Raw genomic sequence first — 70,855 nt, 5'->3', positions numbered from 1 at the left:
ATATAACAATTATACATTTATGTTATTTAAACTATAAATATCGCGAAATAATGTTTTTTCCTCAAAGTGACACACTACCCGAGTTATGCTCAGTTTTTTGGCGAAGTTTGACACACCAAGCTCAAAAGGTTGCCCATCACTGCTCTAGGCTCTGCACACCCACCCCTCTGCTACAGAAGGCTAAGATGAAATGACATAATGAATGCAAAAACATCTGTCCCATGGAAGGAACTTTTTTCTCCCCAAGGCAATCTCTAAAAGTCTCACTATATGTCTTGCACTCCTCTAAGCTTTCCACACAATCCATCTCCCAGTAGATACTATCTGTGGTCAGCCTGTTATTATAAAGGGACTACGAGGGGTCTAGGGGTCTAACACTAGGAGGGATCTAGGAGGCTATCTGATAGCCTCAGCCCTCTGGCAGGTGCCTGGCTAGTAAGTCTAGAAAAGGTGGGTTCACAATCCTCTTCGAGAACACATCTTGGCCTCCTTAGAGAGGAACTGCTGTTGTTGGCTTTTTTTTCTTCTCGCCCTAATTTCCTTAAACCTAACTGATGGTTCATTTATAACTTAAGCCCATTTCTGTTTTATCTACTAAGTGAGGAACACCTGGGAAGTATCTCCCTCAGGGAAAACACACACACAACCCTACAAATTGTCTTAGTTGCCCTAATTTAGCCTTCTTTCCCTGGGGCTAAACAACCATCAATAATTATTCCTTATTTGCAACCCTTCCTATTAATATTTTTCTTCTCTTGTGAAAACTCTGGGTTCGCCACAGTTTTAACAGTCGTTATACAAAATCAACAGAGTAATTACACAACTAATATTTGCTGAATGAATTGTTGAAACTAAACAAATCCACTAACTAGAGGCTAACTGATGCTCAATGTAAAATAAGGTTCTTGATGGAAGTAACATCCTTCATCACAGCACTTAAGCTGCACTCTCCCCAGGCGACGTGATAGGTGGCTCAGAGGCCTCTAGAGGCCACTACGATGAAGCTCCAGGTCTCTTGACAACTTGGATTCTTTTCTTTTTCCCTTTGAATCTCACTATGGTACTGGCTTTTGTTCTCTAAATCGATCATGTTGCATTTTCTCTCCTTACATTTCATCAGGTTTGTTTGTTTGTTTTTGTGTTTTTGTGTGTGTGTTTTTTTAGTCCAGGATATGCTTTCATTTATTTTAGAGAGAGAGGGAGGAAGAAACATCCATCTATAGGTTGCCTCACAGACACGCCGAACGCACTGTATGTACCTCTACCGGGATCAAATCTGAAATCCAGGCAAGTGCCCTGACCAGGAATGGAACCCACAACCTCTCTGTCCACAGGACAACTCCCAACCAACTAAGCCACACTGGCCAGGGCTCATCACAGTTTCGTAGGTCTTGTTCCCCAGTTTATCAAGGCCTCACTGGACTTTATTTCTTCCTTCCAAGAAAGCCATATTTCATGGATGACCTTTTGTATCTGCTTAAATATTAATGAACTGATTCCTCTGTTTAAGACATGGAATTAAAACAGGCATCAGGGCCAGTGGCCTTGAAAATTACTTTAAATATCCCTTTGGATTAATGTTGAATCACTGAAAATTGTCCCCTGAGTGCAACACTCAAGCCAGTTAACCAAATGCTAATATAAAAATACTCACAAAACTCATAATAGATTTGTATAAAACAGAGATACAAAGGAAGAAGCTTTCAGTATAATTAAAAGCTACCTCAACCTCAGTAGTCATGAAAGAAGCGTAAATTAAACAAGATGATAAATTTTTTTGGCTTACCAACATATATATATATATATATATATATATATATATATATATATATATGTATATGTGTGTGTGTGTGTATATATATATATATATATATATATATATATATATGTGTGTGTGTGTGTGTGTGTGTGTGTGTGTGTGTGTTGGTAAGCCAAAAAATTTATTATATCCTATATAATTTATATTATATCCTATATAATAAAAGCCTAACATGCTAAGTGTCTGACCGTTTGACCAGTCGCTATGGTGCGCACTGACCACCAGGGGGCAGATGTTCCAACCAGTAGGTTAGCTTGCTGCTGTGGTCTGGCCAATTGGGATTGGGCGAGATGGGCCAGACATGCCCTGGAGCCCTCCCGTGGTCCCTCCCCGGCCCTGATCATACACCAGTGGGGTCCCTCGGCCTGGCCTGCGCCCTCTCACAATCCGGGACCCCTCGGGGGATGTCTGGGACCCCTCGGCAGTCCAGGCCGAGGGACCCCACCAGTGCACAAATCCGTGCACCAGGCCTCTAGTATATATACTGTATAACGGCCATTATTGAATCAGTGCTGACTTGAACAGAAATCACTCTACATTTTTGGAGGGGGGTGGCAATATGAATGAAAAGTTTTAAAAACACACATTCTGAACCCACAATTTCACTTCTAGAAGTGCACCCTAAGGAAACAATTAAGGATGTTCATAACATTTTGGTTTTAAGAATTCTCATTTTTAAAAAAAGAATTTCCATCATGGCACAGTTCACATAACAAAGACTGGAACCAACCAGGTCTCACACAGCAGGGGGTAGACTGAGAAATGGAAGCCCATCACACTGCACATCAGCCTTACAGATGAGGTGGGAAGGCTGTGTTCGCTTGCTTGGAAAGATGTTGTAACTGAAACAGCAAGATCTGTAAGCTATAATAATGATTTTTTTGTAAAAGTATATTTTATGTATTTCCCATATGGGAAAAGTTCAGAAAGATATACATGTTTACATTTGTTAACTCTGAGTGATGGGATTATAGGTGGCTTTTAGTTTCTCCTTTTAACCTGTTTGCCTTTTCTAACTTTCATATAATGATACTCATTACCAGCATAAAACAAAAATACAGATTTTTTTTTTCTGTCTACGTGAAGTGCTTCTGTCAGCTGGTCCTCCTCTTAGTAAACATGCCTGATGTATGGGCAGTGACTCTGAAGGCTAAATCATTCCATAGCAGATACAATCTCAACAAGGATTCACTGTATAGAATGAACGTCTAGGTCCCAGCAGACAGCTGCTTTGATGATCTGCTTTCTATAAAATTCATTACAGGCAACAGTAATTAAAGTAGCCTCATGAATGATTTCATATAGAGAAGGAATAGCAGATCTTGAAGTAGAAATCTCAGATTTGAGATTCAGCTCTGCCACTTATTACCTGTGTAATTTAATGCCACTTTTACACCTAGTCTCTAAGCCAGTTCCCTTATCTATAAAACAGATACTAATCATGCCTGCTTTTACAAGTTTCATCTGGTTGCAGTGAGGTAAAAAACGTATGTGAAAATACTTTATAAAATATAAATACTTTATGAATGTTCTTTCCTCAAATGCAATGTGGTTTATGCCCAACCATCATTTCATCCCCCTCTTTTGGTTAATGGCACTCCAATTCGCCCCTCTTCTTAGCCTAGGAGTAGAGGCCCCGAGACCCACTATGAGCCAGTGAGAGACCTCTGTCCCCATGGCCTTAGGACTGGTGGGAGATGGGCTCAGGACTCCAACCAAACTAATGAGCTTCCCCTCTGATATTTTTCCAAAAGTGATGGAAAGGCAGATTTTGCTTCTGCTGGGGCTGTTACATAAGAGAAGAATGAAATTGCAGGTACTAGGGGCTCTTGAAGCCACCACACAGGAACAGCCTGCCTAAGAATGAAGCCTGAAGGGGAAGCACGGTGGAGCAAGGCGGGCTCTGAATCAGGTTCAACCCCAGGACCCCACCTGCTTGAAGCAGTTACTGAGCCAGGAAACACCTGTGTGCCTGCTTGAGTAGGCTTTCTAAAACTTGCCAAGCCCAAAGAGTTATCTCTTTTCTTATAGAACACCAATCAACTTGTTCACTGGGGAAATTAAAACTGCTTGCAGAGAATTTTATTAAGGAGTTTAGAAAATGAAAGAAGTGGAGGGTGACAATAGGGACAGTCTTAAGAGAAATAAGTAACCTGGGGAAATATTCTTTTTTTGAAAATATATATTTTTTATTTATTTTAGAGACGAAGGGAGAGGGAGAGAGAGGGAGAAACATCAATGATGAGAATCATTAATTGGATGCCTCTTGCACACCCCCTACTGGAGATCGAGCCAGAAATCAGGGCATGTGTCCTGATGGCGAATCGAACCGAGACCTCCTGGTTCATGGGTTAATGCTCAACGACTGAGTGACACTGGCCAGGCAAAATATTCTTAATCATTAACAATTCTGCATGAGCTAATTGATCCGGCTTTATGTTGGCTTGATGGTAAAGTGGCAAATTTACATTAGATTTCTTTTCCCCTACTTTGTTGAGACTGCTTTTTTCAATTGAAATGTCAGAGAATCATAATATTTTAAATCTGCAAAAGACTTCAATCTATCATTCGCATGGTCTCACAGATAAAGAGACTGAAGCCAAGTTTAGAAAAGGAACCCACTCATCATCCGTCAAGCAGAAACTCCACCAGCTGTTTTCGCCATTGGACCCCTGCCCCACCCCCCAGGATCACTGCTACAGAAGGGGAAGGCAGGCACCACCTCTAGTTCTTCTAGGCACAACAAACTAGAAATGAGATGTACAATAATACAGGTAACGATAACATGTACTGGCACAGGCTCACTTTGGCAGCACATATACTAAAACTGGAACGATACAGAGAAGATTAGCATGGCCCCTGTGCAAGGATGACACGCAAATTTGTGAAGTATTCTATATATATTTTTTTCCAATTAAAAAAATGTACTGGTTTCCTAACTAACACATACCATCAGTGTGCTCCCGTGGCAAGAACCCAGGTCCACAGGTACCACTGCTCAGGAAAACTGATTCTAGACTCAGCTCTGCTGTACACAGGTATGTGCCCTTGGGCAGAGCTCATGCTGTGGGCAAGTAGACCAATCAAAAGGTGAGCAATGAGGGAGCCTGGACAAAACCCCTCTCCTCCTCCTCCTGTTCTATACCTCTTGTCCATCGCCCTTGGAGGGCACTTGTGTCCCCACCTCACAGTTCTTCAGGTATGTACAGTAGAGATAAGAAAACACACCTGTGTTGTGGAGCTGGTATGTTGTGGACCTGGCATGAGCAGAATGTATGCAAAGTGCCCATTACATGGCTTGTGTTCAATGAATGACAGGCATTTTTATTTTTATTATAATGACACCTAGAGAAGCCAATGGGGAAGAGAGAGGGAGGGAGGGAGGGAGAGTGAGTTATGAAAGAGGGGGGGGAAGCAAAGCAAGGAGGGGTGTGAAGCAAATGCACTGTGATCACCTGTTCCTACCTATATCTTTGTAAATTCACTGCTCTATAAATAAACCCTCCTTGGATTATTTTAGTTTGATTCTGTCTTAAGTTTCTGATTGGGATGCTGACTGACACACCTTTAGACCCAGAAATTTTATTTTAGAAATTTATCTAAGCAAAGAATCAGAAAAGTACAAAAACATATGAGGATATTTATAGCAGCATAAAAACTAAAAACAACCTAAATATTCAACAATAGAGAACCGGTTTCATACACATGATGAGCCACATGATGAGATACTATGTAGTTATTAAGAATCAGGTTATAAGAGAATATTAATGATGTGGAAATTCATTTCTGAAATATTTTAAGTGAAGACATTATGTCCATTATGATTCCAATTTTGTCTATAAAAGTGACTAGAAGGAAGCACTCAAAACTATTAATAGTAATTATCTTTTAGTTGTGAGATCATATCAGGATTTTATATTTGTACTGTTTCTATATTTTCTACAATTTTCATATATTGTTTTTGTAATTAGAGCTAAATTCTGTAACCCCATGTGCATGCGCTCATGCACACGCACACACAGATTTGACAGTCTGACATTTAAAATGGGCTCCTTCTGGCCAAGGACATGTGCACAGCTGCTGTAGCTAGAAGCATGGAAGCTCTGTTGCATCTGTAATCAGCCGTGGTACATGCATTCCTGCTGAGCCCAGCTCCCACATTTCTATTGATCATGCTCTGTAAGTCCAGAAACCAGCTCTGGTCCATGACTGAGGGCAAGACAATTAGAACACCTTGATGGTGCCAGAGAGACTTAAGGCGGGACATGGCATGTGTGGACTTCTGGGAACCTTCAACAGAGACAATACAGCACAGTACAGAAAAACAGACAAATCCCAGACCTTGGAAAGACCTCAGCTTGAATCATGACTTGACAATCTGAACAGTTGTATGACCTTAAGCATGCTTTTAACTTTTCTAAGCTTCAGTTTTCTCAGGTATAAACTGAGGATAATATTAGGGCACAGAATACAGGCTCACTAAAATAGCAGTGAGTATTAAAGAGAAAAGGGCCTCCTGAGCCTGTAAGACATTCAGAATCCCAGAGACTTGGCTCCGATGCACAGAGAAAGCTGGTGGAGAGAAGAGAAGAGATGTGATTTGAGCAAGGAAATGGTCCTTTGGCATTTTGCCAAGAGTGCCTCCTACCCAGCTGCAATCAGCACATACTGTTAAGAAGAGCTACCTGCAGTGGGTCCCAGGTCCAGACTAGAGTCATTCAGCTCCTCCTCCTCTTCCCAGAAGTACTGCGGTGGCTGCAGAATGCGGGACTCTTCACTCTCTTCGCTGGGGAAGCCTGACCCAGGGGCTCCCAGGCCAGCTCCCAGTCCCATGGCCTCACTGGGCTCCTCTGAGTCCAGCGGCTCCAGGCCAGTGGGCAACAGGAGGTCCAGCAAGGAGGTGGAGGTGAGGCCCTCTGGGCCAGGTTCATCAGACCCGGCTGCATATGCGCCCAGCGACACCCCTGCACAAACACAAAAGCCCTGTGGTTATGAGAGGCCAGAGAGGACAGGCTGCTGTGGGGTTAAGACATGTGTCCACAACAACGAACCTGAAGTGGGGTGGGGCTTTGGGGGACGGTCCTGAGACCCAGGGACTGCGAGGGGATTCTTGGGTGCCATTCTCATTAAAAAAATTTTTTAAACATATTTTTATTAATTTCAGAGAGAAAGAGAGAGGGAAGGAGAGGGAGGGAAATAGAAACATTAATGATGAAAATCACTGATCAACTGCCTCCTGCACACTCCTACTGGGAACTGAGGCCGCAACCCGGGTATGTGCCCTGACAAGTAATCAAACTGACCACCTGGTTCATAGATTGACGCTCAACCACTGAGCAACACTGGCCGGGCACTTCAGCTTTTTTAGAAAAGTGCAAACTGATTTTAAAAATTCTTGGAATTTTTTAAAATATATTTTTATTGATTTCAGAGAAGAAGGGCGAGGGAGAATCATTGAGCTGCTGCCTCCTACATGTCCCCCACGGGGGATCGAGCCCTGACCTCCTGGTTCATAGGCCGACCCTCAACCACTGAGCCATGCCAGCCGGGCAAGAATTCTCAGAATTTTACCTTTTACAAAATAACTGGAGGATCAAACACACATTGCCTCTTCAAAATCCGACAACTCTCTCAGAGCTGAACTGCGGTGTGGTGGCAGCGCAGTCACTGCCTCTGGCCTTGGTCAGGCTCTCCAGCACAGCTTGGATCTTGAGAAAACTGTGTCTGTCCTCTTGAGGAAAGTCTGACCAGCAGTCCTGTTGATTTCCCACCTCTGGGGATAATATACTTTTTAGTCAGTGAAGCTCTTTATGCAAAGGACTATGGTCTGAAGTCCCTGGGTCTAGTCCCTATGACTTCTATGACAGGTGACTCCTCCATTCTCTGAACCCCAATCCTTTACCTGTCAAGCAGAGAAGCCACACTCTTTCTCTACGTCTTCTCCCTTCCCCATCCTTGTCTTCCTTTCCCAACAACCTGGCAGGAATTAACAGATATTTTGATAACCTTACTGAAAGCTGTGTGTGAAAAAGGGAATCTAGTTTTTCATTCTTTCTCCAATAAACAGTTCCATGTTCTTGAAGTTATTTTTCCCTATAATTATTTTTTCTTTTTATAGACCTTGATGTTTTCAACAGCTTTGGCAATGAGTAATTATTTAGGGAATTAAGAGAGGTTACTTATTTTCAAACTTGCCCATCAAAATAGTAGCTGAGACTTATTCATTCTATGTATAAGTACTTCTGCACTTAACTAATCTGCCTTACTTGAGACCCCACCTGATTTAAAATTTCAGAATTACACACTTTGTAATTTTTTTCTCTAACACCCATAATTTTCTGTTACTTCATCACTGCCAATAGAGGAAGGGAGAGAAAAAGAAGGGGCATGAAAGGATTAGAGGATCAGCCTCAAATAATAAAAATCTGACCCAAACACATTCGAGAAACAGGCAAATGAGTGAAAAAAAAAAACCCACAAAACTAGGCCTTAGTAATCCCATGTCTTATCTCCCCTGCAATCTGCTCCTGATCCAGACATCCTTTTCTGATTTTCACCATCAGCCCCATCCTCACTATCCTCTTAATCAGCAGCTCTGTGGTCCAGATCTCCCTAAGCCCTTGCCAGACACCCGTCCTGGAGCCGCCCGGCAGTATCTGTTACACAGCCCTCACACCCGTGAGTGTCAGCTACAGCAGAAACTGTCTAGCCCTGTCACCCTACCACATACATACTTATACTCATGTGTGTCTGTGTGTGTCAGAGAAAAACGCTGAAGGGTTTTGTTAGGGTTTCTACACAAAGGCATGTAAGAAAGAGACATACTGCTAGACTCACACATGTAACCCATACACGGAGATAACATGGATGTCATGAGGAATGTGTATGGGAGGGAGGAGAAGAGGAAAGAATAGAAGGGAGAAAAGTAGCCCACAGTAAGCCATGGCTAGCCATGTAAGGGTACAGGCAGTTACAGGTGGGCATGGCCAGTTCCGGTGTGGCTGTCACAAAAAGAACTGGTGAACTAATCAATTTTAATTTATGTGTTGAATCTCACCTTCTTCAAAGAGGATTTAAGATGTGCAAGGGTGGAGGTAAGTGTGTGTGTGTGTCTGAGAGAAACACTTGTGGACATTTTTTTCTGTGTACACCACGTAGGTCCTTCCCCATCCCTGATTGACCCCTGCTGAACCCAGCCTCCCTGAGACATGCTCAGGAGCCGCCCCTTTCCCCTCCCAGACGGTCTTCTTGGGATTCTGTCACTACGGCCCCTGGTAGCGGCACATCTCATTGCCACCAGCAAGCAGAGGCTGCTGCTCCCCTCAGGAAGAGACCCTTCACTAGTCTCTCCTCCACTCACACACGGCACACAACCTGCCTGCCTTTGTGGGCTAACCGTATGGGAGGTGCTTACTCGCCAGCGTCCCAGGCACCCTGCTACATATAAGCACGCCACACCCCTGTGTGTCCACTGGAAATGGAGTCACTCCAGGCTCTCTGATACAGGAGCGCGCGCACACATCCACGCACACACTCACCCCAGTTCTCTTCTCCACCAACACCAGTTACCGATCAGACCTCAATATACACTCATGCATCTCTCCCCCTCGCTCGGTCAGCCACGTGGAGAAGCTGTTTGGCCATGTCCTGATATGACCTACTCTTGCAGACAGCCCTTCTCCCTACTCCCTACCCCCATTCTGTGTTGGTGGCCTGTCTCATAGGCTGTCACACACTTTGTGTCCCCCCCCCACCCCCCGCCCCAGCACACACCTAAATCCCAAGTCTGCCACTCCGAAGCTGTTCTCAGACTCTGTCTCTTGCTCACAGGCACATCCATTGCACACCTGCCCCCCACCCCCCGAACCTTTCATCACCCACATACATCCCTTGAGTAACTGTGTATGGAAACCATCTCAGAGGGTCTCTCACACCCCTGCTGTCAGCTGCGCAGGAGCTATCCAGCGCTGTCACTGTCACACACAGAGACCTGGGGCTGCCGTACCTCTTCTGTCAGCTCGTGACAAAGTAACTTGCCCAACACAGCCTGGGAGCCGCATTCACCACGACACACCCCTCCTCCCGTCCGGTAACCCCACACACGCGTAAACACACCCCCACTGTCGCAGCAGCTGTCTGTAGAGGCGCGTTGGCAGCCTCCCCTCGCCGCCGCAGACACTCCCACCCCACGCTCGCTGTCGCGGCCCCAGGGGACCTTCGGATGCTGTCTCCCATTCCTGTGAGGCTGTCGCAGAGGCCGGCGGGCCGTTCGTCCTCCTCTCCGCCCCGGGGCCCGCCCCGAGCGCCCCCCCGTCCAGCGCCGCCCGGAGCGTGCTCGGGCGCCCGCGCCTCTCGGGCTCACTCGTTGATGTGTGTATGTGTGGGTGTGGCGCTCACGCGTGGGACCACACGCACCGCAGGCACACGCGGTCGCCCCACGCCCCCCACTCCCCGCGAGCGCGTGTGGCTGAAGGACGGCGCCACAGCCCCGCCAGACCGCGCTCCCGCCCCGCGCCGGTCCTTTGTTGGCGGGCGGGAGCTGTCCAGCACCGCGGCCTGCCGCCCGCCCGCCCGCCCGCCCGGCCCCGCCGCCGCCCGCCCTCCCGCCCGCCGCCGGCGCGCACTCACCCCCGGCCAGCAGCAGGAGGAGCGGCCGCAGCCACGGCGGCAGCGGGGCAGCCCGCAGCAGCCGGCCCATGGTGCAGCCGTCGCCGCCCGCAGCAGCAGCGGCGCGGCGCCTCGGCCTGCGTCAGGGGCCGAGCTCCGGCGGCGGCTGCGGTGGCGGCGGCTGCGGTGGTGGCGGCTGCGGCGCGCGCCCGCCCCATTGGTCCGGGCGGCCGTCACTCACCCTCGGCCCCGCCCAGTCGCGTGCCGCGGGCGCGCCCCCGCGGAGATGAGGAGGGGGCGCGGGTGGCCCCCTCCACCTCCTCCCCTATGCGGATCAACCAATCAGCGCTGCCGAGGCCTGGAGGAGGCGGGGCCGCGACCGTGAGGCCTGGAATTTGGGGCCTCACACCTCGCGCAGGACCCCAGGTCGCCTGTCCAGCCCCAGTGATGGAGGTGAGCGCCAGAGCCACCCAGTCACCCATCCCCTGGGACATTTCCTGCGCACCCAGGAGGCAGGCAGTGGTCGCCGGCATCAAATGAGATTGCTCAGAGGACTGGGGAGTGACCGCTAACGCTGTCAGCGTGGAGTGTTGCCAACTGTACATCACGAGGTTGCACAGCAGCTCCAAGAGGAGTGGGCTTAGGAAAGGCTTCTGGAGGCATTTGAGCAGGCGGGCCATGAAAGCCATGGTAAGAGAAAGAGGCAAAGGCCGTGGGCCAGGAGGGAGCAGAGGACCCACTTGGATCCAGTCTCATGCACATCCATTCTTGCAACTGGCTCGGAGTCCTTCAGTGATCCGTAGAAGAAATGGGCTCAGGAAACAAGTTACAGCCCCAAAAGGGCGCTTGGAGCTTAGGAGAGAGAGGCGAGGAAAAGGACCTGGGGGAAGGAGGTGGGGACAGGCTAGGGCAGTGTTTCTCAACTTTTAAGTGTTTCGTCCCTGTGGCAACTAAAGTTCATTCATGTGCCGAGCACCATGTAGGGAACAAAACAGACACACCCCCATCCTCATAGTTTAGTGAAGAAGACAAGGAAAAATCAACACCACACATCTGGTCACATGATTACAACTGTAGTGAGGTCTGTCAAGAAGGAGAAGGAGCAACAAAACAGTACAGAACAGAGGGCTTACATTTGCCTTCTCCAAGACACGTTTACACTGGCACCTGGAAGCATGAATGGTGGGAGTTGGGTTGGGGAGAGAGCATTACAGGCAGAAGGAAGAGCACATGGACAATTCCTGAGTTAGAAGGGAGCTCAGCCTCTTGGAGGAAAGAACAAACAATTCCAGCCCTTTTGGAATTACAGCAATTTGAATATCTCCAGCAGTCATAATTGATGCGACTTTAAACTTTATATATAGTGTATTCAGAAAACACTTCTTTAAAATAAATTATTATATTGAGTTGTGTTTTTTTTCAAACACCACCTTCACCCCTCTATCACTAGGCACTATAGAGGATCTCAAAGGACTCTTCCAGAACTAAAAGCTTAGGGGTGTGAACAAAAATGGGAACTAAACCTGACAAGCTCTGGGGAGGCCTGCATGATGGCCTTATAAACTCAGACCTCAAAGTAACCACATTAGATGGTCTGCAATTAAAACTTTTAAAAATAAAAACAGTCACGTCTTAGGCTAGAATCTTCCCTGACAAAAGTCCATCTTTACCTTCGTTGAGCCTGTCTATTGTTTTTTTGGTTTGTTTTTTTAATCTATGATATACCTTTGGAATGTCAAAGTAATTTCCTCTGCCCTCATCCCCTCAAAGCACAGTCACTGCAGAAACCACAAAACCCCTCATTGTTATTGTTATCATGTTAATTATTGACTGTTAACTATCCTGTAGTGAGGTCTGTCAAGAAGGAGCAACGGGTTTGCCTATATAAAAAGTATGTGTCTATCATTTTACTTTTTATCCAGTCCCAGAGGTTGTGTGTCTGTCCCCCAACCCCCTCACCCCACACTTGGCTTTCTCCTGCCCCCCTAATCTACACCAATGGGTTTCATGTAACCCACTTACATTTCTTTGCTTCTTGTAAAATATGTTTTTATTGATATATTAAAGAAAGAGAAAGGGAGAGGGAGAGAGAGTGAAACATGGATCGCTACCTCCTGCACACCCCCTACTGGGGATGGAGCTTGCAACCCAGGCATGCCCTGACCAGGAATGGAACCTGTGACCTCTCGTGCAAGGGATGATACTCAACCAACTGAGCTATACCAGTCAGGGCTTACATCTCCTCTTTTGATTGTAATGTATAAAATAAGATGCAGAACTGCCATTTTCCAGAGCATTTTCTCAATCTGTTTAGATTTTGCTTCCTGGCAATTGTCCTCAGTTTGGCTCAAATAAATTTGTGGACTAAGAGGGGCCACATGCTAACCTGGACAAGCTCAGGGAAGACCCGCATGGCAGCCTTGCAAACTCGAAGACCTAAAGTAATCACAAAGCATGGTCTGATATTAAAACTTTTTAACTAAAAGCAGTTTATGATGGGTAGTCATGTCCTAGGCTGGCATCTTTCTCTTTACCTTAACTGAGCTGTCTTTTTCCTTTTTCTGGACCCCCTCAAAGCACAGGCACCACTCTGCGGAGATCACAAATCCCCTCATTGTTATTGAATTAATTGTTGACTATTAACTATCCCGTATCCACCTATGTAAAAGATATATGCTCCTATCATTTTGCTTTTCTTCCAGTCCCAGAGGTTTCCCCGCTTTGCTTTCTCTCACCTCCCTAATCTATCACCAGTTGGTTTCATGTAGCCCACTGCATCTGCTCTTTTGGTTGTTATGTATAAAATGCGGTGCAAACCTACCATTCTCTGGAGCATTATCTTAATCCATTGAGGTTTTGCTTCCCGGCAATTGTAGACAGTTTGGCTCAAATAAACTCGTAAAAATTCTCTACAGGTTTGAATGTTCTTACATTGACAGGAGAAAAAGGAGTTGGGGTGGAGGGTGATAGAGTAGAAATGGCTCTTAAAGGAAAGAACATGAACAAAAGGTAGCTCAATATGATAGTACTTGCCATATTGAATTTAGGAGATGATCATTTCATGATTAGGATGAAGCAGAAGAAAAGGTTAAAAAGAGAGATGACTTGCCCTAGCTGGTTTGGCTCAGTGAATAGAATGTCGGCCTGCAGACAGAAGGGTCCTGGGTTTGATTCCGGTCAAGAGCACATGGCGGGTTGCAGGCTTGATCCCCAGTGTGGGGCGTGCAGGAGGCAGCTGATCAGTGATTCTCTATCTTCATTGATGTTTCTATCTCTCTCCCCCTCTTTCTTCCTCTCTGAAATCAATAAAAATATATTAAAAAATACTACTGACCAATAAAATAGTTTTAAAAAGAGAGATAACTTACTAGCTAAATAGTTTACTGAATTTTTGGTTAATTCATATAAAGTAGTAGGCCCTTATAAATGAAGCAGTGAAACACAAAGGAAAAGTGACATGGCTAAGAATGTAATGAAAAGCAATAAGTAAAATTAGAAATTTTAGGTAAAGATATTCTTACTTAATTTATAGAACTACATCATTTCATTTAGCCTGTGGTCAGTTTAAACTCCACAGCCCTTTTTGTTCAATAGACATTGTGGGTTCTAGAAAGGTAGGTGAGGACCTGATAGTAAAGGATCTTGAAGGTCATGATGAGCAGTTTAGACTTTATTCTCCAGAAATTCATTTCTTATATAAGAATCACGGCATGGTTAGGGCTATATGTAGACAGACAATTCTGAGAGCAATAGGGAGTAAGGACTAGAAATAGAAGAAAGAGAAAAATGGCCAGTGACGAGATTGCTGCAGGAGTCCCAGTAGCAGATGGTAGAAGTCTGACTCGGGGCTAGCACAGCAGTTTTGAGAAGACACCCCAGAGACAGGTCTAATATGTTTCAGAGAATGACTGAATTGAGTCCTGTTGACTGTGGTTTTTGTGCTATTCTCTATGCAAATACCAATTAGACAAGACCTAGTTTATAACAGTTTACACAAAAAAAAGCCCACAAATAGGCAATGACTATAGAGTATAAAGCAATTTTGGACTTAAAAAGAGGACAGTGTCCAGAACAAGGAAGCTAATGGTCCTGCTATTCTGAACTGTTTGATCTTTGTCAACATTACGCTTTTACAGTAACCTTTTCCTCCCCACCCTCCATTTGATTGTTTAATGAAGGACCAAGTAACAGAGGAGGAATCCAGGAAGATGTCATTAAAAACCAACTGTGAAAGCTGGGAGTATCTGGCTTGATAGAGAGAACACTAGGATGCATCTCGACCCATCCTCTCTCTCCTTCTTTCCTCTGTTGCAGTGAAGGAAGCACCTCTTTATCACAGGCCAGTTTCCTCCACTTGGCACTCATCATTGCATTGTTTGTCTCCTTTCAAGGACTTCCATTTAAAAGTATCTCTTTTCTGACAGTGTCTGTGTCTCTCCCTTTTCTGGGCTGCTCTCATTAGGTACAAACATGATCTGGAATCTCTTACCTTAAAAAAATGCTGGGGGAGATGAGATCATGCTGCTGATACAGTGAGTCCATGTACCTACTTTCCCCTCCAGCTCTTGACCTTCCAGCTCTTGACCCTAGAAATTATAGAAATATACATTTATACATCTGTCCGAAATAGCACTGGAAAACAAGATGGGATCAATTGGTGAATCTAAAATGATGAGGAATCACTTGAAGGGGAAAAAAAAAAAAAAAAAGGCAAATAAGACTAAATTGATGGAGAAACCACAGTCAAAATGCATGCCATTCTAAATAGGTCTTAGGTTAAAAAGTAAATCACAATATAAATTTTAGTATATTTAGAAATGAATGACAACATGAGACTATTGCATATAAAAATCCATGGGATACAGCCAACAATTCACAGAGATATTTTATAATCACAAATAATTTTTTAGGGAAAAAAGACAGGTTAAAAGTAAGTGAACTAAGCATTCAATTTAAGAAGCTTTAAAACGAATACACATCAATGAATTTCTATTGCTGTTAAAATAACAATAAAACCTGGTAAAACCAATTAATAAAAGCCTGTTATTTGAAAAGGTGAACAAAGAAGTCAAACCTTTAGTATCAAGATAAAAAAGAGAAGATGTAAAAAAAAAAATTCCATTAGGAATGAAAAAGGGAAAAAAACTACAAATAAGATTTTTAAATTATAAGCTAAATTTGACATATAATTTATTAATAAAATTTAAAATCTCATTGAAATGAATACTTTTAAAGAAAACAAAATACTGAAATTTATTAAAGTAGTAGAAAAGCTAAACCAACCAATAACAATGGGACAATTAAAAGACAGCAGAGAATCTACCCTTAAAAAGACATAAGGCCCATTTGAAATGAGTGTATTCTACAAACCTTGAACATAACTCTTCCAGAAAAAAGTTAGAAAGCCCCCCAATCTACTTTATGAGGCTAATATAACCCTAATACAAAAAAACAACCACCACCACCACAAAGCAAAACAAACACAAACAGAAAAAAACTAAGAATAACGTAACTAGAAAAAACCCTAAGTCAGATGCAACTTTTATAGAGAAAACATGAGCAAGTTGATTACAGCCATATGTTAAAAATATTGACATATCCTGATTAAGTAGGGCTCATCCTAGGAATTAAAAAATGGTTTAGTATTAGAAAAAGCCACTAATTTCATTATCTGCATTAAGAGAGCCAATTAAAAAAAAATTTAGGAGAGGCTCCCCCCAAAATAGGCATGCAATGAAACTTAGTATTTATTTCTGTTAAAAGGAATAAAAACTTTAGAAGCAAACAAGAAGTAGAAAGAAATTTACTTAATTTATAAAAGGCTGTTTCCCAGAAACCTACAGTGGTCATCATAACTAATGAAGAAATATGAAAAGCATTCCCATTTTTAAAAAATATATATTTTATTGATTTTTTACAGAGAGGAAGGAAGAGAGATAGAGAGTTAGAAACATTGATCAGCTGCCTCCTGCACACCCCCTTACTAGGGATGTGCCCGCAATCAAGGTACATGCCCTTGACCGGAATCAAACCTGGGACCTTTCAGTCCGCAGGCTGACACTCTATCCACTGAGCCAAACCGGTTTCAGCAGCATTCCCATTTAAGTGAGGGACAAGAAAAGGATAATCATACTCCTGGTCATGGCTGTAGTGTGTGACAGTGCTGTCTTGGGATCCAAGCAGCTTCGAAGCTGGAGACCAGTGACCTCGGGCACCTTCACACTATTTGGGAGCAGATAATGCAGTGAGATGGTGCCGTGTTAGCCCACCTGCTGTATCTGTGGGTAACAGGCAGGGACTGCATGTGCCCTTTGAGGCATTGGTGCGAGATTCGGGGTCCCAGGGCAGCAACTGTGATCCTCAGGGGTCAATGGGGGACATATGTAATACTGTCAACAACAAAGCTTAAAAAAACCCAAAGCACGTGGAGCAGCGCTGAAGCAGCTGGCCTGTAGCCACTGATTGTAACATGAACAAGAAATAAATGTTTGTTGAAGTAATAAAAAGATTTTTTTAAACTTTTGTGCTTCAGAGTGTTACCAGACGGAACCGAGTTTAATTATTCAGTAGTTGCCAGCCAAAAGACAACTTCGAGATGATTTTACAAGAAGGAACAAATCTTATTATGAGCCAGCAATCAAGGACAGACACATCGGGGGTCACTTACCAAAAACAGTGTGTCCTCAAACAAAGGATCGGATTTGTCTTTATTCAGGGAAATCATACATAAACATTAAGGTGAGCTACATCATCTATACATAGTTAGGAAACATGCCCATAAATACATGGAGTGCTCAAAAATGGCGGAAAATCTCAGGCCCTGGCAGGAGATTTTAGTATTATAATGAGAAAAGTTTGAGGAGGTCACTAGAGGGTCTTTGAAGCCGCTTGAAACTGGCCTTGGGCAGTTTTAGCCAGATCAACTCCTGCCGCTGCAAAACATCCTGGGCTTGTTCCTAAAAAACAGCTCTGGCAACCATCTATGTCAGGGATGGCACAGGCTGGAAAGGAAGTTTAATCAAGTTTCAGCCTTCCTGTTAAACTCTTAGCAAATTACAGGATATGATTACATAAGCCTTATAAAATTTAGGATGATTTAAGAGGGTTTACAGGTTAATCTAAGCAAAATTATTAATTCTAAATAGAAGTTAGTCTATGCTAGACTACCAAGTAATATATATATATATATATATATATATATATATATATATATATATATATATATATACACACACATACACACTGAGTGCCAGATTATTATGATCTCTGAACGCATAATAATCTGGCCACTCAGTGTATTTGTATCTCAAATGGGTACCAAAAGTTTATTTTAGACTTTTGCTGGAGATCAACCACCTATTTGCCCTGAGCTTTCTATCAGCCAGTGCAAAGGGGAAAACTGATCAGGTGCACGATTTATAGTATCTTTGATATCAAATAAATGAGGTACTCAAGGGAAGTACACTGAGTGGCCAGATTATTATGCGTTCAGAGATCATAATAATCTGGCCACTCAGTGTGTATATATAAATGGTGGGTTACTGGGCAGATGACTATATATATATATATATATATATATATATATATATATATATATAGTTACAAACGGACTCTACCAAGAAAGTGAAGACAATCCTCAGAATGGGAAACAATATTTGGAAACTATAAATCTGACAAAGTATTTGTGTCTAGAATAATATATAAAGAACTCTTAATAACTCAATAATAAAAAGATGACTGAGCCCTAGCTGGTTTGGCTCAGTGAATAGAGCCTGAGGATAAAGGGTCCCAGGTTCAATTCTGGTCAAGGGCACATGCCCAGGTTGTGGGCTCAATCCCCAGTGGGGGGTGTGTAGGAGGCAGCCAATCAAAGATTTTCTCTCATCATTGATGTTTCTATATCTCTCTCCCTTTCCCTTCCTCTCTGAAGTCTATAAAAGTATTAAAAAAAAAAAGATGACTGAATTTTTAAAAATGGGCAAAAATCTGAAGATATTTCTCCAAGAAGATACACAGATAATCAACACGCAAATGAAAGAAATGCACATCAAGATCACAATGAGAAACCACTTCACATTAAGATGGCTAAAATAAAAAAGAGCCCTGGCCCATATTGCTAAGTGGGTAGTGTCAGCCCACAGACCAAAGTATCGCAGGGTCGATACCTGGTCAAGGGCACGTATCTTTTGTTGCAAGTTCCGTCCCTGACCCCAGTCGGGTGCGTGCGGGAGACAACCAATCAATGTGTCTCACATCAATGTTTCTCCCTCTTTCTTTCTCTCTTCCTCTCTCTAAAATAAATAAGTTTAAAATGATATAATATGTAAATTATAGCCCAATAAACCGGATATTAAAGAAAACGAGAATACACAAGCATAACTTTTATGTTATTTTTAACATACTTAACACATATACATAAACAGTATGTGGTATCGTTATATTTTAAAATTTTAAATATTTGACACATCTTTGGCATTTTATTTTTTCACTCAAAATTATCTTCCAAGTTAATCTATTAATAAACTTTTATTGCCCTAACCGGTTTGGCTCAGTGGATAGAGCATCGGCCTGTGGACTGAAAGGTCCCAAGTTTGATTCCGGTCAAGGGCATGTACCTTGGTTGCGGGCACATCCCCAGTAGGTGTGCAGGAGGCAGCTGATTGATGTTTCTCTTTCATCAATGTTTCTAACTCTCTATCCTTCTCCCTTCCTCTCTGTAAAAAAAATCAATAAAACATATATTTAAAAAAAACACCTTTTATTGCATGAATAAAAAATTCAATTGTTCAATCCTAAAGTAAATACCAAAAGATTTCCCTTGATCTGTATACCTTGCCAGCTGTCCTATTTCACTTCAGAACCAAACTTTTCAAGAGTTTTTACATATAAAATTTCTACTTTCTAACTTCCCCTTTATTCTACTCACACTGCATTGAAACTGCTCATCAGTCACCACCAACCTCCACAGTACCACAAATACCATGTTTCACACCTTGAGATGCACATTTAAAATAATTTTCCAACATCTCTACAATGGGATGTCTTATGGTTGATGACATCTAATCATTCTAAATGTTAGCATTTTTGCCTTAGTTGCACATAAAATAATGGTGATTCTTATACTAGGTGGCATCTTATATTCAGTGAAACATAGTACAATGGACAGGTTTGTTATTTTCTGATCTTTCAGCTACATTGGCCCAAACTGACCTCAATCTCCTTGGATTCTTTTCTTCTGGCTTCCATAAACACCTTCTCCCCTAGTTTTCCTCCCACCTTCTGCCCATTCCTAAGTGTCCTTTGCTGGTTCAAATGGTGGACACTCGTTTCCTTCAGCAATCATCTCTCTCTGTGACAGGTGCCAGTGGGTTATAGCTCATGCCCAAACTTCTCAGCAATCCAAACTCAAATCTGTCTTTAAAGTTCACATTTCTACTTGAATATCTGAAAGGCATTTCTAGCCAACATGTCTAAAATGAAACTCCTGGTTATCCCTACTAAACCTCAATCTGTTTCTCAAGCTAGAAACTGATCATCCATGGTTTCTTCTTTTCTCCCACTTCTCATTCATCACCAACTCGTCTAATTTACCTGCAGAATACATCTAAAGTATGTCCAGTTTCCCCAACTCGAGTCCAGACCACTGCCATCTCTAGACTACACACAGACTCTTCCTCTTTTTTCTCTTCAGTACAAGTTACAGTAACCAGATGGGATCATCTATTAAATACGTTGGACCATGTTCCTTTCCTGCTTACAACCTTCAAGAGCTGTCTACTACAGTCAGATGTGAGGCCTTGTTAGGCCTGTGTGATATTATCATAGAATCAGAAATGTGTATTTGGTTTTTGTCTCAGCTCCTTGTCAGAACTCCTAACACCCTTGTAATTTCCTAAGTGATAGAAACATCGTTTGCTGTAACATTTGGGTTTTATCATGGTTCCTGAACCAACTGTGGAGTAGTAATGGTGATGTGTTTTGTTATTCATAACCCCTTTTAACCACACCTGAGTTTACCTTAAGGAGGTGACTTTAGGAAAGCCCCTAAGGATTGGGCCTGGTTGCCAGGGGAACCAACCTGGTGATTGGAGGGTTGGAGCTTTTAGCCTCAGCCCCTGACCTCTGGGGGGGGAGAGAGGGTTTGGAGGTTGAGCTCATCACTAACGGCCAATGATTTAATTATCACATCTACCTAATGAAGACTCATAAACAGCCCTAACTAAAGGGCTTTGGAGAGCTTCTGGGTGGGTGGACAAGAACACATCCATGTTCAGGGAGGGTAGCGCATCTCACACTCTCTAGGTGAGGCAGGATAATAAGAAGTTAGGAACATTCGTTGGCAAGTGGAATGGGGAAACAGCTGATTCAAACTGGCCCCAGTCAGCACCCTGACTCGCCTTCTCCTTCTCCCTTGCATGACCACTCCCTTAAGCATTAAGCTCTCAGGACAATGAGGTTCTGGTCCATATCAAATAATCAGGAACAAAGCCTTGGGTCTGTGCTGGCCAGGTGGCTCAGTGGGTTGGAGCATTTTCCCATGCACCCAGAGGTTTCAGGTTTAATTCCTGGTCAGGGCACATACCTAGGTTGCAGGTTTGATCCTTGGTCAGGAGGCAACTGGTTGATGTTACTCTATCATATTGATGTTTCTTTCTCTCTCTAAAAATCAATAAAAACATATCCTTGGGTGAGGATTACAAAAAAAAAGCCTCTGGTCTGTTGACCAGAGACAGTTTTGGTCAAACTAGAGACAACATCTAGGCTCAGTTGTGTTTCAGCCCAGGCTATTATATGAAGACAGAACTGAGACCAACAGATAAAAGTATTTAGATTTTATTAAAAATTTAAACCACAGAAACAGAAATTAAATGTACAAACAACGAGAAAACGGGGAAATGATTAGGTAGTAGAAAATTATTAACACAGCAAGGGTAAGCCGTATGAGCAGTGGTCCTCATTAGCATATCAACCCCTCTGACCCTTTCTCCTGCAGGAAACCAAGCTGTGTCATCACAGAGGGTCGAGGAGTTGGGGCATTTTCCTACCCACACGATTTCTCCACTCATAGAAGCCTATCCACTCACAGAAGCCTAGGTGTGCAGGACGAAGTTCAGAAGAACACTACCTATACCTTGAACTTGCTCTTTAGCCAAAGTGGCCAAAGCAGCCAGGATACAGAACTCAAGCCAAGAAGGCAATAGTTCTCCTAAAACCCTTATATGCTTAGTCACCTAAAAGGCTGTATCTTAAACACACTAGACTCGATCCAGAATGAAGTGGAGGCAGACCTCCCATAAATGGTGGGTTACTGGGCAGTTGAAAAGAAATACTGGCAAAGCATGCCCACCCAACATGGTGAGAGAAGCAGAAAAGGAGCCTAAGAAATAAACAGCAACATTCCCAGCCACAATCCAAGCCCAGCGGCCTGGGGAAGCCAGACAGTTAAGCTGCCAGACCTGGCCCCACCACACTCTGTGTTCCACCGCAGTTGGGTTTTGTATCCTTAAAGCATGGGGTGCAGTGAGCATGGAAAGACTTCCCAGCCAGAATGAGGAAGCTGCTGTGGAGGCTCAGAACTGCTGGAGGATTATCTTCTGCTTCACGTCATGGCTGAATTTGTTCATCCGAAAGAGCTCACTGTCATAAAAGGCAGAGAGGTTGTGGATGTTGATCTGACGGGCCTAAAAGGAGAAAAAGTCAAGTGAGGCGTGGGAATGGATTCCAGAATGCCCACGTCCACGTAGCCTTGGGTTCAGTTCACTTTCTAAGGTCTGTTCATCGCAGGCTGGGCAGGGCTCCCATCTCCATTATAGGGAAAGTCAACCAGGGCAGAGGCTGGCTGTGTCAGGGTCTGGAGCTAGACACAGGCTTGCCATCTTAGCTCTGTCAACTGCCTGTGGGCTCAGGAGAGCTACTCAGTACCCTGTGATGTCTCCTCTGCAGGATGAGATAACAGTTAACAGGACTTACCTCTTTTGGCTGCTGTCAAGGTTATAAACGTATGGAACAGTACTCAGCACATTACAAACACCCAATAAATGGCTTTCATCCGAGGCCCACCCATTCACTGACAGAGCAAGGACCTTCTGTCCCCAAAGATGACTGACAGCTTCCCAGCTAGCCAACCCTGCCCTCCCCTCCCATCTGTGCCCATACCTTGTCCACCAAGTCCTTCTCAGGCACTTCAATAGTGTCCTGCTGGGCCCCAAAGCGGTTGCGTTGATAAGTCACCTGCTCTGCCACTAACTGCTTGAGTATGAAGAGCAACAGCTCATTGTTATCACGCCGGAATGAAAGGTAGCGGGCAAAGGTCTGCATGAGACAAGAGCAAAAAAAATCACCATCTCCCCGCTACCAGGAAACTCAGAACTAAAGGATGTGGTCATCCCACTCCCACCATGCTCCTTCACCACCAGCAAGAGCAGCCAGGGACTTCTGCTGCCAGGCAGCACAGCAAAGCCAGTGCCAGGCCAGGGTCTCGAGATGCCCATGTAGCCTCCCTCCTGTGCTAAGCTGACCCTTAGCTCCTAAGGAACCCCACCTCAGTGCACACCCACCTTCCGCATGCTGCGCATGACACTGAACTTCTGCGTGTCGATGAAGCTCTCCAGCATCACACGGATGGCCATGTTGACGTCATCCTCGATCACATAGTCCCGCAGGTGGATGCGTGCGTGGGCCTCTGCCATGCGGATCATGGACTCGATGTGCCGCACTGTGATGGGGATGCTGCCTGTCGCCTGGAGAGGAGGACAGCATCAGATCTTCTCAAGCAGAAGAGGCCAGGGGAACAACAGTGGCAATGCTAAAAGCCCAAACCCAGAGAGCACATCTAATCACCCTAGGGCAGAAGTGCTCAACAGAGCCAGCAGGTGAGCTCACTTTCTATTCCTTCTCGAAGTGTGGTAGTGCCCAGTGGATGCCTATGCTATGGCCTGCCTCTATCACACCTGCATATTCTGCCCCCCACCGTTCACTTATATGCATCCCAGCTGTCCTTGCTACTGTCATGTACAACATAGAGAAAATAAGCTGTTGTTTCTATGAAAACTAAGTTGAATGCTCTGAGACGACTTGATGAAAAGGTTAAAAAAAAAGAAAAGAAAAAAAGTTGTGGTCTTGATTAGGTGTGTGAGAAGGACCAGCCTACAAGAATTCTGTATTCCAAATGCTTGCATGCTGCCTTTAAATCCTCATCCTACTATAAGAGAACCAAAACCAGTTCAGAGCACCTGATGATTTGGGTAAGATTTATACAAAGTCAACATGGAACTTAATCAGTGGCCATCAAAAGACCTTGGTCCTATACCCACAGAGACAAATGCACGCACACATTAAATGCCATCTAAAACAAAACACTTCAGGTATAAGGTATGTACGTTTCCTTTATAAGGCCTCCTGCTTTAGCACTTTTTGGATTAACCGACTACAAGGATGAGAAAGCTGCTGCCTATTTCCTGCCCCACCCGACCCCAGCCTGCCCTCTGGCTCCCAGGGCCCGCACCATGGACTCTTTCCTCAGGTCGCTGTACATCTTGGCCACCTTATCCTGGTCCATCTGATTGAGCTTCGGGTGGACCTTCTCCTTGGCATAGATGATGTACTTCTTCAGGACATCCTGCGGCAGAGGCTCCACGCCGAATGTGTTGGGCATGGTGGGTTCTGGGGTGCTGCCCAGCCTCTCCTCCTCCTTGTTACTAGGGTGGTGTCTGACGTGGCTGCCGACCACGAAACGGGCCAGCATCTCATCCTAAGACAAGATGGAAGAGGGCAGGTCGCAGGGAGTCTCGTAGCCTGGCTGGGAGAAGTCAGCTAGCTAGAAGTGCAGGCTGATATGCTTCAGAAGAATGTTCTCTCAACACTTATATCCCAAGCCTACTTATGTGCTAGGCAGCTCCAGGTACCCGGGTCCATTGGTAAATGTGACCGAGCTCTCATGGAGCTAACCTCCCAGGGAGGGTAGAAAAGACACAGTTTTTAAATTAATTACAGAAAGTAACATGTGCTAAGAAGAGAAGGCAATGAGTGAGGGCCTGAGGAGACTTCTCCAGGTGAGGTTGCTAGAATACCTCTGTCATCTGACAGTCCCAGAGAAGAGCATTCCAGGAAGGAAAAAGAGCAAGTTGGAAGCTCTGGCATCTTTAAGGTGTGGATGAAGTGAGGAAAGGAAGGAGAAGAGTTAAGTGCAGAGATCTCTTAGGCTGGCAGCCACAGCAGGGATGGTGGATTCTCTGATAGTTACAGGGTAAGCTGCTAGCAGGTTCTTAAGAAGGAAAGGCATGGCCTGACTTATGCTTTCAAAAGACAGGCTGGCTTCTAACTGGAGGCCTAAATTGGGCATGAGTGGAAGCCAGGAGATTAGCCACCGGACACCACAGTACTTCAATCAGAGCAAGAAAAGCAGCCAGTGAACTCAGGCAGTGGGTACAATAGAACTTGGTGGCAGACTGTGGACTGTGTTGGGTGGACAGCTGGGAGGGGAACCAGTGAAGGAAATAGAAATCAAGGTTGACTTCTGGACATGAGAACAAGAGTGGAAAACACACCAAGGTCCATGTGGTGCCCCCTTTCCTCATGCCTGGCATGCCCATAGGCCCCAAACCTCATGGAGGTTCCCAGAACTTCCTGTATGGAACCTGGGACAGGTGGCTGTGTACCTGGACTGGGTCCACTGTGTCCCTCACCACACACAGGATGTCGAAGCGGGAAATGATAGGCTCCGTGAGGTCCACGTTTTCTGAGAAGGTCAGTGAGGGGTCATAGCGGCCCCCTGAAACACAAAGGAAGCTATCAGGGTTCATGCTCCCGCATTCTCTCTTCTTGAGCGACAGAAAGTTCTCTCCAACCCCAAGTTGCTTCAGTGACAGAGGGGAAGGGCACTTTGGCAGAGGAACTAGAAGGTGGAGATTCAGCGCCTGCTGTCTGAGGTGGTCTGGACAAGAGACAGAAGAGGCTTTCCCCGAGCAACAGCCTGAAATAGCCCCGAGACAGAAAGCATACCCGTCTCCTGGCAGGAACAGCCAACCAGACAGGCGAGGGTGCCCGGGCTCTCTAAGCACTTGCTGGCTGGGTTTAGCAACCGCTCCACCCACACTTAGACAATGACCTAGATTCTTCTCTCAGGTGTTCTAAGAATGGCCATGGGTGGTTCTGAGAACATGGCTCAACAAAAACGCAGGCACATCACTTCCCGCTCTGGCAGGCCATGCAAGAAAAAATCGCCTTTTGTTGCCTAATTCCTAACTCAGATCTGGGACTGAAGGAGGAGTGCTGTGGGTTCCTGATTCCCCAAGGCAGGGTCTCTCTGGGTCTTGTCCCCTTTGGCAGGCCCGAGCCCTGCCAGCTAGTGTGCCTGGTGTACCTATGGGGTTGGCAGCGGCAATGACGGTGCAGCGAGCCTGTAGTGAGGTAACGATGCCAGCCTTCGAGATGGAGATACTCTGCTGTTCCATGGCTTCATGAATGCTGGTTCTGTCCTGGTCATTCATCTGCAAGAGTCAAATGCACGATTCTCCATGATATGCCTCATTAACACTCATCCTCCACTGTGGGCTAAGCCAACACACCCTGAATCCATCACCCACAAGGTCCAGAACCCACCTTGTCAAATTCATCGATGAGACATACTCCTCGGTCAGCAAGAACCAGGGCTCCAGCTTCTAAGGTCCACTCCCTGCTGACGGGGTGCCGCTGGACATATGCTGTGAGGCCAACAGCTGAAGCCCCCTGGCCGGTGGTGAAGATGGCACGGCTAGACACTTTCTCAACATATTTGAGGAACTGAGACTTGGCTGTGCCAGGATCTCCGCACAAGAGCACATTGATGTCACCTCGCACCTTGTGCTTGCCCCCTGCAGGCAAGGATGGGAGGAGAGGGAGTGGAGATGAAAGGAAGGTAAGGGGTATAGGGCTTAGCTCCAGTTTCTTAGCCTATTATGAATGGCAAAGGAATATTCTCTCCAGAAAGGGATGCAATACTCTAGGATCAGCAATCCCACTACTGAGCAATGAACCCAGAAAAATGGGTACATAGGAGGTGTATATAAATACGTTCTTTGTAAATGTAAAAAATTGGAAGCAACTTAAATTTTCTCCAACTAGAAAGATAACCAAATACATTGTGCTATATGGACCATTATTTAATTTAAATTACATACAGTAATTTAAAATGAACTTGCTCAGTATGCACTAATACCAAAAGATAACAAAGATGTGTTTCTTGAGTGAGAAAAAGTAAGATGGATACTTTATGCATATTCACTTATACACACATACAGGAACTGTAAAGAGAAACATGCATTTGTGTGTTAAACCTATGAATAGCCACACAAAGGTCTGGGAGTGCACAAACCACAAAGACCAGAAGAGTGACCTACAGGGAGGGAACTAGGATTAAAAAGGGTGGTTGCCCTGACTGGTTTGGCTCAGTGGACAGAGTGTCAGCCTGTGGACTGAAAGGTCCCAGGTTCGATTCTGGTCAAGGGCATGTACCTTGATTGCAGGCACATCCCCAGTAGGGGGTGTGCAGGAGGCAGCTGATTCTGGTCAAGGGCACGTACCTTGGTGCGGGCACATCCCCAGTAGGGGGTGTGCAGGAGGCAGCTGATTCTGGTCAAGGGCATGTACCTTGGTTGCAGGCACATCCCCAGTAGGGGGTTTGCAAGAGGCAGCTGATAGATGTTTCTCTCTCATCGATGTTTCTGACTCTCTATCCCTCTCCCTTCCTCTCTGTGAAAAATCAATAAAAAATATATTTAAAAAAAAAAGGGTGGTCGACAGTGACTTTGGCTTTTCTCTAACTTCTAATTATTTAAGAAGAGGATGTAATATAAGTAAAAATTCATGTATTTTTAAGTTGAAACAACTTTTTAAAAGATAAAGTTTAAAACAGGAGTGAAGCAAAGATGAATTTGCTCATCACAAAAGGAAGGCAATGGTAGAGCTAGGGACACAGTGATGCCCAAGATGCCATGCCTTGGGCTATGTTTTCCCTGTGATGACTGAGCCACACATGGTCTGGCCACCTCTTAGCAAGCTTTAAATAGAGTCCTGCCTTGTCTGGTATCTAGAATCTGGCTCCTACTAAATTCCCCGCAGAGGCTGCTCACCTGGGTTTTTGGGCTCCCCTCCAAACAGAGCCAGCGCCAGGCCTCTCTTGATGTCTTCGTGCCCGTAGATGGAGGGAGCAATACTGGCAAAGATCTGAAGAAGGAAGGGAGAGCGCCATGGGAATAGGACCTCTGCTCTCGAGTCTGGGCAGGTAACCACCCTGTTCCATCTTAGGGGATGGAGAAGCCCAGCCCGAAAGCACCCACACTACATCTGCTTCGATTCCACCAGGTCTGGCCTTAAGCCCGACCTTACGACTATGGGCCTTGCCACTGGTGGGCTCTTTCTGAGAATCACAGAATTTAATGCATAAAAGAACTTTGGTCAGACCCCTTTATGTTGTTCTAACTTAGAAAAGACTACCCCAAGGTTGCAGATTAAGAGCAGAAAGGAGATAAAACCCAGGTTCTGACAGTAGGAAGACACCTCACATGAGCTCTGTGGTCAGCCTGTGATGGAGAAATATAATACAAAGCCAGATATGGCATGAAAACAGCATAAGTGTCCTTCAATGGATGAATGAACGAAGAATATGTGGTACATATATATAACGGAATGAATACAAGTCAGCCATAAGAAAGGATGAAATACTGCCATTTGAGACAACATGGGTGGATATTAAGAATATCATGCTAAGCAAAATAAGTCAGACAGAAAAAGTGAAGAACCATAAGATTTCACTCATATGTTGGATATAAAACAGAAAGCAACAAATGAACAAACAAAACAATCAAAGAAAACTCAATGACACAGACAACAGTATGATGGTTACCAGTGGGAAGGGGGTAAGGGGAGGTTGAAAAGGGTAAAGGTGGTCAAATATATGGTGATGGAAGGAGACTAAACTTTGGGTGATAAGCACACAATGCAACATACAGATGATATACTGAAATATATAAATACAGAGCATCAGGGAGACGCAGCTACCAGGAATTCAGGTCATTTCAACCAGTGAGTCACTGAAACGTTTTCCATTTGTGTGTGTGTGTGTGTGTGTGTGTGTGTGAGAGAGAGAGAGAGAGAGAGAGAGAGAGAGAGAGAGAGAGAGAGAGAGAGAGAGAATGAGAGAATGCAAAATCTGCTGAATGTTAAGATGAAACTAGAGACACATCTTGCTGATGGGAGTCAGCTTCCACCTATGATATGGTTGTGCCTTCACTATTCTCAACCTTTCCACCTTCTGCAAAGCACTGTATCCTCACAGGTCAGACTGAGCGGTGTGGGAAGCACCAGGCCCGGGATGAGGCTCTGTCGGGATATCAGCACTATAAGTGCTGAGGGAGACCCACCCCCACAGGGCTGGATCCAGCTGTCATGTCTCAGCCACCAGCCAAGTGGAAGAGTTACTCCCTCTGGCCTCCCTGAAAGCACCGAGATGAGGAAAACCCATTTCTGGGAACTGGGGCTGGGGGTCAGCAATCTATTCCGTGTATGGCCTCTCTCCACCAGAGCCAGGACAGTGTGACCGCAGGACCTTCTGAAAACAGGATCTGCTGGTACCAGAAATGCCTCCTGCCACTATTTCACTAGTTAGGAGTAGAGGTCAGTTTCTACAACACTGCACCTTTTTTTGTTCTTTCTTTGACCCTAAAATTCACTGCAATACCCAGTCCAAGCAGCGGCTGTTAGCACTGTTAACATCAGTGGCTCACAGTGGTCCAGGCCCAGTGCATCTAGAGGCAGATGTCTCCAAATACTGTTTCCCACTGAAAGGAAAGAGTATTTCCCACAGGGCTGTTTGGAGAAATAGCTGATTCCACATCTGGAGCAGGAGCCTGCAATAATCATAGCACCGAAACCTCAACGACATTAAAACCTACAACTTTACAATCATGGAAATGCCATCATCAACCAAATAACTGATAGGAATTGCTAGTTATTTTTAAGTGTGATGATGGTATTGTGATTTGGTTTTAGTAGAGTCTTTTAGAGACACATGCTAATATAGTTACAGATAAAATGCTGGCATTTCCTTGGAAATACTTGAGAGGGAGTGAGTGCAAGTACACAGGAAACAAGCTTGGCCAGGCTGGGACAACTGGTGAAGCTGAGTGAGGAATGTATAAGGGTTCACTATACCATTCCATATACACATCTGAAAATTTCTGTAATAAAGTTTTAAAATATAGATCAGGACCTGCGCTAGGGTACCCCACAGAACTTACAATTACCAAATACACCTGCATCCTCTGAACCTCTGGTTACTGCATGGAGGGAGCAGAGTGCAGTCATTGGGAGTCTCTGAAGCCAGACTGCCTGGGTAGAAATCCTGGCTCTGCCATTTGTTAGCTATGTGATGTGGGTGACTTATTTAACCCTTTGCCTTAGTTTATTCATCAATAAAATGCACACAGATACATCTCGATTACAGGATTGTTGTTACTATCTGGAAATTACCTATCTGGAAATTACCTAAACAGTGCCAAGCAGACGCTCAGTACTGAATACATATAACAATTTGTTTATTAAACCCTCATCTGCATTGGGGATATTGGAAGATAATCTGCCCCAGATTTCCTATCCTCCTACACACCGTGTGCCGTCAGTCCTGAACTCTTTACCCAGATCGCTACTGAGAGCTGTTTCTGTAGCAGGCAGCCTTGCAGCATGAACTCATGTCTCCCTCCAGGACCATGAGGAGCAGCCTGCATCCTGCTTGCTGTGTATGGCAGGTTCCCAAGCTGATACCCCCTGCCTCCCTGTGGGGCAGTAGGGGAAGGGGCAACTGTGTTATTGCCGACACTGCCCACTGTGCCCTGTGGCTGACTCGGTTACTCTTGGAAAGTAACAGGCCAACTTAAGCTGATAAGAAGGGTAAATTCAAACCCAGACCTGACAGGAAATATCACAGTGCTTCCCATGAATTATTTCACTTAACCTCAAGCTCATGCTCTTAATTCTCTGTGTGCACTGCCCGTCACCCCTCAGGATACCCACCTGCATGGCTGCTGTGAATAGGAGACAATGAAAGGGACCGACTGAGGTGCCATGCTCAAGGCTATGTTTACCTTCCTACAGGTCCTTTATGTTTTCCACACACCATGCTGGCACCTCCGTCCAGTTTTTGTACAGTTCAACTTTTTTAACAACCTGTATTAGTAACAGCTAGCTGCTGAGTAGTCCACAGCTGGCACATCATCTGTTTAATCTTTGTAACAACTCTGCAAATAGGTACTACCATCATCTCATTCTTAGATGGGGCAGTTCATTTGATACTAAGGATTATGCCAAAATTCAAATCCTGATAAAATATGAGCCCAATGAGGGCAAGGACCATGTCTGACTTCCCACCAAGATTCCAGAACGTGACCCAGAAGGTATTCCAGGACTGAGTATGTTGGCAGAACTGAAGTTTCTGTCCTTCTGAAGCTGATGAATATCTGCGACCCCTGCGGATGCCCCAAATCTTGGTAGATTAAGAAAGGTGGTCCAGGCAGAGTTGAGCCATCAGATTTGGCCTTGCCCTCAGGGAGTTTACAGACTATAAAGAGAAGGATCCCATTCACTAAGTAAGTCACTAGGACCTGAACTGATTCACCTAAACTGAGGCTCTTTAGGAGCAGAAAAGCAGAGACCAGAGAGACAGCCAAACTGTTCGGCATTAAAAACTGAACAGAAATGGAGAGTGAAGCAGAGAGGAAAGAAGGGAAAAAATTAAGAGAATTCTGAGCCTGAGAACACTTACAACTTGGCAGCTGGTGACACCTAAGCAGGTACAATGGGAGAGGACTTGTATGAACAGAAATTTAACATTCTATTTGTTATCTTTGTGTCTACAATGGCAATCCCCTTCATCCCAACCTTCAGTGAAAATGTCTACATAAAGGAACCAAAACCATATTGCGGTAGCGCTCTTCCTGGAAAAGACTGTGGGCAGGCGCCTGACACCAGGGGACACCTACCCGAGACAAGTTATTGCTATTGCTCTGCTTCCGTTTCAATTTCATATGGGCTCTACATGATCTGATAAATCCTTACAACCCTGTCCTAACTGGGTGGGGACATAGGCTCAGGCCAATCTCACCAACATTTATGCTCTCCCCCTGGAGTGTGGGGACCACCCCCATCAAGGCAAGTTTACTGAGCTGCCACTGGAAGTAAAATAAGGGAACTCCAGTTTCCAATACCTGGAAATAAAGAAAGACTAAGGTTTCAGGGCAGCCTGGAGTAGTACAGTAGCCAAGGCTAGGGCAGCGAGCCCTGTGTACCCACAACACCCCCACTGAGCCCCTGGGTTCCTTGCAGAGCACAGTAGCCCTGCAAGACTTCAACTTGCCTTCTCCCCAATCTGCTGGTCCTTGGAGAGGCTGATGATCATCTTCACATCTTCGTCGGTCAGTTCCCCCACGGCAACCTTGTTGTCCTTCTTGGCTATGTGGTTGGCTAAGATGACCGTGGCAAAAACGGGGAAGCCATTGGCAGTGTTGAGAGAGCCGTCGTAGTTGTTGTGGTAGATGCCAGTCAGCTCCTGGGAAAAGGCAGACCATATGGTCAGAGGAACCAGCACCGGGGTCACAGTGGGAGCTGGGCCTACCTCCACACCTGGCTTCATCCAGTTGCTTCTCCTTTAAGTCCTCCATGCTACAGTCATCAAGATGAGAAACTCAACAAAACCAAAGCACAACTAGTCCTCAACCCAGTGTTCCAGATAACCAGTCCAGTACAAGGGTCACTCAAGAACTCAGCCCACTCCCCCCATCTGCCATCAACCCCTCCCTCAGCCCAACACAAATCTCCTTAGCAACTCATTTCCCTCCCAGCCCACTCCTAGCCACATACTATCTCGTCTCCTGGCTTGCAGCTGTCCACCAGATCGGCGAGGAGGATAGCATCCTTGGAGCGGGGCAGCCGGCCGGCTGCCACTTTGCCAGGACTCTCCTGAATGCGGATGCGCTGGTAGTTCTGATAGATGGTCTGCAAAAGACAAACAAACAGTCATGGGACCTGTCCCTGTGGGGCACACTTCACACTTCTTCAAGCACTGAATGATGGCACCTGACCTCGACCACGTAATACAGCAGTTTATAGAGATGCTGAGAAAAATGTCTGACTTCTAATCTTTTGAGTCACTTCCTGGCTGGGTGACCCTAGCCAATTTCTTCATTGGCAAAACAGGGTAATAGTACCTGCCTTAGAGGGCATGAGGAAGACTACATGTTTCACCAGGCGCCTGGAAAATACTCTAGAAATGCTAGCTATAATTATTAATCCTCTACTAGTTACTGTCTCAAGTTCCCTAGGAGTGGAACCTCAAGCTCTGCTCCTATGCAAGAGACTTTTGTGAATGTGGAATCCATAAAGGAGGAAAGTTAGACAGGGCAGGGAAGCCTGTAACAGGCATGGGCTCAGGTGAAGTCCAGTCTTGCAGATGTTTCTCACCAGGCAAGACATACTTGAACTTTTAAACAGGTCAGTTTCTGACTGTGGGCTGTCACAAGCACAACTTCCCAGGCATTTTCTGTCCAGGAGGCTATGGTGAGCAAGCCAACACTCAGGGCAACAAGGCACAAGGAGATCTGTGTATCTACTGCAGGTACCATGACTTCATAGATGAAGTTGTTCAAGTACAAAGGCATGTGTAACGTGCCTAGAGCTGTAAGGCCCAGAGGCTTTGAGCAGTGTCTCTTGAATACAGTGTCTAAGGTGGTTACAATCCAAGAGCCCCCAACCAAAGATGCAGGGAGGCAGGCACCAGAAACATTGAGAGGAAGTGTCAATGGGACTGCAGGCATTCCATGTAAGTGATGGGCTGGAAAGCAGCTGGGCAAAAGTGGGCCCAGTTTAGCCAGATCTTTCCATTTTTTCATAAGAAGCCATCAACTTTGATGCTTTAAACAAATTTTTAAATATTGGCTTGAATTTTTTAAAACATCTTGTGGGCAAAACTAAACAGGCTGGCCAGACAGATGAGCTTTGCCCTATGGCATGGCTAATACACAATACCTTCTTGCTTTCCTCTGCTGCCCATGCTGGTTTTCCAAATTGCCTAAAATGTCAGGCAGGCCCTTCATACCAGGGACCCGGGACAGGGACAGACAGCAGCCAGTGCTGCGTGCTTGCTCACCTCTTCCATGTTGACCTCAAAGGGGCCAGCTGACTGGCACTCAGGACAGGAGCCGGGCTTCACCTCCTGGTTCTGGGACTGAGCGAAAGGCCCCAGCACAAAGCTACACTTGTTGCAGTTGTATTTGACCATGCTGAGCTGGGGCAGGACACCTGTGCAGCTGGTGACCACCCCGCTGGTACGGATCAGCTGGTTCAGGTGCAGCTGCCTGTGGAGATGAGAGGGCACCTCAGAGGCCTGGAGCCCTGATGCTTGACCTGCACCCTCTGGAGAGGTGAGGCCAGCATGTGAGAGCATTCCAACATCAGATCCTGAAAATCTGAGGCCTGGCACCACCAGATCCATCATACCCCACCCATGCAAGCCAAACTCATGGCTGAGGCCTTTCCTTGGCTGCAGCCATCGCCCACACCACCACCCTGAAAAGCTCTCTTGAATGATGCCCGGAGCCATAGGGTGCCAAGGACCAGACCCTCGGCCCCTGCCCTGTCCTCAGCTCACCTCAGCGAGCGCAGTTCCTCCACCAGGGGCAGGTGTGAGATGCGCACGTGGATGTGGCTGGTGATGCGGTCGTACTTGGGGTACATGGCCAGCACAACCTCCAGAGCAGCCTCATCGAAGATCTGTAGCAGCTCCGCTGGCGCCTCTGGCAGGAAGTATGCCAGGACATGCTCCCTGGCTGCCAGGTCCTCATAGTTCACCACCAGGCTCTCACGGTTCTCTAGAGAGGGGAATAAAACTGAGTATCAAGCCAGAGGAGGCGATTTCTGTCTCACCGTGAGAGGAGAGAAAGCCCAGCTCTCACTGCTAAGTCCACCTTGCTTTAACTATGTGACTTAGATTCCCTGACACATCCTGAGTCTCCACTTCCCAACCTGTAAAATGAGGAAGTCGCTGGGAGAATTAAGTAAAATAGTACATACAGAATGGCTGATACAGCAGGGCTGCTACTTGAAATGCCTATAAGGACCAGGAAGGAAACCAAAAAATAAACTGTGTCAAATGTAAGGCTCAGGAAATGGAGGGGACAGCAGGAAACAAAGAATTGCATGCCTCCCTTAAAAATAATCCCTGTCCCATAGAAATATGCCACTACTTTCTAATCAAAGTAGTAATCTTTGATTACTTAAAGATTTTTTACATAAAACCTGCCAAAAATTTTTTTTTATTCTCACCTGAGGATATGTTCATTGATTTGAGAGAGGCGTGGGGGAGAGATATAGAGAGAAACACTGATGTGAGAGAGAAACATCAATCGGTTGCCTCCCGTATGGGCCCCAACAAGGGATCAAACCTGCAAACTAGGTATGTGCCCTGACCAGGAATTGAACCAGCAACCTTTTTGGTGTCCTGGACAACACTCCAACCGAGCCACCTGGCAGTGAGGCAAACCTGCCAAATTTTAAACATGTTGAAATACACTTCTGTGGTACAGATGGGCTCCCTGGACAGTCGGCTGGACTGTCCTAGTGCAGGCTCACAATACTTTTCGTATTTGTCTGAAAGATGGACATCGTGGGCACCAGGTCCTAGCTCCTGACCAGCAACAGGAAAGTTATTTAATGTCCCCTACACTCCATGTCTCCATTTAATGTGCTGTTACTGGGCCAAAGTGGTAATTTTCTGCAGGAGAGTTTTGCAAGGTGGACCATGGTGAGCAGAGGCCCGGAGTACAGAAGCCAAACCTTTGCACATGTCACTGATGCGCTCCTTGAAGACATTGTGGCCATGGCTGTCCACATGGGTGCGCAGGAAATTCTTGAAGCGGTGGTGGATCTCCAGTCGGGGGCCGGCCATGCTCACCCACTCGCGCACAGAGTGGCCCTTAAGGTCCTCTAGGTTCTCGATGCTCTCGATCATCTCGTCCTCCTCACCGTCTTCTGTGGCCCGCTCCACAAGGCGGCGTTTCCGGGTGGGGCGATCCTCATCCTCTTCATCGCTGTCTGGGGACAAAAGGGACATCCTGGAGTGAAGTCTTCCCTAGCACTCCTTCCCAGCTCCCAGCGGCTCTGACAGCAGGACTAGTCCCCTTGGGGTTGTAGACATCTCAACCTACCATACAAGAGCCCACGGCGCATGCGGCCCAGGCCCCGGCCAGCCTCACGATCGCGCTGCCGCATAGCCCGCTCCGCCGCCTCCCTCTGACTGGCTGTCAGCTCCTCTACATCCTCATCGTCCAAGGCCAGTCCGTCAGCCTCGTAGGTGTCCAGCTCCGGGATGGCACGGTAGTCCCTGAGAGACCCCCAAAAGGACCCTGTTAGTATATATATAAAAAAAACAACCCCAGAAAACAAAAACACCAAAACACCACCCAGGAACTGGGTCTGGGCCTGAAGTTTCCAGGCCAGAAACACAGAGGGATCAAAAGGATCTCCAATGGATAAACCAAGTGTGGCCTATCCATGCAATGAAACACTCTTCAGTTTCCAAAAGGAAGGAAAGTCTGACGAATACTACAACATGGGTGAACCTTGAGAACATTATGCTTAGTGAAATAAGCCAGTCACAAAAATACAAACAATGTACGATTCAGCTTGGTATGAAAAATTTCTAGAGATGGTGGTGATGGTCACACAACAATGTGATTGTACTTAATGCCACCGAGCACACTTAAAAAGGCTTTCAGAGAGTCAACCCCAGCTCCCTGAGCAGGCAGGAATTTTCCCCTCAGACAATACGGCCTCAAACCCCTTCAAGTCCTGGGAAGGTCTTCTACTGACATCAGCCAAACCAACCTCTCTCATATGCCTGCCCAGTGGCTCAAGCCTCTCAGCTTCTCCAAGACCGACAAGGGCTCATTTTCCACACTGTCATCTATCAGCGATCTGAAGGGGAATGATGCCTTAACAAGGAACCTCTGAAGAGCAAAGCCCCGCTCTCCCTGCAATTCTGGGGAGTAGACATCACCGCTCCATCCAAATATGCGGAAACGGAGCATTAGGGAATAATACGACTTTTGCTAATAGCTGCTCAGCAGAGTTGTGTGTCAAAAAGCAATCCAACTACAAATGGCAAAGTTTGTTCCCCACGCCACACTGCCTTCCCAAGATAATCCTCTTGACTTTTCCCTTTTGTCAGTAAGTGGCAATTAGGGCAACTGCTACTATTTGGGGGTTTCTTCTTGTTTTTTACTCTGTCAAACTACATTTCAGACCAAGTAATCCCATACTGCTGATGCTAGAAACAGAAGCCAGAGACAGGTACATTTCTAGGCTCATCTGTTTCTGAATTCTTAAATTCTCAGGGAAAAGGTGTCTCACTCTTCAAGAATTTTAAGTCATAAAACATCCTTAGCAAAATTCCATAAAAAATTGATAAACTGGACTTGATTAAAGTTAAAATCTTTTGTGCTTCAAAATACACCATTAAAAAAAGGAAAAAGACAAGCTACAGATTGAGAAAATATTTGCAAATCATGTATTTGATAAAGGACTTATATCCAGTATAAAAAGTCTTTAAAATTCCTACAATTCAAAAAGGTAAAGAATGTGGATACTTCTCTAAAGAAGATATACAAACGTCCAACAATCATGTGAAAAGATGTTCCACATTAAGCATCAGAGAAATGTACATCAAAATCCAAATGAGACACCTCCTCACACAACATTAGGATAGCTATTATTAAAAACAAACAAACAACAAAAAAAACCCCAAAACAAAACAAAAAAAACACACAAACAAACACAAAACAGGTGTTGGCAAGAATGTGGAAAAAATAGGAACCCTCGTATACCATTTGTGGGAATGTGAAATGTTGCAGCTGCTTTGGAAAACAGCCTGGCAGGTCCCCAAAAGATTAACCATAGAGCCCTAGCCGGTTTGGCTCAGTGGGTAGGGTGTCAGCCTATGGACTGAAGGGTCTCGGGTTTGATTCCAGTCAAGGGCACACACCTCGGTTGCAGACTCCATCCCTGGCCCTGGTCAGGGCATAAGGGAGGCAACCAATCGATGTGTCTCTCTCACATCAATCCCCCTCCCTTTCACTCTCTCTGAAAATCAACGGAAAAAATATCCTCAGGAGAGGATTAACGAACTAAATAAATAACCACAGAATTATCCTATGACCCAGAATTCCATCCCTTGGTATTTGTCAAAGAGAACTGAAAACATATGTTCACATAAAAACTTCATAGCAGCATTATTCTTAAGTGCCAAAAAGTGCAAAGAACCGAAATGTCCATCAAATGATCATGGATAAAAAAATGTGGTCTGTCCATACAATGGAACATTATTCAGCCACATAAAGGAATGAAGTACTGACACACACTACAACACAGATGGACCTTGAAAACCACACTGTGAAAGAAGCCTGTCACAAAATCCAGTCATATATTATGATTTCATTTGTATGAAATGGCCAGAATTGGCAGCAAATCTAGGGACAGATTATTGGCTGCCTAGGGATGGGGATGGGAACCAGGATTAACTGCAAATAGGCACAAGGGGTCTTACTGGGATGAATGGCCCCAAAAAGGAAATGTTCTAAAACTGGACGGTGGTCATGGTTGCCAAACTCAGGAAATTGACGAAAAAGCACTGAATTGTATTCTTACAACAGGTAAATTTAACATACACAAACTGTAGCTCAGTAAACATGTTTATTAAAAAGCCATAAACACATAGTCTAATTGGGCCCAGCTAGCCCTCAGATGCCTCTCCTCTTCTTCTCTGAAAGGAAGGGGAGGTGGAAACAGGGTAGAGGATGAGGGAGGGGTGAACTGCCTGAGCAACTCCACGGCACACAAGGACTTGTCCAGGGCTGATTGGTCCCAGACCCCTCATTCCTTCCAGTCTGGCATGTACTACACACCCAGCCTGATGGTCTGGGATGACAGCGCTTAAAGCAAAGATCTGAATGGTTCACAGTGCCCTTGACAGTCTGTGGATGGCTCACAAAGCATTCCCTGTGGACTGTGGGATGGCCTGTACAGTCCTCTCACACACACCAATTCTGGAACTCCAAGTCTCAGGAGGAGACTGTTCACGAGGCTCCTGGTATTCACGTAATTCTACTACTGAGGCACCTACCAAGTCCCCGTTGTAAGGTAAGGCAGTAGAAATCTAACCCTGCTTTCTTGCAAAGCTTTCTCCACTGTGTTCGCATTAAGCCTCAATAACCTTTAATACATGTTTATATGTTTAAAATAAGTGTGAAAGTATGTAACACAGGGCTTGCTGCAGATTAGGCACAATAAATGTTTGCTGAATCGAATCTCAATCTTGATTAATCAGCACCCCCCCAACCCCTAGCCCGTTTCTCTGATGTTGCAGAAAAACACTCAGCTGCCTGCTTCCTGTCCTTCCCAGTTGGCAACCCTGATGTCCTCCAGGTTAGAGACCCCTTACATCTCCTGGGGCACACATCTCATGGAGCTGGGGCTTAGGTGCAATCTTAGACCTACACTGTGGCCCCAAGAAGTCGTTTTGTCTCCCCCAGACCCTGAACCAACATGCTCTCAAAAGTAAGATGCTCTGATTTGTCTGCTTTCCCAGCACCCAAAGCAAGGTCACTGACACACAATGGGCACTCTACAGAACTATTTGTTCAGTGCAGGGCCTTGAATGAAAGTACCTCTCCATGCCATCTCCAATAAGTTCCTCTCCATCCTCTTCTTCTTCCTCTAGGGGTGCCTCTGTGCCTAATAGCCCCTCAGACTCATCCTCAAAGGGAGGAAGGTCACGACCAGGGCTGGAGGTCAGGGCATCTGTGCGCCGGGAGCTTCGCCCAGGGCTGGAGGTGAGAGGATCATTGCTTTGCCGACGGCGGGCCGGGCTGGAGGCTATGGTGAAGGATTCAGATGATTCCTGCAAGGAAAGGCCAAAAAGATGAGGGCTGACTTAGCTTTCTGTGATAAGGAGGTCTCCTTACAGTTATCCTGTCCTCCACCACACCAAATCCCTTCCAGCCTCAAGACTGCACTTGCTGTTTCCTTTACACGGAATGCTCTGCTCTGAGCTGAACCAATGGCTTAACACACCAGAACCAGCTCAAATATTACTTCCTCCAACATCGGGTGGCTCACAATAGTTTTTCTCCATGACAAGTTACTGAGGATACCTCATTTGTCCCTTTTTATCATCTATTCCTCCCCATAAGCAAGCATTCCTACCCATTTGAGCACCCACATTGTGCCAGGCACTGCGATACAAGAGCAACCAAAATATTAGAGGTCTTGTCGTAACCGGTTTGGCTCAGTTGATAAAGCCTCGGCCTGTGGACTGAAGGGTCCCAGGTTCGATTCCGGTCAAGGGCACGTAATTTGGTTTTGGGCACATCACCAGTGGGGGGTGTGCAGGAGGCAGCTGATCAATGTTTCTCTCTCATCGATGTTTCTGACTCTCTATCCTTCTCCCTTCCTCTCTAAAAAAAAAAAAAAAATCAATAAAAAATGGGACAGCTATTGTGAAAAATATATATATATTAGAGGTCTTCCATGGCCACAGACAATAGGGTGGTGAAGACCTGGGCCTGGGGCGGGTGTTGGCTGGAGGGGGTCAATGGAAGATAAAAGGGGACATTTGTAATACTTTCAACAATAAAGATTAAAAACAAAACAAAACGCCAATAAGTCTTGATGCTCACAGACTAGGGGAAGGGTCAAACAATAAACAAGACAAAGAGACAAAAATATTACGATAAGAAGGGCACGAAGTTGCGGGACCTTGTCTGTCTTGCGTTACACCCTGCTGCCAGGCATAGAGGGGGGGGCCCAACATGCATGAGTGAACAAGTGGCAGTGGTCTGGCAGGCTGCGCTCCGCTCGGCGAGCCCAACGCTCCCATGCTGGAACGGGAGGGCCCGCTGGCTTTGCAGACTCCGAGAGAAATCAGCTCCAAACCCGAGCTCAGGGGCCCAACCTCAGCCGCAGGACCGACCCCCGGCGGCGAGGGGTGGGGGCCATGGGCAAAAGCCCAAGGAGGGCAAGGACTACAAGTGCGCAGCGCCGCCCCCCCCCCCGAATTGTCCCAGCAGCTGGCGCGCGCCCCCCACCGCCCGCGCCTCAGGGGGTACTGACTGATGAGCCGCGGGGACCACCCACAAACCCCGAACCCTTGTGCTCACCGCCATCTTAGCGCCACACTCCTCTCCGCTCCTCCAGCAAAACAGTTTTCCCGCGAAAAGTGGTTCACGTGACCCGCCACCCCGGGAGGCGTCTGAGGAAACATGACGTCATGACGTCGGCGTCCATTGGCGACTAGCGGGCGCGCAGGGGGAGTCCAAAGGGGGAGGCCACGCCCACGACGCCGGAGGCTCCGCCCCCGACGCCCGGACGGGCTGGGCCAGTGACGCTGGAAGCCCCGCCGGAGCTGTGCGTGGCCGTGCGTGGCCGGGCTCTCAGCACTGCCCTGACCAGCAGCTTGGGAGCTGAAGTTGCGGGTGCGGGCAATGGGGACTGGCCCCAGCTGCTGGCTGCGTGACCAAGCCGTTCTATAGATGAGGCAACTTAAGTTCAGAGCTTTGTTTTCTGAGGTCTTAACTGGGAAGGGGAGGGGGAGGGGGAGGGGGAGAGGGAGAGATAAAATCCCTCTCTTAGAGAATCCCAGATAAAATCCATCTCTTAGAGAATCCCAGCCCCCAAACTTGGAACAATCAAATCCATGCTAATCTTTCCATCCTAACCCAAATATATAGAAACAGGTGTTATTTTAATCACATTCATAAATATCATGATGACTTTAATGTCTGTGTTGATGATTATGATGATCATCCAACATATGGAGGACATGAAATCCCTGCTTCAGAAATAAGCTTAATACTTCCCTCAAAGTCTGGGTTTAAGGGCCTAATTGTGTACACTTACTTAGGGGCACCAGGTATTTCTTCTTGTGTGGGATCCCAAATACATGTCACCTTGCTAACTTGGAGGTGAGGCAGATGTGGTATTGTTATATTAGGACCTGATGCTGTCACAGAAAGTCTCTCCCTTCCTCTGCCATTAGCCCCAGTGGAGGCACTTTTGTCTATAAACTTTGACTAAAATGGACCAAATGGAATTTGGATTTTGGGCATGGTCTTTTTTATCTTTTCACCTGAAACCCTGTAATAGATCAGCAAGGCTTTGGGCATTCCTTCACTAGCGTTTTCTTTCTTTGTTATGGAATAGCTGAATTAGAAAAGTCTATATCAGAAATCTTTCTATTCTTGTAGCACAATCATGGAATGTTATTGCAACTGCTCTTGAAGAACAACAAGGAATGATGTATTAGTTGCCCAGGAAGGTGGTACTTTGCCCTATTGGGAAAGGAATGTTGTTTTTATGTTAACAAATCAGGTAAAGTGATGCAATAGCTTGAGGTTCTGAAACAAAACATTAAAATCCCTTGAACAGACAGAACATTACCCTGTAAGTTGGGATTGGACAGACTTATTTAGCTGGCTGCCTGCAGAAATAGGAACCTGGCTTTATTCTGTATTACAGGCCTTAATCATATTTGTTTTATAATTATGTTGTTCACTTACCTTAACTAGGTGTCTCACCAGGTACATCCAACAATGACTAACAACCACTACCAGAATAATGGTAGCGCCCATCACCTAGAGAGATGTTACAATGGATAAATCTGAGTCCACCTCTACAAAGGAACTATTGATCTGAGGAATATGTGACTTAGCTCTGCTTCTGACAAACCTCCTATCGCTCAAATGTGTCCATAAGCTCTCTTTCTGTATACTCAGGAGATTACTTTTCCCCTGCATGAACATGACATATTAGAAATGAGCCTTCCTGGAGACAAGGGAGCAATGTTGCTTTTTCAATGACCAATGATATATCCTGATGGTTGATCATTGATGCTTTCTAAGGAAAGATCTTGATCAAAAGGAGGAAACGTGAAAGGAAAACAGCAACATGAAGTTGGTATTGTCAAGAGAGCAATCTAAAATGGAGCTGGGCCCGGCTGGTGTGGCTTAGTGGTTGAGCATCGAACCATGCACTGAGAGGTCGCCAGTCAATGCCTGGGTTGTGGGCTCGATCCCCAGTAGGGGGTATGCAGGAAGCAGCCCATAGATGTTTTTCTCTCATCGATGTTTCTATCTCTCTCTCCCTCTTCCATGGAGCCAGAAGGCCTCCAGGAAGCCGAGCTAACACATCCTCTCCATATGAAACTGAACTGTTGATCTGGGTTAAGCCGAATAGCTACTTCCTGATATAGTTCCTGGAACTGGCTCTGCACCACTGAACTCCCTTAAAAATAAACCTTTAACCTAGCAATAGATATAAGTAATTAATTGAGTTAGCATAGTATAATTCTGCTTGCCAGCACCAGTCACAGCTCTTTCAAAGCGAATTGTGTAACTCCTTTGGGAGCCCCCTTTTGGTGTCCTTATAAACTCTGTTCCTTTCTTTCCCCCAGGAACGAAGTTGGATTTCTACACAAATCTGTGTCTCCGGATTTGCAATTCCTAAAACACCTAGCACACCCAAATAAAACTTTTGTTTGCCTTGCAGTTCTCAGTCAGTTAATTGACACCCACTGGGGCTTGCAATAAAGTTTACACAGCATCTTTTTCCACCACATGTGCCTCTAATATCATAGTGTCTGTGAGTCCTGTGGCCTGTGGTACAGCCCTTTCCTCCTGTGAACCTCACTCCAAGCGGGAAGCCTTTTATGCCACACACAGATTTATGGGGCAGAGCAGCATTCCCACGTATGGAATATACTACCTCCAGGACCTAAAGAGTGGGTTCTGGTATTGTACTTCCTTTCCTGTGATGGGGGGGACAAGATGCAATCATTTGTCCTTTACTTTGGAAGCGATGTTCTGATATGCCCCAGACCACGAGATCCCTGTAAGCTTCACAGAAACACACCCTTGGGAGCAAAAATGCCTCATTAAGGTCTCCATATACTTTTTCATCCTGCCAGATCAGCAGGATATCATTGGTATAATAAATCAAAGCCATATTCTACAAAATGTCTAGATGGCCTGGGCTCTTCAGACTATATTATGACAATGTGGGAGAGTGACCATAGGCCTGGGGCAAGACCATAAGTAAACTGCTGTCCCTACCTGTGAATGCAAACAGATCCTGATAGGGATGGTTAGATCAAAGGCTACCCATCTGTGGCCATATCGATCTGTCCTAGCCCTGACACTAGCTCAGCAGCTGCAATTTAGGCTACTACTAGTACTTCGTTGTTTGCAGCAATCTACATCAATCTCTGTATTTTTCCAAGGCCAGACTGATGAATTAAGTAGGGATGTGATAGACCCCAACCCTTTCCACATGTTTTAGGTCTTCAAAGGTGGCACTAATCTTTGCCATTTTCCCTGGTATGGGACATTGTTTTTTATTTATTATCTTGGCTGATGTGGGTGAGTGAGGAGCAGTTTCAGGGACTTTCACTTTCACTTCTATGAAATCTCTCACCACTCAAAACAAGGAATCAGATTGGGTATTCTGCTGATTATCCCAGTGATCTCTTCAGCCTTCTGGCTACTACTTTGACCTCAATCGTATATGACGATAGCACTCAATGCTCCTAACAGCTGAGCACTACCATCTTGTCTTCTTAAAAATATATATATTTCTATTGATTTCAGAGAGGAAGGGAGAGAGAGAGAGAAACATCAATGATGTGAGAGAATCATTGATCAGCTATTTCTTGCACGGCCCACACTGGGGATCTAGCCCACAACCCTGGCATGTGCCCTGACCAGGAATCGAACCGTGACCTCCAGGTTCATAGGTCGACGCTCAACCACTGAGCAACACCGGCAGGACTACCATCTTGTCTTTATTATTTTGGGACCCCCATTGCTACCAGCGAGCCAGTTCTGTAGAAGGATTCCTTGTCAGCCATGGCCTAGAGAAGATGCCCACCCCAGAGTCTGGTGTAGGGTCAGGAACAAAACTTGGGAGTCAGATCTTTGTTTATTAAACTATTATTTATTGAAATTTGCTAATGCTTCATTCTGCCCTGTGTGTAGGAATACTGCAGTGAAGAAGCCACTGTCTGGGATGAACCGAGGGGAGTGAAATAGAAACCCCGAGTTCTACAAATAAGATCCACCAGAAACCTACACGAGGGCATTATGATAGTAATAAACTCTTTTCCTCCCAGGAATTCTGTACTGTCTCAAAAAGTATAAAAGTAAAGATGGAGGGTAGTCTGGTCACAGATACTCCATTTGTCCTTCTCTGGCACATGGTAGGAGATAAGTTTCCTGCCTCCTTGAGGTTACTAGTAGAAGTGGCCTAGGACTTGCTTTTACCAATGTGAGTTGGGGTGATGCATGTAACTTCCTGGCAGAAACTCTAGTTGTTGACCTTGGCTCCTCACAGCTCATTCATGAATGCAGGCATAGGCTTGGAGCAGCACTTCTGCTGGCTGATACAGAAACTATGCATGCTGACCTAAGGCCAGGGTGGGACAGTCCCAGATAAGCCAAATGCCAAATGGTCGCAGGTGGTGACATCCTAACTCTTCCTTCCTTTTAGAACAGGAGCTAGGCGAAGAACACGGTCCAATTCCAGCCCAACTGTGAAGCAACTTTGTTATCAAGGGATGTGTATCTTGGGTTTACTGTGATAAGTGGATATCTACAATTTGCATCAGGCACTTAGTCAGCCTCAGGACGTTGCAGGGAATGTGACAAGCACAGTTCTGTCCTCATGACACTGACATTCTGGTGAGGGAAGAAGGCTGATGACTAACTAGGAAGCAAATTAATATAATGTTAATGAGATGGTGCTCAGAAAGAAAAAAAAAAGGCATTATGTGACAAAGACTGGACAGCTACTTTAACTAGAATGTTAAGGAGGGTATGTGACAAAGAGCCAGCCAGGCAGTGGACAGATGCAGGGACCCGCAGGCAGGAACAAGCTTGGTCTAGTCAAGGAAGAGAAACAGATACCATTGTGGCTTGAACAGCTGAATGAGGAGGGGGGCTGGTGGGAGATGAGGACTCAGCAGAGGGGGCAGGCTGTGAGGGGCCAGCGTGAGAAGAGCCAGGAGAGAACACAGCACAGATGTCAGGAAGGCATGGACAGGGAAGGCTTCATTGAGGAAGTTACCTGAAGAATTGTTGAAGCTAGAAATGCGAGCAGAGGCAGTTCAAAGCAGAGCGTCTAAGCTTTGTCATTTCCTAGTTGTGTGGCTTTGAACAAGTTATTTAACGTCTCTAAGCCTCAAATGCGACTAGTAATAACCTCCCTGCAGGGTTGTTGTGGAAATTAGTGCCTGTAACCTGGACGATGCTCAATAATGCCAGTGCGATTTGATGGAGGCTGTCCTGGCAGCGTGGCACGCCAGTGGAAACGCGTCATTCAGGTGCAGGGAAACACGCCCGCGGCTCAGCCCCGCGGCGGCTTCCGGTCCCCGCCAGGGCTCTGCCTTGAGGTCAGAGGGCCCCGCCCACTTGTCATCTGATTGGCTCTTTCTGCTGCGTAGCACCATTCCTATAGGCTATTGGGGGCTGGGGCGGGTCCGAACGCTCCGAGGAAGGACTGTGGCTGTTTTTGCAGTTTTGGCTGAACTAAAAGGACGTGCCTTCCTTCCGGGTCGCCGCTGCGAGGAGGAGCCTTATGGAGTCCTGGGAGCCGGTGGGCCCGGCTCGCTGACCGCCTCTCGCCTTCCCCTCTGACCTGTCATTTCCGTGGAGCCGGCCGCCTGCCCCAGGTGCTGGAGGCCGGAGTCCCGCGGTCTGTGCCGGGTCCGCGCACCAGCGGCTGCGGATGGGCGACCGCGGCGGCGGGGCGTGATCGCGGCCCGGAGCCCCAGGTAAAAGGGACCCTCGACTCCTGTCATTGGCTGGAAGCCCTACGGTTGGGCTGGCACCTCCACTCCAGAGAGGTCCCCGGCCCTCCGCCTCCCCGGCGGGTAGCCCTGGAGCCTGGGTGCATTTGGGATCTCCCCGCGGCAGCTGTAAGGGAGCCCAGAGCTGATGTGGACTCCCATCCCCACAGCTGGGCCGGGGCCCACCTGCCCCGCTCCTTTCTTCGGGGTGTCACCACTTCTCGCACAGCCTCAGAGAATACACCGTTGGGGAAGTTTCAAGGGGGCCCAGGGTTTCTCTTCCTTCTGGGGGCTCCCCGTTGGGCTGCTGGCAGCTCACTTGGAGGGGCCTCTCTAGGACAGTGTCCACCACGGCTGAAGGATAAGGGGGTTTAAAAGTGCAGCAAACAGCCTGCTAGGGGTTGGAAGCACTGAAGGGCATTACGGCAACTGTGAAGAAGTGTCGCCAGCCTTTCTCCTCAGGGCTTTCTGACTTCCCCAGGTTTCCCTTCTGGTAGCTCTGGGAGAGGTTTGGTCAGTCCCACTGCACAGATGAGGGAGGAGGAAGCCGCGGCCGAGAGGAGAGGCACTGTCCAGGAGCTCACAGCAGGTCCAGCACGGCATGACCTGAGCCTCGCGGGCATCTTGCCCTGTAGCCTGGCCAAAGACGGAGGGAGGGACGTGGAGGCCCAAGCACCGGGTGGGACGATAGCTTCTGGAATGTTAATGACGTCAAGAGACGCCTGCCCAGGTGGGAGAAACTGTCTCAGTTTCTCTGGTCCTGGGGAGCGAAGACCAGAAGTTCGCTCCGCAGGGAGTGGGGGGGGGGGGGGGTGAGCCGGAAGGGGCCATGGAATCTCTCTCCTGTCTCACAGTCACTGGAACATTATCTCAGGTCTCCAGAACTCTTGAGGGAGACAGCGTACCCCCTCCTAGTTGTAAACTCCCTGTGCTCAGCATGGTGGCCTGGTCCTCATGTGGGTGCAGCATGCCCCCAGCGATACCTCAGCAGTCACATACAGGTACAGAGAAGGGGGCTGTTGTCTTGGTGTCTGCCAGCAAGTCTTGGGGTCTGACCTCCCTAAGGTATCCCACATCCCTCCACCCCACCCCACTACTACCACTGTTTAAGCCACTGTCCTCTTGTGTCCTGATTGGTGCAGTACCTCCTGAGTCTCCCTGCCTCTACTCTCTCCGCCGTTCAGTCCATTGTCCATGGCAGCTGAGCAGCCTTTCCTCAGGAAAATGGGACCCTGTCACCTGCTTTCGGAACACCCTTCTTGATGCGCTCAGAATAAAATCACATTGCTGTGGTCAGGTGGCCCGTCTGACCTGGCCCCACCAACCTTTCTGAGCTCATGTCCAACCACACCGGCCTGTTTTTTACCCTTTGAACAGGCCAAGCCTGTTTCTGTCTCGGGGCCTTTGCATTGTTGTCCTCTCCCTGGTTGCTCTTTGTCCAGATTGTTTAGAGGACGCTCCTTCTCAGTTATTTGGATCTCGGCTCATATTTACCTTGTATAACGGCCCAATTTGAGGCAGCACCCCTTTATGTTCCCTGGGATTCAGGCTTAGCCGTTCAAACAAAGGCCAAGATAACAAGATGGATTATTCCTGTCTGTTGCATGATAGTCTTCATGCAGCCTGTTCAGGACATGAATGGAGCCCTACCATGTCTGGGATCCAGAAACCTTTCTTTCTTTCTTTCTTTCTTTCTTTCTTTCTTTCTTTCTTTCTTTCTTTCTGAGATTTTTAAAATTGATTTTTAGAGAGAGAGTAAGGGAGAGGGAGAGAGAGATAAACATCAATGTGAGAGCAAAATATTGATTGGCTGCCTCCTGCACGCCCTTTAGTGGGGATTGAGCCTGTAATCGGGGCATGCGCCCTGACTGGGAATGGAACCGGCAACCTTTGGGTGCATGGGACGATGCCCCACTGGCCAGGGCCAGACACCTTTCTTATTACTCTGTTATCCTCAATATATGTGGCTTCTGTCTTGTGATCTAAAATGGCTCTGCTCTTGTTCCTACCACCACATTCACATTCCAGCCAATGGGAACAGAGAAGGGCACAACCTGAAATTGGCAAACCTCCCTCCTCATGTCCTGTTGGATACAACTTGTTCACATGGCCACAGCCAGGGGCAGGGGACCTGGGAGAGTGGCTATTATTCTGGGGGAGGGGGCATGTGCAAGCTAAAATCCAGGGGCTCTAGTTCTCCAGGAAAGGATGCATGTTGGGGACTGCAGCAGTCTCGACTGTTTCCTGTACTCTGCCAGCAGTCGCCAACCTTTCGGACCTCACGGACCATCTGGTCCGCGGACCACCGGTTGGCGACCGCTGTTCTGTACCACTCCTCTGCGCTCTTATTGTCTCAGCACTTATCTCTAGAAGTTTGCTTTTAAAATATGGGCGTTTGCACTGGCTCTAGGCCTCCCCTCCTAGAACGAAGGCCCTGTGGGGGCAGGTGTATCCCAGCACCTGGCCTCCTGCCTGGCTCACAGTAGGTGCTTGGCACTGCCTGCCATGGGTGGGTGGAAGAATGCATGAATGAAGGACGGGGTGGACTTCTTTGGTTGCCCCTCTCATTAGTAGAGAACAGGAAGGAACCAACTTCTGTTTTTGGACCCACTATGTGTCAGGCATATGTTCTCTTTAGTATTCCTCACTGTTGGTATGTCCTTAAGTTGCAGGTGGTCATGTGATCCCAGAGCTATTCAGTGGCCTGTTGGTGAGAGGGATGGAGGGCCCTGAGCCCCAGGTCTTGCCCCGCCCTTGGGAGTCTTCTCTCTCTTTAAGCCGGAGGCAGCACTCGTTTCAGGGCTGTGAGAAACAGTGAGCACGCCCCTGCATTCCCTCTGGCCCTGTCTTGGCCTGCTGTTGTTCAGGAATAGTGTCAGTGCCAAAGCAGAGGTCCATGGCTCAGTGAATTGTGACACAGTGAGCACACCTGGGTACCCACCACCCAGATCAAGTATCTAGAAGGTGTGCCTCCCTCCACCCCTCTACCCTCCGTCCTCCACAAAGGTGACCCTTATTCAGTCTCTCCATGGGGTTAAACCGCACGTCTGCTCTGCTCCCGTGTGTGGCTTTCTCACGATTCTTATCTGCGAGGCCCTTCTGTGTTGCTGCCTGTAGCCGGAACCCATTCTTTTTATTTCTGTGCAGTATTCCCCTGTTTATGTGAGCACTGCTGTTCTCACATGCATTCTCATTTGGGCTGCCCGCAGCCCAGGGCTATTGTAAACATACCCCCAAGTGGAGACATGGGCATAATTCTGTCCAAGTCATCATTTTAAACGCTGGCATCTGTTACATCCTGGTGAGCAGGCCACACCTGGCTCACCTGCCCTGAGCCCGCCCGAGCTCCCTGTGGAAGCCCCTGCCACTGTCGATGCAGGCCAGCTCTACTGATACTCTCCCTGAGTCCTGTGACCTGCAAGCCTGCCTCGGTTGTCCACGGTGGCTCCAGGACCCTAAACCACCAGGTCTCCTCTCTTCAGGCTGGACTCTAACCTCTCATTCTCAAATCATCATGTGGGCGCTTTTTAAAAAAATATATTTTATTGATTTTTTTTTACAGAGAAGAAGGGAAAGGGAGAGAGAGTTAGAAACATCGATGAGAGAGAAACATCGATGAGAGAGAAACATCATCGATCAGCTGCCTCCTGCACACCCCCTACTGGAGATGTGCCCGCAACCAAGGTACATGCCCTTGACCGGAATCGAATCTGGGACCCTTGAGTGCGCAGGCCGATACTCTATCCACTGAGCCAAACCGGTTAGGGCATCATGTGGGCGCTTGACTGCCCCCCACCCTTCACACTTCCACACTTCCTCAGCAGCTCTCTCTAACTCCCTCCACAGCGCCTCCTCTTCTCTCACCCTCTCCACTTAGAGACCTCTGTGCTTCTTCTAGGTGACTGTGCAGTGTACCCTCTAGTTGTGTCTGTCTTTCTAGGGTGGCAGCAAAGGGAGACAAGGGCTTGAGGGCCACTTGAGTGTGTACGATACCCCAGTCAGGCACTTGGCGGCTGTGACCGCACTCGGCCTCCAAGTGGGTTCTGCCTGGGTGTGGAAGGTTGGAGCCGAAGCTCAGCTGCTGAGGACTTCATGTGTGTTGGCTGCTGGAGGCACCTGGCGTCACTTATCTAGTCCTCACTGCAACCTCACTGGATGGACACTTGTTACTCCCATTCCTGGGTCAGGGGAAACTGAGGCACAGAGAAGACAAGGAAGTAAGAGGCAGGCTGGGCATGAACTCTGTCTCCCCCAGGTTTGGAGGGACCAACAAAAGTGATGCCAAATAGCTTGCATTGCTTTGCCTGGCAGAGCGGCAGGCTCAGTCACTGAGGGAGCTTTTATTGTTCGGGGGCCATGAGACAGACAGAGCCTGAGACAAGGGACCGGGCCCGCGTGTGGGGTTGGGTTGGGGCATGTGCAGGAGCACCACGCCTCACCTCCTGCCTGGTGAGATGGGGAGCGGGCAGCAGGCTCGCTGTGGGCAGCCCCTCTTGTACTCCACTGGGAGCCTGAGACCAGAGGCCCAGGGCTGCACGGCCTCTGCGCTGCTAACCTCGTGGCTCTCCCTCCCCCAAGGCTGGGTGCTGGCAAGATGGAAACCTCGCAGGAGGGGGTTTGGGCCAACGGGAGCACAGTGCTGGCCCCGCCCCTGGCTCCCAACATCAGTGTGCCGCATCGCTGCCTGCTGCTGCTGTACGAGGACATTGGCACCTCTAGGTAAGGCAGTCACAGCCTTGTCTGTCTGGCTGGCTGTGTGTGAGCGGGTTTTCCTGGTGTGTGTGTGTGTGAGAGAGAGTGGGGGGGGGCGGTGAGGGGTGGGATGCAGACACAACCTCACCAGTGAGCTGGTTTTTGTACCTGTTTGCTAGGGTCCGGTACTGGGACCTCTTGCTGCTCATCCCCAATGTGCTCTTCTTCATTTTCCTACTCTGGAAGCTTCCATTTGCTCGGGCCAAGATCTGCATCACCTCCAGCCCCATTTTTATCACCTTCTATATCCTGGTGAGTTCACTCCAATTGGTGACAGAAAACCAAACTGCAACTGGCTTAAGCAAAAAAGGGAATTATTAACTACCTCTGAAATGGAAAATCAGCTTCAGGTATGGCTGGATCCAGGGGATTAAGTAATGTCATCAGGACTGTCTCTCTGCATCTCTGCTCTCCTCTGGCCTTCTCTCAGATGAGTTCTCCCCTTATGGTGTCAAAGATAGCCAAGAGCAGCTTAGAGCTCGTATCCTGCCTCCCTGCTAACTGTAGCAGAGTACCTCCAGTATAGACCTGTACTGATTGGCCCACTTTGATTCTGTGTGCAGCCCTGAGCCAATTACTGTGACTATGCGGAAAGGGATACTTTGGAGCTGGGAGGGTGGGGTCAGCTCAGCCCGACCAGAAGAGGATGATAGTCCCTGGAAGACAATTGGGGAGCCATTACTAAAGGGAAGACGAATGGATGCTGAGTGGGGAAAAGTTACCCACTGAGCCTCCATCCATCTTTCTGTCCATCCGTCCATCTGAGACCTCTTTGTAGCAGATTTCCTGCCTGTTGGGAGAGCCTGCATTCTCCTTACTCAGTGGTCTTGCCTGGGGAGAGGCAGCAGGGCTATGGCTGACAAGGCAGTCCCAGGTGTGAGTCTCACATGTGGGCTGTCCAGCTCCCTTTCTTCGGGACTCACGCCTGACTGACTGGAGTCCTCCCTTTCTGTGCCTCTTAGCTCTCACTACCTGAGAGCTGAGTGGCTCCCTGGTCTCCCCTTTGTGGCCGGGGTCAGAACTTCCCAGTCAGAAGAATGGGTAGTGGGCAGGCAGAGAGGCCGGGAGGCTGTTGGTAGACCTGCTGAATAGACCCCCCAGCCTGTGAGGTGGTGTTGAATAGGGATGGTGATCAAGGCCTGCTTTCTTCTTTGCCCTCTCCCACAGCCTCTCTGACCATTTACTTATTTATGTATTTATTCAACAGATATCAGTCATCCACTATAAGTCAGGCAGATGCTCTTTCTGGGGGAGTGGGCAGGAAAAGAAACCCAGGGCCAATGCCCAGGAACATGAGGCAAGGCCAGGGGAGTCACACTGGCCCCACCCTCTTCCTCCTGGGGACTTCGTCCTGGAGAGGGGGCAGTGGTTAGAGTGCACTTAGGCAGACCACCTCCAAACCCCGGCTGTGCAGGATGTCCTTGGGCCAGTGGCTTGACCTCTCTGTGCCTCAGTGCCCTCTTATGTGATGTGTGTCAGATTTGATTTAGCTTGTGGCACTCCTGTGAGCACCAAATGACAGCGTCCACAGCTCCTGCCCAGTGAGGGCGTGGCATACCGTAGGCACATGGCGTTGGTTGCGTCTGCAGCCTGCTCTTCTGAGTGGTGTAGGCCTCCCCAAGGCTTAGACGTGGCTTTCATGGCACAAAGGACAGAGTATGCATGAATGTGGGCTCTTTTGTTTGTATGTGTCAGAAAAGGAAAACCCACAGAAGCCAGCCTGAGAAACGGACAAGTCCCGGGGCTTCGGGCACGGCTGGATTCAGAGGCGCCGTGATGCTCCGGCGCTGTCTCTATCTCCTTCTTAGCTTGGTGTCTTTCTGATGGCCCTGTCTCTAGCAGTCTCCACCCTCATGCAGCCAGGCAGTCCCAGCAGCTCTGGGTTTGCATCCCCTCAGCTTCCTTTCCCAGTGATTGCACCTGTTGTCCTGGCTGTGACTTTCACTCAGCTCCCGTTGGGTACCGCCCCATTCCCAAACCCGTGGAATGGCATTCTAGAATGGCCAGCCCTAGGCCACAGGCCAGTCCCTGAAGTCAGGAGTGGTGGGGTCAGTCCCTCCCCCCAAACCATGTGAAGGAGGAGGGTGGAGAGGAATGAAGCTGTTGCCAGAGGAAGAGGGTGGATACTAGGGTGACAACAGCTACAGATGCTGAGCACAATCACTTCTGCAAAACCTACTCCTATGGCACCTTCCCTGGGGCCTGTGATGCCTCTCCTCCGTGGCCTCCTTTCTCAGCCCCCAGGTCTCAGAATTAAAACCATTACTATGACAAGTCTAAGGGCAGGTGTGGACCCAGCCCTTCCTGAGTACCAGGCACACGTCTACATTTATTTACCCACGAGAGGCCCGATGCACGAAATTCGTGCAAGAGCTGCCGGGGCACCGGCTTCCCTCTGGCACCCGGGACCTGGGCTTCCCTCCGGCTGCCAGCAGACACCTGGGACCCGAGCTTCCCTTGCAGCCCCAGCTTTGTCCGGAAGGTTGTCCAGAAGGACATCTGGTCTAATTAGCATATTACACTTCTATTATTATAGATTTGATCCCTCCAGTGCTCAGATGCAGTAGGTGCTATTATTACTTCTATTTCATAGATGAGGAAACTGAGGCGTGGAGGAGCAGTTACTTGCCTGAGGTCACAGAGGCAGGAAGCAGTGGAGCTGGGTTTTGAACCTAGGCAGTGTGGCTCTATCATGTCACCCTACTAACCATTCTGCAGCTGTCAGTGTAGTTGGGACACTGAGGCCCAAGAGGGGAGGACCAGGCAAGTGGAGGGTGGTCTCCCCATCTCCTGCTGTTTAGTTTGGAACCCTTCCATTCTGGAGGAATCAGAACTACTGCAGATGTGGGGGGTGGGTTTGCTGTCCTTGAGATTCCCTGAACCACACCCCCTTCTCACCCACCAGGTGTTCGTGGTGGCGCTAGTGGGCATTGCCCGGGCCGTGGTCAGCATGACGGTCAGCACCTCGGATGCTGCAACTGTCGCTGATAAGGTGTGGCTGGGCCTGCTGGCAAGGGGGGTGCTGGGCACTGGGGAGAGGGGTGACTGGGCCCCAGGCTGACACTCTGCCCACTCTGTGTCCAGATCCTGTGGGAGATTACCCGCTTCTTCCTGTTGGCCATCGAGCTGAGTGTGGTTATCCTGGGCCTGGCCTTTGGTGCGTCTGCTGCTGGGGCTAACGCTCTCCCTGCCCCTCCCTGGCTGGGGGCCAACCCCACCATGGTCACCTGGGCTGGCTCCTGCTGACTGACCAGCACATTTTTTCCAGGTCACCTGGAGAGCAAGTCAAGCATCAAGCGTGTGCTGGCCATCACCACCGTGCTGTCCCTGGCCTACTCTGTCACCCAGGTAAGAGGGGGTGGGTGGGGCAGGGCAGCCCTGGGGCTCCCTGGAGGAGGCTTGTAGTCAGCAAAGGCCAGGCATCCACTGCCTCCTGGTCCTGGATCTGGGTTTGAATGTTTATCGGGTGCAGTGTTCTCAAAATTTAGTGCATCTAAGGAGTCACCTGGTGTGCTTGTTAACCAGGCAGGTTCTGGGGGCTCCTCCCAGATTTCCTTCTTATAGATCGGGGTGGGGGAGGGGAGGATGCCCATCACCTGCGGTTTTAACAAGCAGCCCAGGTAGGAGAATGTAGGTCTGCAGACCACATTCTTAGTTTGGGTCAGACACTGCCCTTTGCCCAGCTCTGTCCCCTGCCCCAACTGGGCCTGTTCTGGGTGCTGTAGCTGGATGGGAAGGATGTGACCAGAGAGGAAGCTGGAGCAGGAACCCCTGGGGACCAGGCTGGGGCTGGGCTTGGTGTGGTGGATAGCTTCTGTGGTGGAAGGCCCCAGGGAGGGGACTTTCCAAGCGGCAGAATCCTGTGAGAGCCTCCCCTGCCTATCCCTGCAGGGGACCCTGGAGATCCTGTACCCGGATGCCCACCTCTCAGCTGAGGACTTCAACATCTATGGGCACGGGGGCCGCCACTTCTGGCTGGTCAGCTCCTGCTTCTTCTTCCTGGTGAGGCAGAGGGTGGACCCTGGGCCTAGACCCGCTGGGAGTGGCCGAGTTAGCCGGAGCCTGACACCGTGGCACCTGGCCTAGTTCTGGGCCTGGGGCTCCCCAGCACCCTTCTCAGCCCCGCTTCTGTCTCTAGGTGTACTCTCTGGTGGTCGTGCTTCCCAAGACCCCTCTGAAGGACCGCATCTCCCTGCCTTGTGAGCTGCTCTGGGACACTGCTGGGTGGGAGGGTAGGGAGAGTCTGTTTGGGCCACCGTGGCCTGGAGCTGGAGAGCCCTGGGTGGGAGGGAGGGAGAGAGGGAGGACTCCTTGGGGGACCGAGGGGTCCCAGTAACACTCTGGGAGGAAGTGTGGAGGAGAGGACAGGACCTCACGCTCCTCCCACCCCCAGCGCGGAGAAGCTTCTATGTGTACGCAGGCATCCTGGCGTTGCTCAACCTGCTGCAGGGGCTGGGAAGCGCGCTGCTCTGTGCTGACATCATCGAGGGGCTCTGGTATGGAGGCTGGGGGAGCTGGGACAGGAAGACCCCGGCTGGGGAGGTCCCGCCCAATGAGCCTCTGACCGGTCCCCTTTGTCCCCCTCCCTCAGCTGTGTGGACGCCACCACGTTCCTCTACTTCAGCTTCTTCGCGCCCCTCATCTACGTGGCCTTTCTCCGGGGTTTTTTCGGGTGAGTCCTCCCACAGGGGCCCAGGAGGGAGGGAGTGGGGGCTGGTGGGCTGGAGGTCTTGACAGAGCTCCAGGCTTTCCAGCCCATAGCCCGGGGTTGGAGGGCTCCAGGCGCCCCCGCGTGGCTGCGGGCGGAACCGCGCCTTCCTCTTCCTGAGCGTGTGTACCTGCCTGGTACAGCTTCTAGAGCTCCCCTGCTCCGGATGTAGGCTAAGACAGGAGAGAGGGCCAGACGAGTGTCTCTGTGTGTGTACATGTACATACATGTACATACAAACACACAAACACATGCACACTCACACATACAGACATGTGCACAAATGTGCACATGCACACACACAAATACATATATATGCCACATACATGGAAATGTACACTTCACTGTACTACATAGACAGTAGCTATGCACATTGTTCTGCATTTGCTGTTTTTTATTTAAGAATAGATTAGTCCATTCATTCCTCAGCACACACTCACTGCGCCATGCACTGCTATACCCGAGATACAAATGGGAATAAATTATGCAAAGATTCTCATGCCCACAGAGCTTCTATTCTAGCTGGGGGTGACTAGGCAGAGGAGCAGGGTTGGGGGGAGTCCAGAGTGTGGGTGAGCACGGGGTGGGTGTGCACACTTGGAGGTGTGCTTGGGAGATGGGATGCTAAAGACATGTGGGATTGAGGGTTGGACCCCAGGCCTCTGAGGTGGTGGAAGCTCATGCATTTTCCCCCAATCCAACCTTCCCCACCTGCCAGGTCTGAGGGAGTCTTCCTCCTTAATGGAAAAGCTGGGAGAGGGCTTTAGAGGTGGGGTGAGAAGGACTAGATTGATTCCAGCCTAGCTCCGATCTAGCCTCAGGCTCCTGTTTGCAAATTGGGTGCAGTTTTTTTCTCCCTCAAATAGTGATCCTGAGGATTGAGGGATTGGGTGAGCTCAGAGTGCAGGGGTGGAGGTCATGGCCAATGCTTCTGAGCATGCTGACCAGGTACTGTTTCAGGCTGTTCACCCTACACGAAGAGCCTCTGAGGTTGGGGTTGTTGCACCCATTTGGGGTGAGAAAGCAGGCACACCACCTCTTGCCCAAGCGCACACAGCCAGGAGGAGGCTGGGTTTTAGTCCTGTTGGACTCCATGGTCCAAGCGATAGGGACCTCAGGTTTGGCGTTAGGCAGCCGTAGTGCATTTCCTCCTGGTCTGATGGCCTCATTGCCCAATGAAGGAGGGCCTTTCTGGACTCAGACTGTGGGGCTCCCCATGCCCCTCTGTCCTCCCTACTAGCTCGGAGCCCAAGATCCTTTTCTCCTACAAATGCCAAGTGGATGAGACTGAGGAACCAGACATGCATCTGCCCCATCCCTATGCTGTATCCCGGCGGGAGGGCCCGGAGGCAGCAGGTGCTGCCAGCACACAGTTCGACTCAGCCAGCGGAGTGTCCTACCTGGATGACATCGCTTCCATGCCCTGCCATACCGGCAGCATCAACAGCACGGACAGTGAGCGCTGGAAGGCTCTCAATGCCTGATTGCAGCTGCCCCGGCTGGAAAGAGTCCGGGGCCTGTGGATGGCAGAGGGGAGAGGAGGCCAGGCAGTGCAGAGTCCTTGGAGGACAAGGCCAAGGACCTTGTGTGGGTGGCAGTGCTATGCAGGCTCTGTCCTTCCATCTGGGCCTCCAGTTGTCCTCAGCCATCTCTGCTCTAGCTACCCGCCTCCCCGCTTTCCGTCTGCCCTTGCCCTGCTCCACAATGTGGTCCAGATTATGATCTCTCATGCTGGCCAAGGACACCTCTTTTCTCCAAAGGAGAAAGCCTGGGCACCCAGAGCTGGCACCCCTCCCTACAGCACTTTGGCCTTTTCAAAGCTCACTCTGGCAGGTGGGCTGAAGTGTGTATATTTTCTTGATCTATTTTTTAATAAAAAGGAAAAGGAGCACAAGGTGTTGCTGTGGAGATTCTGGAGGGGTACTGGGGCTGGTTCCTTTCAGGAGCCCAAGGGCTGGGATGTTCAGCGATCCCGGCAGATCCCTCTGCATCCTGAGCCCAGGGAGGCTCAACCAAGAAACGGGCCAGTGCGCAGGCCCTGCTGGCTGCTGGGAGGTGGAGAGAAATCTGGGCCAAGCCATCTCTGTCTGAGTGGAGGGGACAAACGTGGAAGAAGAGTTGTGGGTTCTGTGGGCTGTCTTTCCGCTCTGCTAAGTGTGTGGGGGTTGGAATAAGCCCTTCGGTCCCGTCCTTTCTCTACTACTGCTCTCTTGACTTGAGCCAGCCACTCCCTCCGGCGGCAGCTCCAGTCTTACCCTCTGTTAAAAGGGATAAGGAGGTCTGTATGTTTGTGAGGACTAGAAAATAGTAAGTGGGGATGACTGGCATTTGGGAATCGAACAGTAATGATAGGGTATTATCTTTAGCCTCTGGAATGGTGCTTGGCACCCAGTAGGTACTGAGAAGACACGATGCTGGGGAATGACATTCGTGGTAAGATGGGATGTGACGAGGGGAAGTCAGAGTAAAACACTGGGATGGGAAAATGGAGGTAAGAGGGAAGAGCCACACGTCCATATTGCTGCTGGTGCAGCTAACTTTGGTTTTGAGTCCTTTGGCAGCCAGAGGAAAGAGGGAGTTGCAGTTATGTAATTCCCACTGTCAGAGGGGAGGAGGTCTTAGCCGAGGCAGTGGAGGTGCTGAGAGTCAGACTTGGCACCTACCTCTGCTACTGCCCTTTTTCTCAGGAGGGCACTGAGGGTACCAGCTCCAATCCAGCTTGTGACAGTGGGTCCTACGTGCCAGGCTCCCAGAATCCAGGGCCCCGAGGGCTGACATCGGCATGGGCGTGGCAACTGCAAAGACACAGCCAGTGAGCTGAGCTCCGCCTCCCAACTTTTGAAGAATCCTGTTAGGTGAGAAAGGGAAGCCTGCAAGTGTTGGAGGCCAGACAGGGGTTTTTACAGTCAAATTCAGAGCTGGGTTCAATATTGGAAGCCTCTGATGTATACACAATCTAAGACGTCATAGCGACAGCCTGCTTTACTCAGATTACTGAGCAAGCAGCCAAGTCCTCGGAGGTATCAACAGAAGAAAAGAGGTTAGAAGCCTGCTGCTTTTTTGTTCTGCTTTTAAAGTTTGTTTCTTTAAATATATGTAGGAGGCAAAAAATGTTCATGCATTACAAGGGATATATACAGCAAGAGGTGAATCTCTGTGACTTTGGCCTTCAGTTTCCTGCCCACCTCTCAGGAGCACTGCGAAGTGTGTGTGTGTGTGTGTGTGTGTGTGTGTGTGTGTGTATTACCCCTGGTTTAGGGGCCATAAATGCTCTGTAGCTTCTTTTCTCCACTGGGTAATTGATCTGCTGATCATTCACTTTGGCAGCTGCACACATCATTATGGATACATGGCAATTTATTTAACCAGTTCCCTTGGGATGGACTTTTGTTTCTAAGACATTTCCCAACAACAAACAGTGCAGCAACAACATTTCTTATAAATATGCTTTTGGTAATTCATGTAAGTGAAATTGCTGGAACACACAATCTTAATTAAATTGTTTTAGTTTTATAGTCTTCTGGGAGACTAATAACTGTCCTCCGATATATACTCTCCTTTTCCTCCACAGTACTAGAATCCCTGGTTTTTAGCTGGATACACAGCTACCCGGAGTAAAGGCTCTCTTTTCCAGCCTTCCTTGCCAGGGGATGTGGCCACGTAACTAAGTTCTGGCCAATGGGACGCAAGTGCGCTCAGTTAATTTGTTTTCCAACAAATAGGGAGAGCAAGACTTCAGTTGGGACAAGGAATGCCTTTGGGTTTGCAGGGTCATCCCTTCACCTTCTGCCTCCTGGGCCTCATTTCCAGGCTTCATGGGTCATTGCCAGCTTCACCCAGAAGTTGTTGCTTCCGTTTGTGGCTTTCCTCCCTCAGAGACGCTGGGACCAGGCTCATAACCCATTGCCCTCCCCCCCCCCCCCCCCCCGCCTTCCTTCAGGTTCTAGCAGCCTACCTCCACTTTGGGGGGATGGGGGACCTTGGGGAGAGCTGATGCATTGTGGGGGCACAGGCTTGTTTTTGGAGATGGGGCCTGTGAAGTTGAGGAAACACTGACATTTATTATTATAGAGCGTCCCCAGGAATGCTGAGCCACCTCCTGGAATGCGGACAGGGAAGCGCTGTCCCTTCCCTGACAAGGTGTCACTGACAAGCTGCCTGAACTTTGCAGTCCCAGGTCCTGAGCCCAGGAAGGGCAGGCGAGGGGAGTCACCCCTCTTAGAGCAGCTTAGCTTCCTGGACGTGTCTCCAACGATGCTCAGGTTGCCTACACCTGCCACTCGGGCTGTCCGGCACCATGTCACTGAGCCTGGGGCTGCTTGAGAGAACTCCTGCTCCCACTTCTTCCTGCCGCCCGAGTCTGCCCCGCCGCCTCCTTAGGGCAGGGCGTCACGAGGGGACACAGCCAGTCCAGAGAAGCAGCCGCTGAACCATCAGAAAGGGAGGCCGCAGCCACAAGCAGCCTCAGTCTCAGAAGTTGGTTTGTGGAGCAGCGAGAGGTCAGAGATATGCACTTGGCTCTAGGCCCTACTGAACAGATAGGTGTGAGTGGCCTGAAGCAGAGTGGCAGTCTGACTGGGCCGGGGACAAGACTCACATTCCTCAGAACTACAACAACCGAGTGAGACCTAAAGGATGTCGGTCCTGAGTACCTTGTGTCCTGGGATTCATACAAGGGCTCGGCCCTCAGATGCAGTCCCAGCAGGGCAGGGGCAAGGTAGGCCCTCCTGGGAATCTCGGGGTTGCTGTGGCTCAGAGCACCAGTCTCCTCTGAGAGCCGGTTATCCTTGTTCGTACGCAGACCAGCCAACAGAGAAAATTCTGCTGCACCCCTGGTAAGTACCCTGTGAGACAGGTATTCCTTGCGGATCCCATTTTACAGATGAGGACTCCAAAGCTCAGAGGTGTCATTATTGTCTCGTGGGAAGTGGAGCTGGGAGGTGGGCCCCAGGGAGGGTGGGTTGCCATGCTGCACCCCAACAGCACTGAGTATGGAGGGTGTGAACCAGAGCTGGAGAGGAAGTCCGGGTTGCATTCAAGGCTGCTGGTTGGTTATCCTGGGAGATGATTGTTACTCAGGGGGCTATGGTTCTAAACACTCTATGTGGATTTCACTATTAGGACACATTTCCTAACATGGGGAAGCTGAGGCAGAGAGAAGTCCATGGCCAAACACAGGGCAGGTGAGATTTTCCTAGGCCTCTAACCACTGTACCTGACCGCCAAGGCACAGAAACACCTCCTGCATAGAAAGGGCACTAAGCCTTGCCTCTGGGGCCCCTGGACCAAGGTGAGGAAACTACAGCCATTCCACAGCCCGTCTGGGGGTACAGAAAAACACCACAAGATTGCCAAGGAGGGACAGAGAGCTTCCTGGCATTTATGGCAGAGTGGGGTCCGGAATGCAGACAACCTGGTTCCCATTCCCAGCTCTGCTTTTCCCTCCCGTCTGACCTGGGCAGGGCCTCTCCCTCTCTGTGGCTTCGTTTCCCCACCTGTAATATGGCACTGATCAGGCCTCCTAGGCCTCTATGGAGCCCTTTCCCCCATCCTGTGCGGGGCCTGGCACAGAGCAGCTTCTCCATCGAGGGGGCTGCCTACCTCTGTTCTAAGCAGGACCTTGGCCGGGGTCGGGGTGGGGAGCGCTGGGGCTGCTGCTGGGAGTGCTCCTGTAATTGGCCCTGTGTATCAGGAGGCACCTGCTGGCCCGAGCGTGGCTAGTGTTTTATTTCTCATATTGTTTGGAGCTGGGGACTCAGCTGAATGCATCCAGCAGATCAAGACCCAATCACCTGCTGTGAAGAATGTTTAAAGCTGCTCCAGTCAAGCTCTCTTTCGGGGCTCTGGGCACCCTGGGATGCAAAATCAGTTCTGCTCTGCTGGGCCAAAGGGCATCCTGGGGAAGACAGGCCTGATTCCAGGTGGAAAATGTGAGAGCCACCCAGAGGGGATGGCCTCCTCGGGGCTGGGCCCTCCCACCATGGCCTACCCCTGGGGTTTGTGGGGTGACTGCACTCTCTTGTAGTCATCCAAGCAGCCTCCTACCCAGAAGGTGGCCTCTGGAAGGCTCCTGCTCTTCCCCTCACACCCTAATTTCAAATACTGACTCCCACCATCCTCATAAACAGAGATGGCCCATGGGCTTGATGAAAATTTTTTTTTAACCAGTCAGAATTTAAATATTAGATTTCACGTACATGCCCAGATATTCAGTTTCTCAAAAATAATAAATAAATCACAATATGCCACAATCCCCGAAAACTGGGCATTTTCTCCCCAGTTCTGACAGGTCCCCTGGCCTGCAGCATCATCTGTCTTCTGCTTGGCCGCTGTAGGTCTGGGAATTTGAAATATCAGAGAAGTTCTAATGGCACAGCAATGAAGTAACATCTCCCAGGCTGCATCTTGTCCTCCCCACTTGTGTCATTCCACAAACATTTTCTGAGCACCTACTGTTTGCTGGTCCAGACACAGGTGGCAATCAAGAAAACAAATCGCAACCTCACATTGCTGTGCTCTTTTGCTTAGTCTACTGATAACCCTATTGCTCACTCTTTCAAAAACTTTCTTTAGCTTCCACAGCTGAAAGTCTTGTTATTTTAAAATATGTTTTTATTGACTTTAGAGAAAGAGGAAGGGAGAGGGAGAGAGAACATCATCGATGTGATTGGCTGCTTACTGGGGATTGAGCTGCAACCTGGGCATGTGCCCTAATTGGGAATTGAACTGGCGACCTCTTGGTGCATGGGACGCACCTCAACCAGCTGAGCCACACTGGCCAGGGTTCCATTTCTCACTTTTATGGACGGGCTCTCCAACATTCCCATTCTCAGATTCTCAGCCCCCCCACCCCCTTCCCTGACACCATGGGTGGGCCCAGGCCTAGCCCATGTGAGGCTGCAGTGATTGGCTTAGGGATGCAAGTGAGACTTAGGCCTAGCCAATCAGAACCAGCGAGCTGCTTCTGGACCTTGAGAACAAGACTTCTCTTTCTGCAGGGTGGGCTGGGCTGGTGGAATGTTGTCTGAAACTGCTATTACCCCCTTGTTAGAGCAGAGCCAAGATAGGGAGCAAAGCACAGAACAAATACCAGCACCTGGATCCATCTGTGCCTGAGTGTGCTCTCGCCAGGTTTCCAGGCACAGGAGCTGAAGCGGCCCCATTTTTGCCCAAGCCAGTTTGAATAGGGCTTCTGTGCCTTGTGGCAAATGTGATGAAGGAGGGATCACACCAGGGAGATGCTGTGTGTGTGTGTGTGTGTGGGGGGGGGGGGGGGGGAGGCGTGCTGAGGGCATGGAGAAGGAGACCCAGCTCTGCCACAGGCAGGGTCCTTCCAACATGGAGACCCTGGATGAGCTGGAAGGGAAACCAGTGTTAATAAAACGAAGGGGGACAGAGTAGGAGGACAGGGGGGCATGTGCAAAGCACGGTGCTATGTCAGTGCAACCATGCTCTTGGCATCTTGGTTCAAATAGGGAATCCCATAATGCCTTAGTTTTAATTTTTTCCTTCTTTCAAATGGCCACGAGCTTCTTATGGTTTGACTCAGAAATTCTAGAAAATAACAGGTGCCACACTTAATATTATCCGCAGGGCGAGAAATGATGACATATGACCTCCCATCATGGGCCTCGCAGCCTTAACGCGAATGTTGGTCCCATTTCACAGGACAGGGCAGCCAGGTCCCAGGCTCCTTTGTACAAATAGCCCTTCTAAGGACACTTCTGTACAGACAGTCAGTAGAACAGGAGTTTACACTCTCACGTCAGTCTCCACACTGAAGAGGAGAACATAGGTGCCTTTTCCGGTGAACATTCCCAATTCTCCCCTCATCGAAACCAACGTGGTGATTGTGAATAGTGCCTGCGTTCTTGCAGCTGTAGGGGAGCGGGACCGTGTTCTTTCTTATCTTGAAGAGATTCCTTTTCCAGCATAGGAAAGGCTTAGAGTTTTCAAGGCTTACTGCTGAAATCTTATTATTTGGCAAGAAGAGGAGGTTTGAGGGGGGGGGGGGGAGCGGGAAGGCAGGCTCAACAAGCTTGAGCAGTAGACTCTGGAAAGGCAAAGAGACAAGAGGATTAGCAAGTAAGGCACTGGGGCATCTGTCACTGCCTCCGCGGTGAGAGACAGCGGGCTCTGAGGAGCAGGTGTGTGGACACACCCCGACTCACGTGGCCAAATACAGAGATGCTTTTTCCCTGATGAAGTGAGGTCAGGAGGCAGCAGGCGAGGGCTGGTGCCGGGCTTCATGGTCTCCTCGATGCCCAGCTCCCTCTCTCTTTATGCGCGGCCACTAAGAGTCTTGGCTCCCACCCTCGAGGTGGCCTGGGTCACAGGATGGTGGCTGCAGCTCCGGCGGTCCTGGGTCCTGTCCTTGGCGGGAAGAAGGAGGAAGGGATAGGGTGAAGAGTGAGAAGAAACCATGCTGTCAGTTGTTCCCGCATCTGTTTGAGGATGTTCCCATAAGCTGCTTTGATAAGCCTGGCTTTCACCTTGCTGGCTAACGATAGCTGATTTGGCCACCACACTGCAAGGGATCCTGGAACATGTAGGGGTTTCTTTTCCTTTTTCTTTTGACCTGGGCACATGCTGCCCCAGATAAATCAACAAGAAAGAAGGAAAGAGAGAGAGAACGAAAAGAAGAAAGTATTAGGGAGGCAGCCGGCCGTCTCTGCTACACGTACTCAAGAATATGAAGAATCAGTAAATGAACTAACTGGTAGTGGCGCATATCACAGTTTTACCTTTTCCCACAGACACTCAAATAGGTATTTTTAAAAGAACTTTATGAATCTAACGTCACAGATACAATGAAACCCCCCAGGGGACCCTCCCTTCCACATTCCCTCCCTGACCCCAGTAGCACGTTCTCACTACACCACTATCTTGAATTCTGTGTTTATGAGTGCAGCAAATAGACACGTATCCGTGAGCAATGTGCAGCGCTGTCTTGTTTCTCTACATTCATTAAGCGGGCGCATGCTGATCCTTTCCCTCCACAACTTGCGTTTTCGTTCAATCTTGTTGATATTTATCTATGCTGATCCTTCTAGCTGCTGCATAGTATTCTGTTACGTAAACAGCATCGGGTACTTGTCAATGCTGTCAGCCAGGTTGTTTCCAAACTGTGAAAGCAGACGGCGCTGTGATGCACATCCTGACTTTCTGGTTTACTGTGCATGGGGAAGAGCTCTTTCAGCGTCTCCTTCTGAGCATCACAGCCGTCCGTGGGCCAGGGAGGTAGCGTAGACCAGGGTGTTCACACTGGGACCCGTGCCCTGCACAGGGTTCTGAGATCCTCGGAAGGAATTGTCAGATCAAAGCTATTTCCAAACTCACTCTTTATTTTTTTTTATTATTTTTTTTAATATATATTTTATTGACTTCAGAGAGGAAGGGAGAGGGAGAGAGAGAAACATCAATTATGAGAGAGAAGCATTGATCAGCTGCTTCCTGCACGCCCCCTACTGGGGATCAAGCCCATAACCCAGGCATGTGCCCTTGACCGGAATCGAACCTGGGACCCTTCAGTCCGCAGGCTGACGCTCTATCCACTGAGCCAAACCAGCTAGGGCTCACTCTTTATTTTTTAATTGATTTTTTTTCTCTTTAGAGAGAAAGGAAGGGAGAGAGAAACATTGATGTGAGAGAAACATGGACCGGTTGCCTCCTGTGCATGCCCTAACCAGTGATCAAACCCACTACCCAGGTATGTGCCCTGACCGGGAATTGAACTTGCAACCCTTTGGTGCACGGGCTGATGCTCCAACCAACTGAGTGAGTATGGCCTTTGTCTCATGAGTACACAGTAGAATTTTCCAGACCTGACGTGTGATGACATGATAGCTCTGACAGCCAAAAGAATATGTGCTTTAATTTTAATTAAAATTACATTTTGAGTATTTAATTTAGAATAAGGTAAATGTTGGTTAACAAGCATCCCACCCACGAAAACTCTTTGGGGTCCTAGATAATCTTTCCGTGTGAAGGGGTCCTGAGACCAAAAGGTTCAGAACTGCAACAGACAGACCAGACCCATCGTTGAGATCCACAGGGCTGGAGTGCAGGAGGGACCACGCTTCAGGGCAGGGAGAGCTGGAGTGCTCTCCCCTCCCCTCCCCTCCCCTCCCCTCCTTTCCCCTTCCCTCCCCTCCCCTTCCCTATCCTTCCAAACTTACAGGTTGGCTTGCACTGTAAGAAAGCTTTCCTTCTTCCCTTTCCTTTCTTTCTTTAAAATGTGTTATTCAGAGGAAAGCATAGACACTTTGGAGAGTGAAAGGGGTCACAATGATATGAGAGGAATAAGCCAGGCCTGTCCCTAGAAAACTGGGATGTGTGCTCACCTATAACTCTCCCCGTTCCCAACTCCAGCTGGCTTCCAGCTCAGGAGAGCTCAACTACTACCGCCCCAGAGGGGCCTCCCAGCTCAACTACTACCGCCCCAGAGGGGCCTCCCAGCTCAACTACTACCGCCCCAGAGGGGCCTCCCAGCTCAACTACTACCGCCCCAGAGGGGCCTGCCCAGTTCAACTACTACCACCCCAGAGGGGCCTGTCCAGATCTGGAAGACAGGCTTTGGAGGGCTTCCTGACGCTTCCCACTCCCTCACCCACTACAGCCATTAGGTCACCAAGTCTGTGTACTTTATATTTCCAAAATATAGCCCCAATCTAGGCTTTCCCCTCCTCTGCCAGCAGCCAGGTCCCTGCTGCCCATCCCATCTTTTCTAGACCAATGCTGTCATTCCCATATGGCCCCATCCCCTTTGCAGATTGAAGCCAGAGAGATCTTTCCAGAGGCAGCTCTGATTTTGTTGCTCAGTCATCCCTGCAATGGCTCCCTTCTAGCATGGCTCCCCAGGGCCTCAGTAAGGCCCCGGAGGTCCCACCCTCCTCACCTGCCTCACCTGGAGCCACACTCCCCTGTCTACACTCCAGCACCCAAGTATGGGGACTCCTCCAATTCTGAGCTTTCCAGCACTAATCTACCAGCCACCGAGGGTCAAAGATTGTTTGTGGTTGTGATGTTTCATATCTACTAAAATCAGTGTTTTACAACCATTCTACTAAATTCACTTGGAATTGTATTGGGAGACTATTTTGGCACCGCTCTGTGAACTAATACAGGCATTGAGACTTGGCTCTGTAGACTTCCCACCGGCCACTAGAAGGCGCTCTGTAGCAGCCTCACAAGGCGGAGCCCACGCTCTCCTTTGTGAGTACCTGCCTGTCTCATCCACAGTGACTGTCAAAGAGCCTACAGAACTGGTCCACAAAACAAATCTTGGCGAGGCGCTGTATTTAGCCAGCTCAAGCGTGACACCTGATATATTGGTGTAAAAAAAAAAATCGTGTTTGTAGAAGGCAGCTCAAGATTCATTTACATATTTAAACTGTTTTATTTGGAAATTTAATGTGCATCCAATATTGAATATCTTTTTCTTGTCATGCTTTATATATAAAGCATCATCCTTTTCACCATGCCTCATGGAGGTGCCTCTGCCCCCCTCTCATTTCTTCTCATCCAGGTGAGCCCCGATGTGCAAAGGTGGGATGTCCAGTCCCAAAATACCAGGGGGTCAGGTCTGTGCACATACAGCTCCTTCGGTTTGCGATGCTTCTGCTCTCCCCCCATGGTTAATTCCTATTTATTCTCCAGCCTCTGCTCAAACCCTAGCCTTTTCTGACCCACCAAAAAGGGTAGGCGCCCCCTTCTACCTGTACTCGGGTGTTTGCTGAACAGACACATGTAGAGTTCCTACCATGGGCTAGGCACTGCTCTAAGGTACTTCGCCTCCAATGGCCCATTTACTCCTCCCAGCGCATGAAAAGGGAAGGGGCTGATGCTATCCTTACCAACGACAAAACAGGCGCAGAGAGGTGCTGAGTGACATGGCCACGCTCACCCCACTGGTAACTGGCAGAGCTGTGATTCAAACCCAGGCAGTCTGGCTCCATGCCCATGTTCTTAGCTGCTCTGTTATGTTGTCCCTCATTCATTCAGGGTCCTCTGTAATGCACCATTTACTTGTTATATTTGATTATTATGATCTCTTTCAGGGTACTAAGCACAAGGCCTGCTTCTTGGTAGGTGCTCAATATACACTGATTGAATGAATGTAAACATGCTTGTTTCTTTAGGTGATCAAAGTATCCACTTTAGCCTGGCCAGCGTGGCTCAGTGGTTGAGCATCGACCTATGAACCAGGAGGTCACGGTTTGATACCTGGTCAGGGCACATGCCAGGGTTGTGGGCTTGATCTCCAGTAGGGGGCATGCAGGAGGCAGCTGACCAATGATTCTCTGTTATCATTGATGTTCCTATCTCTCCTTCTCCCTTCCTCTCTGAAGGCAATAAAAATGTATTTAAAAAAATATCTACGTTACCCTAAATTTTTCTTTCATGAACTAAAGATATATGAGGCTGGGGGAAGTCAGAAACCCTAGACCATGCCCCCCAGCCCAGATCACTGATAGATGATTGATGCTCAGAGGGCAGAGATGGGTCATCCTAGACCTGCTAGTGGGCAGAGAGGACCCACTCTGCCAGAGGGAGCCAGGGAAGGCTTCCCCGAGGAAGCTATTTGGGTTAGGTTTTGCAGGATGAATAGAAGTTCATTGAAGCACAGACATCCATCCTGATAGGACCTGGGGTTGGAAGCCTCACCTGTGATGAAGGTTCAGTCTTGGCCTCAGATGACCTCCCTTTATTCAGGTTAAGGAGGGACCATGGAGGAAAAGAGGAGCAGCTGTGGGAACATTTACAGAGGTCTCTGTACCAGTGAAACAGTCAAGTGTTTTCCAGTCACCCCTTTGGCCAAATTATTTAGTGCTTTGCAGAGAAAAGCAAGTCAGGCTTTGTTCTTTGTGCTCTCTCCCACTTGAAATGATGCTTCTGCCCACCACCTCTGCGCCTCCTGTGTGGCTGGAAGCCCTTAGGATTTCTGGAAGTCTCCTTTGAGACTGCAGGTGTCCTAGGAGTGAGGCAACTAGTGAGAGTAGTTGACCACTGATCTCTTCATTGTTGGCTCCCAGGTGAGCAGACATGGGCAGGGCCACTGAGAGCAGCATTGGGCCCTGGAGGGCACTGGCAGAGGTGGGTGGGGTGGGTAGGAGGGCTGGCTCCAACCTCTGGGAGCAGAGGTAGCGTGTGGCCCAGGCTGGCCAACGAGAGCACCGTGGTCCTTTGGATGCATTGATGGTTCAGGGAGGTCATGTGATCTTACCTTGTCCCATGAGAGAAAGTCTCAAGCTTTTGTCTGCATTGGTGAGGAAAAGAGAAGGTGTTGGGGCCGTGAGAAGCTGGAAGCCTGGCGCCGATTGCACGCCGTCTTCACCTCCACGTGGGAGGGCCAGCCCACGAACGCAGCTGGTACAGAGAAAACTGGCATCAAGAGACAGGCTTCTGAAGAGATGTCTTTCAACACCTGAATCTGCGTGGGCCCGAGGTCCTGGACGTTTAATGACTTGAACTGCTCCCCCGTATTACAGAGCCAGGCTGGGTTGAGTTTCTGATGCTGACGACTGAGAGGATCCAGGGCAGAGGAGAGTTGGCTTAATTAGGCTGTGTCCAGAGGGCATGGCACTGAACAGGCGCGGGAGACACTCCTGCATTTTCCCAGCTACGAGGGAGGGGTGGGCAGCACTGAGTGGTTTAGAGATTACAGGCGGGGAGAAAGCACACACACTCACTTATGCAAAGCCACACAACAGACTTGCTTTGCTACCTGCATGAACCTACAGGCACAGGCCTATAGACTTACAACGGGAACACACATACACCAAATACATTTCACATGGTTTACAAAAGTGCAGCCCAAAACAAAAGTACACAGCCTGTGACCTAGAAGTTCCGTTTCTGGGAGGCTACCCCAAGGACAGAATAAAGAATGTGTCCCAAGGCTTGGCTCCAGGGAATTTCCCTGCAAGTGCAGCTCGTAATAACAAAAAGTTGGCAGCTCTCTGGATTCCAGTAAGGGGGTGGCTGAACTGCCGTGGTAGAACACAATGGCATGCTAGTCAGCCCTCAGTACGAGAGGCACAGCTGTTTACTTATGTGGAAGATGAGTATCATTTATGGTTGAGTGTGTGTGTATGGGGGGGAAGCAGCTTGAAAATAGTCTGAATGCTACAAACCCATTTGGGTAAAACAGAAGTCAGAATTAGCATGGAATAGGGGCTGGATGTAATGGAGGCTGTTTCTAAATCTTATGATTGTGGTGCTATTTATTCTGGTAGGATGTGAGTGTTGCTTTGCAAGTGGGAAAAACACACACACTTGATCTTGAGAAGGAATATGAATTCTACACACATGTACCCTCCTATGTGGGAAAATGAGGGTAAGTATGTGGGTTGAGATTACCATGTTGCTTATAAAGCATATGGTTGGAAACAACCTTGATGTCCAGCCAGAGGGGATTGATCAGAGAAATCAAAGGGCAGTCATTCAATGGTACGGTGATGCTGTTGTTACAAAGGGAGGAAGTTCTAGATAAACTCTTATGAGGCACAGTCTCTGAGAAATACACAGTGGGGGGGGAAAGCAGAACAGTGTTTACAGTGTGTGATCATCTGTATAGAAACAGTTGTATGCATACGTAAACATAAACTATTTCTAGAAGGACCCGCGGGAAACAGAAGAGCCTGTGCTTGGGGAAGGGAACTGGTGGTCTGGGATGGGGATGGGGGAAAGGGAGGCTCATGTTAGCTGTAAAGGCATCTATACCTTGAGTTAAAACACCATCTGCATGTGTTCCCTGTTCCAAAGCATGACTTAAACATAAAGAGGAAGCAAGCACAGCCACGCGCAGGGAAGCACACAGCAGAGAGGCCCAAACATGCCGGCAGAAGCATCTGCTCGTCCCAACACACGAGCACCTCCCAGCAGACCCTCTCGTGTATCTGTGTGTACAGGGCCCAGTGCCAGCGCTCCCTTCCCTTGTCTACGTCCTGCAGGTGGCTGAGCCATCCCGTGGGGCTGGGGGTGATGGTGGAGGGGGCTTTGGGGCAGCTGGGAGCGGTGGCAGTTCAGTGCTCTGCCTCTTTAATTCCCTCTG

The 70,855-nt window shown here is 48.5% G+C and overlaps 3 protein-coding genes across 3 annotated transcripts in view; 1 reads left to right on the top strand and 2 right to left on the bottom strand.

Moving 5' to 3' along the window:
* Positions 1-10,585, bottom strand: part of PODXL2 (podocalyxin like 2) — a 27,362-nt gene extending 16,777 nt beyond the window's left edge. The window contains exons 1-2 of the mRNA XM_079784217.1: positions 10,448-10,585; positions 6,505-6,783 (exon numbers count right to left, since the gene is read on the bottom strand). Of these exons, the coding sequence (XP_079640343.1) occupies positions 6,505-6,783; positions 10,448-10,517 (349 nt within the window). The 5' untranslated portion in view covers positions 10,518-10,585. The remainder of the gene's footprint in view (positions 1-6,504; positions 6,784-10,447) is intronic.
* Positions 10,586-21,243: 10,658 nt separating this feature from the next.
* Positions 21,244-40,801, bottom strand: MCM2 (minichromosome maintenance complex component 2). Its single transcript, XM_079784971.1, has 16 exons — positions 40,663-40,801; positions 39,172-39,404; positions 35,656-35,831; positions 35,285-35,542; positions 34,101-34,320; positions 33,600-33,807; positions 32,315-32,449; positions 31,812-32,003; positions 27,535-27,628; positions 26,027-26,277; positions 25,788-25,914; positions 25,084-25,196; positions 23,931-24,176; positions 22,984-23,166; positions 22,583-22,738; positions 21,244-22,107 (listed from the first exon to the last, which is right to left on the bottom strand). The coding sequence occupies exons 1-16, from the start codon at positions 40,666-40,668 to the stop codon at positions 21,997-21,999; spliced, it is 2,709 nt and encodes a 902-aa protein (XP_079641097.1). The 5' UTR covers positions 40,669-40,801; the 3' UTR covers positions 21,244-21,996.
* A 5,251-nt stretch (positions 40,802-46,052) lies between these two features.
* Positions 46,053-57,688, top strand: TPRA1 (transmembrane protein adipocyte associated 1). Its single transcript, XM_079783777.1, has 11 exons — positions 46,053-46,325; positions 50,919-51,059; positions 51,212-51,344; positions 53,998-54,084; positions 54,177-54,249; positions 54,361-54,440; positions 54,984-55,094; positions 55,231-55,291; positions 55,486-55,588; positions 55,684-55,764; positions 57,041-57,688. The coding sequence occupies exons 2-11, from the start codon at positions 50,935-50,937 to the stop codon at positions 57,282-57,284; spliced, it is 1,098 nt and encodes a 365-aa protein (XP_079639903.1). The 5' UTR covers positions 46,053-46,325; positions 50,919-50,934; the 3' UTR covers positions 57,285-57,688.
* The last annotated feature ends 13,167 nt before the right edge of the window (positions 57,689-70,855 follow it).

This window comes from Cnephaeus nilssonii (assembly GCF_951640355.1).
Source record: "Cnephaeus nilssonii genome assembly, chromosome: 11".
Taxonomy (NCBI): domain Eukaryota; kingdom Metazoa; phylum Chordata; class Mammalia; order Chiroptera; family Vespertilionidae; genus Cnephaeus; species Cnephaeus nilssonii.
This window is presented reverse-complemented; position numbering and strand designations above follow the sequence as displayed.

Excerpts from the sequence above, each read along its gene's own strand:
- MCM2 (XM_079784971.1), bottom strand. Across the intron at positions 32,450-33,599 it reads TTGAGGTCAACATGGAAGAG|ACCATCTATCAGAACTACCA; the intron begins GTGAGCAAGCAC and ends TGTCTTTTGCAG. Across the intron at positions 25,197-25,787 it reads TGCCGCTGCCAACCCCATAG|GGGGCCGCTATGACCCCTCA; the intron begins GTACACCAGGCA and ends TTTGTGTTTCAG.
- TPRA1 (XM_079783777.1), top strand. The coding sequence starts at position 50,935 with ATGGAAACCTCGCAGGAGGGGGTTTGGGCCAACGGGAGCACAGTGCTG. Across the intron at positions 54,250-54,360 it reads TATCCTGGGCCTGGCCTTTG|GTCACCTGGAGAGCAAGTCA; the intron begins GTGCGTCTGCTG and ends CATTTTTTCCAG. Across the intron at positions 55,292-55,485 it reads GGACCGCATCTCCCTGCCTT|CGCGGAGAAGCTTCTATGTG; the intron begins GTGAGCTGCTCT and ends TCCCACCCCCAG.